Below are 72089 nucleotides of genomic sequence, written 5' to 3'. Positions count from 1 at the left end.
AACACCAAAATAACATTGTTATTAAATTTATGGGTCTGCTTAATGCAAATTAACACTTTGGCTTTAAATTAACACAGAAAAAAAAGTTCCGTTGCTAAACGAAGCGCAAATCCCAGCGCAATGACGACAGACTACGATAAATGGATAATTAGCATTGCCAGGGAAATGACGACCACTGATCAATCGAGATATGACGATTGGTCGATTATCATGCATAAATTATTATTTAACTTTGTAAATTGTTTAATGAAATCATAAAAACAGTGCTATAAACATATTTTCCCAATCAATTCACATAATGAACGGCAGCTTGCAGGTGAAGAAAAAACTCAACTTAAAACAAACAGAAACGTTGGAAATGTTCCACCTACATACGTCAAAATAAGTCGACAATGAGGTTTTACAGTGGTTTTAAATTATTTATATTTAAGAAATATTATGATACTTTATAACTTCTACCATGAATTGCATATATCAAAAGGGGCAAACCAGTCAAATCGGATGATCAGTGCTGGCAAACTATCGATAACCTCAACATTCGATAGTTTTAATAATAACTATCGATACTATGGTTAATTTCCCATCACCTATAATTCAAACGAAATTGAGAAATACAAATCGGGAGATCGATTTATATAGGAGCAATATCAATGCACAGACCAAATAAACCCAAGGTCAATTAGAAGTCATGAGAGAAATCATTGCACACAATTTTAGCCTAATCGAATGAAAATTGCGCCCTCTATAGATACAATGTATCTTAAAGGATACATTCTGTGTCGGATTGCTTTTTATACCATCCACCATAGGATGGGGATATACTAATTTCGTCATTCTGTTTGTAACACCTCGAAATATGCGTCTGAGACCCCATAAAGTATATATATTCTTGATCTTCATGTAATTTTAAGTCGATCTAGCCATGTCCGTCCGTCTGTCTGTCGAAAGCACGCTAACTTTCGAAGGAGCTAAGCTAGCCGCGGGAAATTTTGCATAAATACTTTTTAATTAGTGCAGGTCGGTTAGGATTGTAAATGGGCCAAATCGGTCCATGTTTTGATATAGCTGCCATATAAACCGATCTTGGGTATTGACTTCTTGAGCCTCTAAAGAGCGCAATTCTTGTCCCATTTCACTGAAATTTTGCATGAGATGTTTTGTTATAGTTTCTAACAACTGTGTCAATTATGGTTTAAATCGGTCCATAACTTGACATAGCTGTTATATAAACCTATCTGGGGTCTTGACTTCTTGAACCTCTAGTTGGCGCAATTCCTATCCGATGGCTGAAATTTTGCATGCGGTGTTTCGTTATGACGTCCAACAACTGTGTCAAGTACGGTGTAAATCGGTTCATAACCTGATATAGCTGCCATATAATCCGATCTTGGATCTTGACTTCCAACAACTGTGCCAAATATGGTTTAAATCGGTCCATAACCTGATATAGCTGCCATATAAACCGATCTGGGATCTTGTCTTCTTGAGCCTTAAGAGGGCGTAATTATTATCCGATTTGGCCGAAATTTTGGACAACGGCTTCTGCCATGACTTTCAATATCCGTGTCAAATATGGTCTGAATCGGTCTTCAGTCTGATACAGCTCCCCTATAAACCGATCTCCCTATTTTACTTTTTGAGCCCCTAAAAGACCAAATTCTTATTCGATTTCGTTGAAATTTTACACACTTCTGACTTCTACTATGGTCTCCAATACTCAATTCAATTAGCATAGCAATTATTTTCTTTTTTCCTTAGTTTGCCTAAAAAGAGATACCGCGCAAAGAACTCGTCTAATGCGATCATGGTGGAGGGTATGTAAGATTCGGCCCGGCCGAACGCTCTTACTTGTTTTTGTTTAGTTTTCCAACAAATTTAATTTTTGCGAAAGTATCCATCGGAAAAATATCAATCGATATTCTGTCACAAAATTAAATATCGATAGTGCCATCGTTATTTTTCCAGCTCTATGGCAGCTATATCAGGTTATCGAATATTTTATGTTCTCAACATGAGCACATTGTGGCCGACCTTTTAGATAAATCAGATAGGAATTCAAATCGTAGAATCAGTACGACAAATTTTCGAAGAATTAAGGCTAACCTCTTGAGAATTTGCACAAATATTTGTAATGGGTGTTGGTTGGATGGGATCTGTAAGTATCTGAATTATCTGGACAATGATCAAGGGTACAATATTTAATAATAATAGAGGACCACTGTGCCTTATTGTTTGTCGATCACAAACCTAAACAAGGTGTTAACTGTGTTGTGCTAAATTTTTATGCGATGTGGTGAGCGTCGTCTGCGGTCGAGTGTATAATGACGTTAATATCACTCTTATACTGATTGACCATATAAATGTTTTTTGTTTTTCGGCAATGACTTCGAAGAAATGTTATGGACCTTTTATCATACCGGTGTTAACATGCACTAACCAGGCTTTAAACACTATAAAATAAGAGTGACGAAATATTTTTGAGTAAGAATTCAAAGAAATACTAAAAAAAACTCCATTAAAGAAAAGTATATACCTCATTTCCTGTGGATAATTACGTTGAATAAAGGTGATTCAATTGAATTTAATAGGAATAAAAGGAGGAAATTGTCAATTTGGGAATTGTTATTAAAAAAAAAAATTGGTGTATGAATGGATGTACCCAACGAAATAATAAGTCGGGTTTAATTGAATGGGCAAAGATTTTGTCCATGAATAAATAATGGTTTGATTTGTTATACTAATAAAGAACTCATTATTAATAAAGAATTTAGCTCAAAGATACAAAGCCTCCTTTTTATTGTCGAGCCCAAGTGGCTTGTTGTCACTCGATTTGTTCGCCAAGTCATTGAAAACATCTGAAGGGAAAATAGCTGTTTTCAATAACTTGGCGAACGACTCGAGTGACAACAAGTAAAAGCGTGAAAAGTTCGGCCAGGCCGAATCTTACATACCCTCCATACCATGGATCTCATTTGTAATTTTTTTGCCCGATATCTCTTTATAGACAAACAAAGGATAATGGATAAAAATTGTAAAGCTATTTCAGGTTATCGACAGATTCGGGCCATGCTTGGTTTGGCTGTTGGAGAACATAGTAGATGTCATTGTACAAAATGTCAGCCAAAATTGGATAAGCATTGAGCCCTATAGTGGCTCAAGAATTGAAATCGGGAGATTGGTTCATATGGGAGCTATATCAGGTTATGGACCCATTCAGACCATGGCGCGTATGTAGAAGGTCATAGGAGTATAAATAAAATGAATAAAATAATGTTTAGCCAAATCGCATAAGAATTGCGCCCTCCAGAGGCTTAAAGTGTCAAATTAGGAGATCGGTTTATATGGGAGCCATATCAAGTTTTAAACCGGTTTGAACCATACTTAGCACAGATGTTGGAAGTCATAACAAAATTTTAAACAAATCGGATAAGACTTGCGGCGTTTAGGTGTTGAAGAGGTCAAGATCCAAAATCGGTTTATATGGCAGCTATATCAAAACATAGACCAATATGACCCATTTAAAATCCCAACTGACCTACACTAATAGGAAGTATTTGTGTAAAATTTCATGCGCCTAGCTTTATCCCTTCGAAAGTTAACGTGCTTTCGACAGATGGCCGGACCGACATGGCTAAATCGACTTACAATGTCGAGACGATCAAAAATATTCATATATACTTTATTGGGTCTCAAATGAATATTCTTCGATGCTTTACAAACGGAATAACGAAATTAGTTTATGATGGAGGGTATAAAAAAGAAAAAAACAAATTTAGTGATCTAGGCCGTAAGTTTTTGTACGGAAGTCTTAAATGGATATGATTACTGTTGCAACTATTATTGAAGGAATATCCAGCGCTCACATTTTTTTCTGATATTTTTGGCATGGGTAAGCCGAAGGTGCTTACCCATGCGCAACGGTGGCACTAGATAGGCGTCGGCCAATCTAACGGGGGACCCCACTCCACAAAACACCCTTAAATCGGGCATATTTACCGACCACGTCAATGTGGGGCTCAAATGAAGGGTATTGGGGAGTAAAGTACGATATTGATACCCACTTTTGGGACCAATTTTCTGCGGTCTACCCCTGCCCTTAAACACCCCATAAACAGCAATTAATTACTGATCATCGCAATATGGGGCTCAAATAAAAGTACTTGGAAGTAGAATACGAATGTGATGTCCAACTTTGGGACTATATTTCTGGGGTCAAGTGTTTGAGGACGCCTCATTCCATAAACTCCCCTAAAACAATTGGTAATATGGGGTTTAAATAAATGGTATTTGAGAAAAGAACACGATGCTGATATTTTTTCGGGGCTTAGTTTCTAGGGGACCAACTCATTGCCGAAAACACCCCTAAATCGGACATCATGACAATATCAGGCTGAAATAATGTATTTTAAGAATGAAGTATATCTAACACCCAAGCGTTAATAACCCTAAACCCCCGAGCGAATATGGGATTCAGATAAATGCATTTATATTGTCAAGCGATATACATTTACTATTTTCGGCATTTCACTAAAAGCTCTTTAATAGTTAAGGAGATACAGCCATTTTAAGTTTTCCAAGTGAAATTTAGATTTTCGATAAGATTCTGAATTTTTGGGTGCGGTCTCGAATTATAGCCCATTTCCCGCTAGGACGCTTAGTTAAGGAGATACTGCCATTTTAAGTTTTTCATGTGAAATTTCGAATTTTGAAGGATTTTCGATAAAATTCTAAATTTTTTGATGGGGTCACGAATTAAAGCCCATTTCCCTTTAGGACGCATAGTTAAGGAGATACTGCCATTTTAAGTTTTCCATGTGAAATTTCGATTTTTAATGGATTTTCGATGAATTTCTGAATTTTTGGATGGAGTCACGAATTATAGCCCATTTTTTCTGATATTTTTTCGGGGCTTAGTTTCTAGGGGACCAACTCACCGTCAAAAACACCCCTAAATTCGGACATCATGGCAATATCAGGCAGAAATAAAGTCTTTTAAGAATGAAGTATATCTAACACCCAAGCGTTAATGACCCTAAACCCCCCGAGCGAATATGGGATTCAGATAAATTCATTTATATTGTCAAGCGATATACATTTACTATTTTCGGTATTTCACTAAAAGCTCTTTAATAGTTAAGGAGATACAGCCATTTTAAGTTTTCCAAGTAAAATTTCGATTTTTAATAGATTTTCGATAAGATTCTGAATTTTTGGGTGCGGTCACGAATTATAGCCCATTTCCCTCTAGGACGCATAGTTAAGGAGATACAGCCATTTTAAGTTTTTCAAGTGAAATTTCGAATTTTGAAGGATTTTCGATAAAATTCTAAATTTTTTGATGGGGTCACGAATTAAAGCCCATTTCTCTCTAGGACGCATAGTTGAGGAGATACTGCCATTTTAAGTTTTCCAAGTGAAATTTCGATTTTTAATGGATTTTCGATGAAATTCTGAATTTTTGGATGGGGTCACGAATTATAGCCCAATTCCCTCTAGGACGCATAGTTAAGGAGATACCCCTCTTAACCTTTTTGTTGAATATCGTAAAGATCGCACGATATTTGGATATAGCTGCCATATAAACCGATCTACTGATATATTGTAATGAGGCCATAAAAGGAGCATTTTTCATCCGATTTCAATAATATTTGGGACAGCGGGTTCTGGTACGCCTCTTAACCTTTTTGTTGAATATCGTCCAGATCGGACCATATTTCGATATATTGGGTTGCCCAAAAAGTAATTGCGGATTTTTCATATAGTCGGCGTTGACAAATTTTTTTACAGCTTGTGACTCTGTAATTGCTTTCTTTCTTCTGTCAGTTATCAGCTGTTACTTTTAGCTTGCTTTAGAAAAAAAGTGTAAAAAAAGTATATTTGATTAAAGTTCATTCTAAGTTTTATTAAAAATGCATTTACTTTCTTTTAGAAAATCCGCAATTACTTTTTGGGCAACTCAATAGTTGCCATATAGACTGATCTCCCTATATGGAATATTGAGCTCATGAAAGTAGTATTTTTCATCCGATTTTGTTGAAATTTTGGGTAAACACCATTAAATTATATTAAAAACGAAATAATGTTAAGCTTACTGTAAATATCTATATAAGATAGAAAGCTTTAATAAATATAAATTTAAAAAAAGCTTCATTCTAAGTAATTTATAATTGTAAACATTTATTCATAATTCCCTTTTGAATATTCCAACACGTACTAAATTACTCCTCTAAGGCATAAGTTGACATAAGGCGATCGCTCGAACATTTAATATGATTAACTTTGTTGTAAATTCACAAATTTTAATAGTAATCCAATAATTATGTTCTGTGATGATATTTTAATTGTATCTATTGTTAATTTATGCAGTTATTTACATCTGCCAAGTATGCGATTATTACAACACTGGCACCACCAGTGTCGGCTAAGATGTTTCTAAAACAATACCCACAAAAATTCCCATAAATCCGTTAAAATTCAATCATTCACTTTATTACGTTTTAAAGCAAAAATGCATTCACCACCTAAGATTTTAAGCCAAAAAACATTTTTTTAATTACACGGTGAGAAACCGGATGGGGATTAATTTGAAGTATGTGTGATTTTAAGCGACAGAAAATTTTAAGGAATTATCTTTCATCTGAGCTAATGTTTCTACTCTACAATTTATTATTGATCATATTTTGTAGAAATTGAAGCAGATGATGTATAGCTAATCTACGATGTTATCGATGTAGCTAAGCTAATCTATGATGTTATCGACGTAGATGTTCTTTTAGAAAATATTCCATTCCATTCAACTGAATGTCTTCCCTTTAATGTTTGTCACTCTTACACCTTACACTGGTTAACACTGTTTCTCATTAAAAAAAAATCTTCATACACCCGATAAAATGAAAACACTGCTAATTGTTAGCATTAGCGTCACTTTTCTAATCATTCGGTTATTTGCTTACCGCTGTATAACAGCTGTAAACAGAATTTAGAGAAACTATAAAATTCATGCTAAACATTAAAAGACAGTTTTAAAATGAAACGTAGTTGAATGTGCGAAATCTGTGTAAAAAAATGTCGAATGAAATTACTTTTACCTTCACAAGTTTGATGAACCTCCTAACACTCGTATGTGCTCACAAATGACGTCTAAAAATATAAAAAAAATCTCATTTTTGTATGCATACACGTATTGGTGTAGAGTCAAAACTGCTCTTAAACGATTTTTTTTAATATTTTGAAGCTGATGCCCGGCAGTTCATGATTTTGAGATCCAAATTACTCATTTTTTGGAATCTTTTTTTTATATATAGATACTCGTAGAAGGATAACTTTCATTCATAGAGAGATTAAATAACATTTATGGCGAGTAAATCACGCATACAATCCAAGAAAAATTCAAGATAGTGTACTCCGCCAGACAAAATTGTACTCAGCTGTTTGCGGTACACTACCTTTAAATGAATTCATCTAGATACAATCTCATTTTCGTTTTGTGCATCTCTTCTTTGGCAAAAAAAGGATAAAAGAAAAGATTTGTTCTGCTTTAGAGCGATATCAAGATATGTTCCGATTCGGACCACAATTAAATTATATGTTGGAGACCTGTGTAAAATGTCAGCCAATTCGAATAAGAATTGCGCCCATTGGGGGCTCAAGAAGTACAATAGACAGATCGATTTATATGGGAGCTGTATGAGGCTATAGACCGATGAGAGGATCCGTTGTACAAAATTTCAGCCAAATCGGATAGGAATTGCGCCCTCTAGAAGCTCAAAAAGTCAAGTCCCCAGATCGGTTTATATGACAGCTATATCAGGTTATGGATCGATTTGAACCATACTTGGCACAGTTGTTGGATATCATAACAAAATACGTCGTGCAAAATTTCATTCCAATCGGATCCTCTAGAGGCTCAAGAAGTCAAGAACCAAGATCGGTTTATTTGGCAGCCATATCAAAACATGAACCGATATGGCCCATTTACAATCCCAACCGACCTACACTAATAAGAAGTAAGTGTGCAGAATTTCAAGTGGCTAGCTTTACTCCTTCGAAAGTTAGCGTGCTTTCGACAGACGGACGGACAGACGGACATGGCTAGATCGCCATAAAATATCACGGCGATCAAGAATATATGTAGGAAACTTCCCAAGAATAGAGCTGTCTTAGAAAACTCTAGCTCGATTTAGGAAAGAGGTATCCTAATGAAATTTGGATTGGCGCAAAGTTCACGAATGAAACTATTTAGTTGAACCAAGGAACAGCGTGCTAAGTTCGGCAGTGCCGAATCTTGGAAATCCACCACCATGGATCGAATTTGTCAAGTTTTTTACCCGGTATCTCTTTTTAGGCAAACAAAGCATAGTGGATAAGAATTGCTATGCTATTGGAGCTATATCAAGTTATGGTCCGAATCGGACAATGTTGAATGCTGAAGACCATAGCAGAAGCCATTGTGTAAAATTTCAGCCAATGCGGACAAGAATTTCTCCCTTTGGGGGCTCAAAAAGTAAAATAGAGAAATCGGTTTATATGGGAGCTGTATCAAGCTACAGACCAATTCAGATCATATTTAACACGTATATTGAAGGTCATGGGAGAAGCCGTTGTACAAAATTTCAGCCAAATCAGAAAAAATTTGCTTAAAAAGTATAATCGGGAGATCGGTTCATATCGGAGTTATACTAGGTTCGGAACCGATTTAGACAAAACAAAGTACTTTATGCAAAATTTCAGCCAAATTGGATAACAGTTGCTCCAGAAGTCAAGATCCAAAATCGGTTTATATGGCAGCTATATCAGGTTATGAACCAATTTGAACCATAGTTAGCATAGTTATTGAAAGTCATAACAAAACACCTCATGCTAAATTTTAGCCAAATCGGATGAAAATTGCGCCCTATAGTGGCTCAAGAAGACAAGATCCAAGATAGGTTTATATGACAGGTATATCATGTTATGGATCTATTCGGTCCTATGATGGAGGGTATACAAATTTGTTTCCGTTATATAAAGTCACGTTTTGGGGGAAAAATTGGCTTGTCGAAAGTCGGCAATTTTTTATATCCAAACAAGTAAAAGCGTGCTAAGTTCGATAAAAATAAGTACCCTTATTAAATGAGTTTGTATTTGAGCTATTTTGGTATCAAGAAGTCATATTGGGATATCGGATACTTAGGGGGCCTATATCACCATATTGACGGATTCGTATAAAACTTGGCACTGATGTTGTACGTCATAAGATAGGGTTTTGGGCCAAATTTCAACCAAATTGGATGAAAATTAAGGCTTCTAAGGGCTCAAGAAATCATATCCTGGGGTCGGTTTATACGGGGTCATATATATGTTTATAGACCGATTCGATTCATACAAATCGGATGAAAATTTATGCTTCTAAGGAGTCAAATCGGGGGATCGGTTTATATGGGGGCTATATCTGTCTATAGACCGATTCGGATCATACTTGGCATGGATGTTGGAAGTCACAACTCGAGACTTTGTCCCAAATTTCCGCCAAATCGGATAAAAATTTAGGCTTCTAAGTCCTCAAGAAGTCAAATCCGGGAATCGGTTTATATGGTGGCTAAATCTGTTTAAAGACCGATTCGAATCATACTTATCGGATGAAAATTGAGGCTTCGAGGGGCTCAAAAAGTTAAATCGGGTGATCAAATTTATGCACTGATAAAAGAAAGTTGTCCCAAAATTTATGATTTTTCCTTATTCGTAGGATTTTGACAATGAAAACCAGCCAAAGGATCAAAACTTGAAAACAAAGATGCTATCTTTAAATTAAATTTTCTATTTACCAAAGAACATGGCCAGGATTCACTGAATAAGGTTAAGCCAAGCGATCATCCGATTTACATTTTTTTTTTAATTTTTGGCAATACATGGCATTGAGGATGTTTACTTGTTCTATTTTTAGATTCATTCTTTGTATGCATTTTCTCCTATATAAAGACATTTTCAATCGGCAGATTTGACATCCTAAATCAAGATATATTCATTTACAGGTAGTGGCAGTTGCCCAACAACAACTGTCAAACTCAGTGATGAGTGCAACTCTGATTTTGTGTATGTTACTAGTTCGCGCAATTTTTCGTTGTTTTCGCCAATGACCTAACCTTCTATTGGTGAATCCTGGAACATGGCGAACAAATCTTGATCGATGATTGATTCTTATAGGTCCAAGTATTATTTTCTGCAAAATTAGTTTTTTAAACTTATTATCTTAATTTAAAAAGGTTATTTTTAAGCCTATTTTGCGTCCTAAATTAACTACGTTTCACTGTAGTGTTGTTTCAAGGCCAATTTCGTAACTTTTAACGATATTTTGTCTTTCATTTTTTTGTGTTTAATAACAAGACGCAAAGTTAAGGTAATCAGTCCTTAACTTTTCAAATGCAAATTTGCCCATGATCATTCCATTAAGACTCAATTTTAAGCTCAATGATAAATGACTTCCTTTTTATAGCCGAGTCCGTGCGGCGTGCCGCAGAGCTTCACCTCTCAAAAGTAAGAAAATCTTTAAATTAAGTTTTCTAACTTTGGCTGGAATTTTAAAAATAAGAACAAAAAATATTTTCAGTGTGGCGGCAGTTGCATGACAAAGTCAGTAACATCCACTTTTCTTCGCAAAATGGCCATAACATATTAAGAAAATTTTTATTTTTTTTTTGTAGAAACTAGTGGCTTGGGAAATAGAAATTTTTTTTTATAGTTTTTTTTTAATCAAAAATTTCAAAAATTTAAAGAAAAAAAAATTAAAAAAAATTACTTCGTCAGAAGGCTCTAAATAATGAATACTCATATATGAAATTTCATCCAAATTGTTAGGCCGTTAGCGAATTGAAGGAACTCATAAGCGACTAGAAGGTCTAAACAGAAAACTATACCCTTTAAGCACACCCTTGGTACATTTGTATAAAATGCTTAGTCCAGCTGTACTAAGGGTGTGGTTAGAGGGTGCATAGAATAGGATGGAGTCTAAGTGTAAACTGGGGGCGCACAGGTAGCCAAGTTGGTAGCGTCCTTGGATTAGCTGTACAGGTGTCCAGGGTTCGATTCCCGCCAGTAGCCTTGGTCTGTCGCTACTGTGGTATCACAATGGACTTAAAATTTTCTAAGTGAGTCTGTAAAGCTCTGCCACTCTTACCTAACCTAACCTAAGTGCAAACTAGGCACAGCGCAATTGGTCCTGAATACAGACTGATATGAATTTAAGCAACAAGACTCCAGAGTCCTTTTCGAAAAATACCATTCTAAACTCAAACAAATGTGTATGAAAAGTACAATGCAGATATACTACCCTTTTAGGGTTTGTGATGCAAAAACTTTGTATAAAAATCCTAACAAACTTCCCACATTTTTTTTCTTTTGGTGTACACGTGCCATCGAACTCGGTAGCACTTGCTTAATGAAGAAAAAAATTTCAAATATTTATCTCACAGTTTCAGAATTGCAATGTAACAATTGCAAACAAAAATTCATTTTCATAATTTATGGATGTTTCAATTTTTTTGCTGTTGTGTTTTTTTTTTTTTGCTTTTTCTTTAGTTAATTGTGTTGTTTTTGACACACGAAAGCAAAACAGCAAAAAACTAAAATTAACAAACAAAAGTTAAGTTACATGGAACGTGATTCTAAGTAGAAGTGTTTTATGCAACTAACAATTGCTTTGGAGAGATCTGCCAATTAGCAATCGTTTTAGTATTTTTAAATCTCTGTTTCATGAGAAAAATACATTTTTGCCGTTATTCATTAAAAAAAGTTTAACAAAATTCTCTCCAAAATTTAAGGCGCATGCCGTATCAACTCTGTGGCACGGGAAACGGAAACCATTGGGGGAAATTAGATTTCTCTAACAGACGTCACTCTTCCCATTTATTCCCACCACTAATGCTCTCTTAAGAGATTACCGAGTATAGGTCTGTTCGCGTTCTTTTATAGTTACAATTTGCAGGAGAGTTAGAACAGGTTTAAGTCTCATTTGCTATTTACTAAATTAAACTAAACAGTTGGTTTTCATAAAACAGCTGTTCGATGCTACAAATTTCTGCTGGGAAAAAAACTCCAGTTGAAATTTGCAAGCCTTCGATTACCAAACTCTTAAAATTTAGATTTCTCTCATGCACTCTCCCGCCCTTAACTAAAGTACGCGGACGAATTCCAGTAACGATTTATTCACATTTTTGCAAATTTTTGAGTACACGAACACACCTTGTGTGTTTGTTCTGTATGAATTTTACGAGTTGCGATTTAATGAATTTAAAATTTCTCAAAATTATAATTCCAAATCGCCAACGGACAATTGTGGCTATGTGAAGTCACAAAACAATTGTTTATTTGATTACTTCATTACGCTTGATTTCCTATGAATGCGGAAAATTGTTTGTTTTCACAAAAAAAAATTTCACAGAAATGGGGGTCTCTATTCAAAATTCATATTTGCAACATTAGTCATCGGAAAATTAAAGAATGGATGGGTTATTTTCGTACTGCGACTAGAAAAGCGTCGATTGCGTGATAGCTAAACTCATGGGTATTCATTGACTTTAATTCGTTGGGAATAATTTGAATGGAAGAGGAATGTATCTCAAATGATTTATGGGCAACTCGGGGAAATATTCTGGAAGAAATAAAAAATATTTAACTGAAGTAATAACTCAGTACTCCCTAAAAGAAGGTTGCGTTACATGATTGATTAAATAAAATCCCGTTTACATTGCTCGTTAAATCTGGATTTATGACTCTCGTCAACTGATTTTTTAATGGGAAAACAGATGATCGAGCCATTGAATCCGTATTTAAAGAGCAGTGTAAACAGGGTTTATGGTTGATAAAAGCAATTAGCCGACATAACATTTTTTTTTATTTTTGACAGTCATTGAGGATGTTCATTTCCCTTTGTTTACATTTACATTTGGTTTTCATTTCCTCTTTTTGTGTCATTTTCAATCGGTATATTGCAACATGCTGAATGTCGAAGGAGCCTTTCCACTTTTGGTTTTCTTCAAGCGACACAACTTTCTACAATGAATTCTAGTTGCATCGCCATTTGTCAATTGGGGTTGGCACTCTATTCGGCTTTTCACGTGAACAACTGTCCAACTTCATATAAAACAAGTAAGAGCGTGCTAACTTCGGCCGGGCCGAGTCTTATATACCCTCCACCATTGATCGCATTTGTCGAGTTCTATGCGCTGTATCTCTTTTTAGACAAACAAAGAATATTGAATAAGAATTGTTATATTATTGGAGCTATATCAAGTTATAGTCTGATTCGGACCATAAATGAATGCTGAATATTGTAGAAGTCATTGTGTAATATTTCAGTTCATTCGGATAAGAATTACGTCTTGTAGAGGCTCAAGAAGCAAAATCGAGAGATAGGTTTATATGGGAGCTGTATGAAGCTATTGATCGATTCAGACCATATTAGTCACGTATGTTGAAGGTTATAAGAGAAGCCGTTGTATTTTTAAGCCAAATCGGATAAGAATTGCGCTTTTCTAGAGGCTCAAGAAGTCAAGACCCAAGATCGGTTTATATGACAGCTATACCAGATTATGAACCGATTTGAATCATACTTAGCACAGTTGTGGAAAGTGATACCAAAACACTACGTGCAAAATTTCAATAAAATCGGATAAGAATTGCGCCCTCCAGAGGCTCAAGAAGTCAAGACCCAAGATCGGTTTATATGGCAGCTATATCAAAACATGGACCGATTTGACCCATTTATAATAACAACTGACCTACACTAATAAAAAGTATTTGTACAAAATTTCAAGCGGCTATACTTACTCCTTCGAAAGTAAGAGATAAGGTTTTAGACCCCCAAAAGCTAATTTTTTATCCGATTTCTCTTCAATTCAATTTCTTCAATTTGGCCCAGATAGGTCCAGATTTAGAAGTAGGTGCCATATTAACCTATCTCTCGATTTCGTGTCTTGGACCCATAAAAGGCGCATTTATCGTCCGATTTCGCTGAAATTTGAAGCAGTGAGTTATGTTAGGCCCTTCAACATCCTTCTTCAATTTCGTCCAGATCGGTAAAGGTTAAGTTATAGCTGCCATATAGACCAATTTTTTAATTTAAAGTCTTGGACCCATAAAAGGCGCATTTATTTTCAGATTTCTCAGGAACTTGGCATAGCAAGTAGTATTAGGCTCTTCGACATTCATCTTCAATTTCGACCAGATAGGTCCAGATTTGAATATAGCTGTCATATACAACGATTTCTCAATTTAAGGTCTTGGGCCCATAAAAGACGCATTTTTTGTCCGATTTCAATGAAATTTAGGACAGTGAGTTGTGTTAAACTCCTCGGCATCCTTGTTCAATTTGACCTACACCTCTTCCGGTTTAGTTATAGCTGTTATAAAGTCCAATCTCTGATTATAAAGTCTTGGACCCATAAAAGGTGCATTAATGGTCCGATTTCTCAGGAACTTGGTATAGCGAGTTGTGTTAGGCTCCTCTACATTCCTGTTCAATATGGCCCAGATCGGTCCAGATTTGTATGTAGCTGTCATATATACCGATCCCCGATTTAAGGTTTTAGGACCATAAAAGGTGAATTAATTAGCCGACATTCGTACTGATTATGGTTAAGATCGGTCTATATTTCGATATAACTGCCATATAGACCGATCTCTCAATTTAGGGTCTTGGCCCCTTCACAAGCGTTTTAATTGTCCGATTTCCTTGAAATTTCATTTAGCTAGTTGTGTTATGCTCCTCGACATTCCTGTTCAATACGGCCGAGGTCGGTCCAGATTTGAATATAGCTGCCATATATACCGATCTCCCGATTTAAGGTCCTAGGCCCATAAAAGGTGAATTTATCAGCCGATTTCGCTGAAATTTAGCTCAAAGAGTTCTGTTAATTCCTTCGACATTCGTACCGAGAATGGTCAAGATCGGTCGAGATTTGAATATAGCTGCCATATATACCGATCCCCCGATTTAAGGTCTTAGGCCTCTTAAAGGCGAATTTATTAGCCGATTTCGCTGAAATTTAGCTTAAAGCGTTCTGTTAGTTCCTACGACATTCGTACCGAGTTTGGTCAAGATCGGGCTTTATTTGGATGTACTGGGCCTATATAACGATCTCCCAATTTAAGTTCTTGGAACAATAAAAACCGTTTATTACTCCATTTCGCTGATATATGACACGGTAATAAAAAATTGGGTAATAAAAGGCGCATTTATTACCCAATATCGTTGAAATTTGGTACAATATATTCGGGAAGGATTTTCCCGAATATGGTGGGAAGGATTTTCCCGAATATGGTGGAGGTTGGGCCATATTTAGATATAGCTGCCATGTAGGCGTCTTGAACCGTGAATTGTATGAGACCCATCGACGTGCGTGCCGAGTTTGGACCATATTTTCATATTGCTATGGGTTCATAAAGGATATATGACGAAAGTTGGTTAATATATATCTGAGGTGGTGGGTATCCAAAGCTCCACCCGGCCGAACTTAATAAAATTTGAACTTAATACCCACCTTATGGTCAAAATTGGATGATATTTTAAATGACCACCATATAGACCCATGCCCAGAATTATCCTCTGAAGCTCATGAAAGGTCAATTATTATATGATAGATTTCATAGAAATTTGAAAAAAAAACTTTATTTTAGATTGATCAACACCCATTCCAAAAAAGGTCCAAACCGATATCGATGTCTTTAAAAAATAATTAACAATAAATTCGTTCTCGTGTCCTTTTCTATTGTAAGTTATTCCCTTTGTTGTACGAGTAGGTGTTATGCATCACTGAAATGTTTTTTTAATTATTTTCAAAATAAAGAAACATTGCATCAGTTTTAAATTCAAATGTGTGGCGTAACCACAGGCAGTTGGAATTTGTAATTTGGCGCACACAGATTGTCGTTAAATTTACAACAGAGTGTGTTTTAGCTAAACAAAAGTCTGTGTTTTTAGATTTGTTTCTTATTTAGTAGCTACAAGTTAGTTTGTCTGACAATATGGCAGTATTAGAGTAAGCAAAGTGAAAAGATTTTGTTGTACTAACATGTTGTACTATACAATGCCATTATTTGTACCTAAAAAAACATCTACAGTAGTAGCAAATTAATGTACACATGACGTGTTTTATTGTCGTCCTTTCAAGTGCAAGTCAGATATTCTGGATTATATATCAGTGCAACGTTGTTCTGAATACTTATCGATAACAGATAATAATAACATAATAATGGCGATTTGCTCTATATAGTATTAAAATAAAACACAGCAATTATTGCCCGACCAATATATTTTCTTGCTGTATATAATGGAGTTGAAATAAATCTTCAACTTTTGAACGAATATCCATATTAGCCAGCGGAATTCACTCATATTGTAGATGGTAAGGTCACTTGAGCAAACATTAAGTGGGAAGGCCCCATGAACATCATTAACGATGTCAAATCTTACGATTAAAAATGTAATGAAATAGGAGAAAACGTAAACAAAGAATGAATGTAAAAAGATAACAAGTTAACATCCTCCATGCCAAGTACTGTCAAAAAATAAAACAAGTAAATGCATGCTAAGTTCGGCCGGGCCGAATCTTATATACCCTCCACCATGGCTCGCATTTGTCGAGTTCTGTGCGCGGTATCTCTTTTTAGGCAAACAAAGAATATTGAATAAGATCTGTTATGCTATTGGAGCTATATCAAGTTATAGTCCGATTCGGACCATAAATGAATGCTGAACATTGTAGAAGTCATTGTGTAATATTTCAGTTTATTTGGAAAGAATTGCGCCTTGTAGGGGCTCAAGAAGCAAAATCGGGAGATAGGTTTATATGGGAACTATATTAAGCTATTGATCGATGTAGACTATATTAGATACGTATGTTGAAGGTCATGAGAGATGCCGTTGTATAAAATTTCTGCCAAATCGGATGAGAAATGCGCCCTCTAGAGGCTCAAGAAATCAAAATTCAAGATCGGATTATATGGCAGCTATATCAGGTTATGTTCCGATTTGCGCCATACTTAGCATAGTTATTGACAGTCATAACAAAACACCTCCAGCCAAATCGGATGAGAATTTCGCGCTCAATTGGCTCAAGAAGTCAAGTCCCAAGATCGGTTTATCAGATTATGAACCGATTTGAATCATACTTAACACAGTTGTTGGGAGTAATACCAAAATACTACGTGCAAAATTTCAGTTAAATCGGACGAGAATTGCGCCCTCTAGATGCTCAAGAAGCCAAGACCCAAGATTGGATTATATGGCAGCTATTGGGTTGCCCAAAAAGTAATTGCTGATTTTTCATATAGTCGGCGTTGACAAATTTTAAGCAAATTTTAAGCATTAATCGAATTGGCTCGTCATGTAACTGAGCGTGAAATAGGAGAGAAGTTAAATATACGAAAATCAACCGTTCATTATCACATAAAAAGTCTTGGACTGGTGAAAAAGATTGATATTTGGGTACCACATGTATTGAAAGAAATTCATTTAACAAACCGAATCAACGCTTGTGCACCTTATGCACCTATATGCACCTTAAACGCAATGAATTCGATCCGTTTTTAAAACGAATCATAACTGAAGATGAAAAATGGATTGTTTACAATAACGTTAGACGAAAACGATCATGGTCCAAGCATGGTGAACCAGCTCAAACCACTTCAAAGGCTGATATCCACCAAAAGAAGGTTATGCTGTCTGTTTGGTGGGATTGGAAGGGTGTGGTATATTTTGAACTGCTTCCAAGGAACCAAACGATTAATTCGGATATTTACTGTCAACAATTGGACAAATTGAATACAGCCATCAGGGAGAAGCGACCAGAATTGGTCAATCGTAAAGGTGTCATATTCCACCAGGACAACGCTAGACCGCACATATCTTTGGTCACTCGCCAAAAACTGAGTGAGCTTGACTGGGAACTTTTAATGCATCTTCCATATAGCCCTGACCTTGCACCATCAGACGACCATTTGTTTCGATCTTTGCAGAACTCCTTAAATGGTAAAACTTTCGGCAATGATGAGGATATAAAATCGCACTTGGTTCAGTTTTTTGCAGACAAAGGCCAGAAGTTCTATGAGAGTGGAATACTAAATTTGCCAGGAAGATGGCAAAAGGTTATCGAACAAAATGGCAATTATATATTTGATTAAAGTTCATTCTAAGTTTTATTAAAAATGCATTTACTTTCTTTTAAAAAATCCGCAATTACTTTTTAGGCAACCTAATATATCAAAACATGCACCGATTTGAACTATACTTAGTGCAGTTGTTGGAAGTGATACCAAAACACCACGTGCAAAATTTCGATCAAATCGGACGAGAATTGCGCCCTCTAAAGGCTCAAGAAGTCAAGACCCAAGATCTGTTTACATGGCAGCTATATCAAAACATGGACCGATTTGGCCTATTTACAATCCCAACCGACCTACACTTATTAAAAATATTTGTGCAAAATTTCAAGCGGCTAGCTTTACTCCTTCGAATGTTAGCGTGCTTTCGACAGACAGACAGACGGACGGACATGGCTAGATCGACATAAAATGTCGCGACGTTCAAGAATATATATACTTTATGGGGTCTCAGTTGAATATTTCAAGTAGTTACAAACAGAATGACGAAATTAGTATACCCCCATCCTATGGTGGAGGGTATAAAAAGGGCACATCGGATGAAAGATATATATGGGAGCTATATCTAAATCTGGACCGATTTTTTTTCAAAATCAATAGCGTTCGTCCTTGGGCCAAAAATTTCATGACAATCGGACAATAAATGCGACCTGTAACTTGATCACAAGAATACATAGACAGACAGACTGACATAGCTAAATCGAATCAGAAAGTGATTCTCAGTCGATCGGTACACTTATCAATGAGTCTATATTTCTCCTTTTGGGTGTTACAAACAAATTCACTAACTTATAATACCCTGTAGGGTATAAACAGTAAAAAAAATCTTTTATTCGTGGTATTAAGTTCTTCAATGGGTGGAAATTTGCCGTTCATTAATAACGCCTCATTTATATGCTGCTTCGCTTGCTATTTGATAATTTGTCTAGATATTTTTCCCCGAATTCCTGGCAACGGGAATCTAATGTTCGGTGCGGCCGATTCGCTTGCATTTACTTTTCCTGATTCCTGATTGTGCTATATATTTCATAGCTAGTGTAACATTGCATGTTATCGCTTTTGAATGTCATGGTTTCAATTGGAAATTTTTCTGAAGATTGACACCATAATTGAAAAAGGCGTAAACGGAACGCATACAACGCGAAAATAGCACTTGTCACACCGAGTGTGCAATGGGTTGGCTGAGTTCCCCAACAGGCAACAGTAGTTTCCGCTGGCCAGAGAGTGTCCCCAACAGCAAAAACAACAACAACAACTAAAACGTTTGATTAAATACACCAACGACAAAAACCAACAACAACCACAAGAGTAATAACAACAACAAACATCAATTGATTTCAATCGTTTTATAATGAAATGTTGTGCCGCAACGACGCCAAACCGATAGACAAACCGATGACAAATACTTACAAATGCAGCAACATACCTATAGAGGGGAGTTTGTGTGTTTTTTTTTTTTCATCAAGCGCTGAAAATTCGCACTACTCTGATCTTTATCGTTAGCTGAGATTGTTTTCAATTAAAACAGTTTTTTTTTTTAATTTTTGTTTTAGTGTGAACTGCGTTTTTTATTTTTATTTCAAAAGAAGCGATTTGGTTTAACAACTAAAAAAAAAATAAAAGTTGACTATTTTCAATAAAAAAAAACTCGCTTAGAAAGAATGACAACGAAAACGGGAGCGTACAGCGCACAGTAGCATCAACAACAACAACAACAAAACCGGAAGTCAATGATAATGATGATTATTTGGCTACCGCGCGTAAAATTGCTTGTGTCTCAACAGTTCAAATTACGGCTATGAGCCCACAGAATACACATTTGAACATTTTTTTTAAGATCATTCCCTTTTATATTAGCCCATGCATGTACATCTGTCACATGAACTGTGGCACGTCTTTAATGATAAAAACACTGTAATTCAGTTCAACAAGGTGGGAGGTAACCAACCAACTAACCACCATGCTAGGGCTGAAGTCAATTCATACTCGAGAGTTCTTTAATTAAATAGCGGACAGTTGTAAGAGTTTTTGAAATCCATAGATTATTTATTGCTTTTATTCATCAATTTCTTTGTTTGCTTTTGCTCTCTGTTTAATAAATAAATAATAGTTTATATGTATGGTTAATTAATGGGGTATTTATTCTTTACTAATTTTTTTGTGTGTTTTCAACGATTTCACAATCTAAACACAAAAACAAACAAAAATATATTTTCAACACTTATTTTCATATTCAATTTTCAATTTTTCTCATTGTTAATGGAAAACCTCCATTTGAAAGTTTTTGTTATAAAAATTTTTATATACACACAGTTTTTAATTTAATTTAAATATTTTTTCTTTTTCATACAATTTTTCGCGATTACACTTTTTTGTTTTTGGTTCTATTTTTTTTTTGTTTATATTTTGGTACGTCTTTATACGTTTAAACACCGGAACATAATAACTGTAAATTTTGTTGTTGTTAAAATTGTGTTCGTGTTAACGTTTTTCCCCACCTTCGTCAGCTGTTTTTGTTTTTACCAACAAACTGTTGCGTTTATTGTTACATGTTGCCAGCTTTTTACATTAGCCTGTTTCGCTCATATCAAAAATGAAAACAAGAAAACAAGTAAAAGCGCCTTAAGTTTGGCTGGACCGAATTTTGTAAACTCTTCACCATTGCCAAGTTTTTTGAACGATTTCGATTCATAAGCTGAGACTCTGTTCAGAATACTCAGGGGAAATGCTGTCATCTATTATATAAATATGAAATTGTTGCGCTTTGTTTGTCTGTTCCGTATAGACTCACCAACGGTTGAACCGATTTTAATGAAATTTTCACAGATGGTAGAGTTTGGCCCCCGGTGAAAATGGGGTACAACATTTTTTGATATCCACAGGGGGCCCCACCCCCATAGCCCCAATTTTCAAAAACGCCAGATCTCGGATATGCGTACACCGATTTATGTAAAATTTGATGCCACCTTATTGTACCCCAAAAACACGAAATTAGTAAAAAAATTTTGGGGTTATATAACCTGGGGGGACGCCCCATCCCAAAACCCACCCGAGCGGACACATGCACCGATTTTGACAATATGGGTATCAAATGAAAGGTATATAAGAGTAGACTACGAATTTGGTATGCAAATTTCACTCTTAATTTTCGGGGCGGGGGGGAGGGTCCCCCACCCCAAAAAAAGCCCCAAAGAGGACACTTTTATCGCTTTGGGCAATATGGGTATAAAATGAAAGGTATTTAAGAGTAGAATACAAATCTGAAAAAAAAATTGTTGATGTCTGAGAAAGACTCAAATAAATTGTCGTTTGGTTCTTAGCGTCGGTTCTTACCAATAAATGCAACGCCAAACCGTCATGTAGGATGATCGCGAATATATTGTACTCCAATGGAGGGACGTATCAGAGGACCTTCCCCTATCCTCCCCAAAAATAAAAAGGAATAAAAATCGTGCTCTAGCACGATGCTGATATTCCTCCCTTGCCAACTATGGCGATAAATAATAGGTATTTGATAGTAGAAAACGAATTTGATATCCAATTTTGAGGCCAAATGTTTGGTGGTCGCTTCACCCCATAAACTCCCCCTAAACCAATGACAATTGGGGCTCACATTAAAGAAATTTGAGAGTAGAGAAATTTAGTTTATAATAACTTAAATACTGAAGTTTACATCCTCATTTAGAGTGGGATATCTAGGGGGCCGCCCCACCACCAAAGCCACCAGCCAAATGGAATATAAACCAATAATGACAATATGGGACACAAATGAAATTTGTTTAACGCCAGAGCACGAATCTGATATATGGGGATCCGCCTCACCCCCATACCGGACATATTTACCGACCATAGCAATATAAGGCTCCAATGATAGGCATTTGGGTGAAGAGCACCAATATAATATCCACATTGGCGCGAAATATCTGAAAGGACGTACCAGCACACCAAGCAAGACTTATTTCCTGACGTGATCGCATAGGGCTCAGATAAAACAAGAGAGTGAAAGATGGCGCAGCGGAGCGGGCCCTGTCCAGCTAGTCTTATATATAAAATTCAATTTGTGTTTGAACCGATTTCCTTGAAATTTTCGCAGATTGTGTAGGTTGGTCTGGAAGGAAACATAGGCTATATAATTTTTCGATATCGGAAGGGGACGGACCCTCCCCCTTACGCCAAAAACACCACCCAAAATCAAAAGTGGACCAATCAGGACAATATAGGTATCAAATGAAAGGTATTAGAGAGTAGAATACGAATATGGTATTAAAATTTGAGTCTAAGTACCCCTCAGGCCGCCCCAACCCCAAAATTCCCAAACAGACAAAACTCCGCAGAAAGTCATTACAAAATACCTCAGGCAAATTCGTTTGAGAATTGCGGGCCCAGGGATGCTGGAATTTAATTAGTGAGATATTTTCCTATAGGAGCTACATCTTGACACGAACCAAATTGGCATTAAGTTCGGACGGACCGAACTTTGGATACCCACCACCCCGGATCTCATTACGTCAAGTCCAATCTCATTATGTCCAGGAAAAAAGCACCATTTTTGAAACGTTTAGTGTTTTAACACAATTCACTGCTCTATACCATAAAATGGGTGATTAGTCTATATGGTAACTTTATCCAAATGTAGTCCTATCTGCAACATATTCAGGATGTGTAGTGTTCTAATACAACTCATTGTTAGAAAAATTCAGTGAAATCGGGTAATAAAAGTGCCTTTTATGACCCCTTTTTCTTATTTTTATACCCTCCACCATAAGATGGGGGGTATACTAATTTCGTCATTCTGTTTGTAACTACTCGAAATATTCGTCTGAGACCCCATAAAGTAAATACATTCTTGATCGTCGTGACATTTTATGTCAATCTAGCCATGTCCGTCCGTCTGTCCGTCTGTCCGTCCGTCCGTCCGTCCGTCCGTCCGTCCGTCCGTCCGTCTGTCTGTCGAAAGCACGCTAACTTCCGAAGGAGTAAAGCTAGCCGCTTGAAATTTTGCACAAATACTTCTTATTAGTGTAGGTCGGTTGGTATTGTAAATGGGCCATATCGGTCCATGTTTTGATATAGCTGCCATATAAACCGATCTTGGGTCTTGACTTCTTGAGCCTCTAGAGTGCGCAATTCTTATCCGATTGGAATGAAATTTTGCACGACGTGTTTTGTTATTATATCCAACAAGCGTGTCAAGTATGGTTCAAATCGGTCCATAACCTGATATAGCTGCCATATAAACCGATCTTGGGTCTTGACTTCTTGAGCCTCTAGAGTGCGCAATTCTTATCCGATTGGAATGAAATTTTGCACGACGTGTTTTGTTATGATATCCAACAACTGTGCCAAATATGGTTCAAATCGGTTCATAACCTTATATAGCTGTCATATAAACCAATCTTGGGTCTTGACTTCTTGAGCCCCTAGAGGGCGCAATTCTTATCCAATTTGAATGAATTTTGGCACGTAGTATTTTGTTATGATATCCAATAACTGTGCCAAATATGGTTTAAATCGGCCCATAACCTGATATAGCTGTCATATGAACAGATCTGGGGTCTTGACTTCTTGAGCCTCTAGAGTGCGCAATTCTTTTCCGATTGGAATGAAATTTTGCACGACGTGTTTCGTTATTATATCCAAAAACTGTGCCAAGTATGGTTCAAATCGGTTCATAACCTGATATAGCTGCCATATAAACCGATATGGGATCTTGACTTCTTGAGCCTGTAGAGGTCGCAATTATTATCCGATTTGCCTGAAATTTACGACGGATTCTCTCATGACCAACATACGTGTTTATGGTCTGAATCGGTCTATAGCCCGATACAGCTCCCATATAAATCGATCTCTCTATTTTATTTCTTGAGCCCACAAAGAGCGCAATTCTTATTCGAATTGGCTGACATTTTACACAGGTCTCCAACATAAATATAATTTAATTGTGGTCCAAACCGGACCATATCTTAATATCGCTCTAATAGCAGAGCAAATCTTTTATTATATCCTTTTTTTTTTGCCTAAGAAGAGATGCCGGGAAAAGAACTCGACAAATGCGATCCTTGGTGGAGGGTATATAAGATTCGGCCCGGCCGAACTTAGCACGCTTTTACTTGTTTTTTTTTTTTTTTTTTTTTTGGATAGAGGTACCATGAAATAGCATATTCGTTAACGCCAGGGCTCTCTTATAGAAGGTTCGTCACTTGGCGACATCGAAAAGTGGAAAGGCCCCATGAACGATGTCAAAATGTGCCTAATGAAAAGACACAATTAAGAGAAAATCTAAACAAAGAAAGAATGTAATAAAGGAACAATTTGACAACCCCAATGGCAAGAACTGTCAAAATTTCAAAAAATTGTATGACAGTGATCGAAGGATTATCGCAACCATTGAGAGCCAATCATTTAATTAAAATGTTGTAGCTGTGTTCCGTCCGTCCCGAGTTAAAATTTTAAATCCTTTTTTAAGAATTCCCCGTTTTGTAACCGTTTTATAGGTGATTTTAGTTATTTTTTTATTTCAAGAGTTTTTTATATTTAATTCTTAAGCTTTGCCATTCAAAAGTGCAAAATTTATAACTGTACTCAATATCAACTGCATGCTTGTGGGAACTAGCCTATGAATAATTTTTTACATAGTAGCACGCACTCATTGCACATGTCGATCAAAGAGCATAGAAATAACAGAGGAATTTAATTTCTCTCAAAATTTGACAGCAAATGTTAAGCTTATAGGTGTCGTTAATTATTTTATTTTTCTTTAAAGCAAGCAGCTCTGCCAAGAAATTAAAAAAAAACAAATTTATAGCAAAAAGAAAAGAAATAAAAGAAAGGAAGATACACATATTAGAAGCTAACACCCGATCACAAAACTTAAAACAGCTTTATTGTAGGTTTATTTGACATTTCTATAAAGAAAATCTGTCAAATAAGCCTACTTCAACGCTACCTCAAGTTTTATGGATATGGTCATAAGATTACCGGAACCCTATATACGTGCATTAAGCCACAGTTTCCTTCACGGGAAAGAAAATAATGGATAATTAGAAAATGGATTCGACGCAAACAGCCTGACATTGAGAGCAGAATTCTGCTTGCGGCATGTTCTTAGATAACACAAGCGCCACCAACCGCTTGTGTGCAAACAGTCTGTGTGCAAACTTCAAATTCTTAATCTATATATAATTTATCTATGATATCGATACGACATAGTGTTTCCAAAGCAAATGATGATGACATTTTTATTTAACGCTGTCATTCCTCATACATATATGGTGTATTGTATGTCTTTTTTATGCTTGCAAAGCCAAAATCAGAAAGTAAGATAGACCCATTGTTAGGTGACGTGGCATGTCATTTCACCCACAACTCCATCTAAGGTTACTTGTTTATGTATTCAATAGGGCAACTTAACGGTTTTTTAAGATCTATTCATTAATTTATAAGTACGAATAGCTATATTCATGCACACATCACGTATGAGAGATAATTGCCATTCTCATATGGTCTTTCATATAAGAATAGAGCCCAATCAAGGGAACTAGAAGCTCACAAGTATGATTTGTTGTATTTCATGACAGACATGTCATGAAATCGGTCCAAAAGAATGAAGTTTTTATAAATAGCCCATCCCTTACCTCTTAAGGGTTGGCTGGGGGTTCAGTAAAAGCGATAATCGTGTCAAGCTATGTTAAATTTAGCTTTGAAATGTGGCAATTTTCATTCATGATCCTCTTTTGAAATGGAGGGCAACGGTGTTAAGCATTAAAAAAGCTTTATCATCAACGGATTTTTTAATCAACATATGAAAATAAGCTTATTTTTCAAAAGCTTTTTGCAAAGTTTATAAACCAATAGTTACAGCAACAATGTTTATAAACATTATTCAAGTATACTTTGCAACTTGTTGCCATCAGCATTCATTGGTTATAAGTTTAACCAGAACGGGGCAACAGCCCGGCTAGCTCAGTCGGTAGAGCATGAGACTCTTAATCTCAGGGTCGTGGGTTCGAGCCCCACGTTGGGCGCAAACAAGTTTTTGCCAAATATGCAATCTTTGGTAAAAAATATTTGCGTTGCGCCACCACATAGGGAAATGTGTCGTTGTTATTATAAAGGAGTGCTTTTTTTGTCAAAAATTAAACAACGTGAACAATAAAATGAGTTTGCAATAATATATATAAGCAAAGCAATTTTGAGATCTTTGTTGCACTTTATGTAATTTTTATGTTTTTTTTTTACTAAATAACCACAAAAACATATGTTGCGCCCAACGTGGGGCTCGAACCCACGACCCTGAGATTAAGAGTCTCATGCTCTACCGACTGAGCTAGCCGGGCCTGTTAAAGAGACTATTTTTAAATAAAAATTTCTCTTCTATGGATCTTTTCGATATTTTTTTAATCGAGAGACTCACATTTTTATGTAAATATTTTAAAAACAAAAATAATTCAGATTTTATGATGATATGTTATTGCGGTTTTAACAATAGTATGGCCATTCTGCACTTATTTTTTAAATAATTTTCTTTTTTTATCTTTTCAACCATACCTTGGTAAATTTCCAAAACTTTTTCTTTAAAGGTAATAATTTGAGAGTTATATTTAGCCAGTTTTTCTTCTAATTCTATGTCACTCGAACGAGTGACTTCTATTCGCTCGAACATATGCTACTCATTTTAAATCAGCTGGTTTTTACATACAGCGAAAGAAAACCACTTTAGTAACAGAATTAGGCGAACAGCCTTGTGTTTATGTGTTTACGAATGAAGAATACGTATTTGTCATACATAAAAACTTTGATTCGCCCAACGTGGGGCTCGAACCCACGACCCTGAGATTAAGAGTCTCATGCTCTACCGACTGAGCTAGCCGGGCCTGTTAAAGAGACTATTTTTAAATAAAAATGTCTCTTCTATGGATCTTTTCGATAATTATTTAATCGAGGGACTCACATTTTTATCTAAGTTTTTTAAAAATAAAAATAATTCAGATTTTATGATGAGATGTTTTTGCGGTTTTGAACAATAGTGTGACCAGTTGGCACTTATTTTTTTAAATAATTTTCTTTTTTTAATTTTTCATCCAATCCCTTGGCAAATTTCCAAATCTTTTTTTTTAGAGTTAATTTGAAAATTATACTTAGCCAGTTTTTCTTCTAATTCTGTGTCACTCGAACGAGTGGAATCTACTCGCTCAAATACATGTTTTTAAATCAGCTGTTTTTTACATACAGCGTAAGAAAACCACTTCAATAACAGAATTAGGTGAACAGCCGCCTTGTGTTATGTGTTTACGAATGAAGGAAACGTATTTGTCATACATAAAAACTTTGATTCGCCCAACGTGGGGCTCGAACCCACGACCCTGAGATTAAGAGTCTCATGCTCTACCGACTGAGCTAGCCGGGCTGTACATTCGAGGCCGGTCCCAAAAGTAGCCGACCTTACAATGAATTAACAACAAATTGGGGAAGCATTAACATAATCTCCTTTCATCTCCATTCACTTTTTTGCGATTTTCAATAGCTTGAATACACTATCTGTAGTAAGAACCGTCTAGCTCCTCATTATTGGCAAAATCGAGCGATTTCATTAAATGTGGATATCAAAACTAATCCGAGAGGCTGTCAAAAATAATCCGATGAAAAAGGTTAAATCTGAAGCAATCCGCACTTTAATACATGGATCTTTGCCATCCCAATGGTGGATTTTTGAACGACGCTGATTCAGTTATATTGAGAGCAAACACGGCAGCCATCTTGCGCACAGCTTTCTCATCATCAAATGTTGTAAAAATATTACTTGAGGTGCTATTACACGGTATGTATGTGTTATGACATGTCACTTTTTGTATTCACATGTAATTTACAATGTTTGTCAAAATTGTCAATATACGTACGACTCATCATTTTTGCTGTATGTTATTTTCGTATGACATAACCTAAAAATTTGAGCAAAAGCTGATTTTTTATACGTAATAATTGTTAAAGTTGTGAGAAAGCTGGTTAAATCATAAATTTGTGAAAACAATTTAATTTGGGCTTGCTTTCATTCGACTGACAACAAAAACAGCTGATTTATTTATGTTTTTGTCAGAAGTAATAGAGCGCGCTCTATCGAAAAAAAATTACATGTGATATTTTGAAAAGTGATTTTCATATGTTAGTTTCATTTGTATCATACGACATGTACAACTCTATAAGTGCTAAATTTGACATGTAATAAAACATCTACATGCCGTGTAATAGAGCCTTTAGAGTCCCTGCTTTTGGGCTATTTTATAGCATTATGTAACATTTTTATTTCTATAGAAATTTTCTCAAATCTTATTTTTGGAAATTATCAAGGTTTTATTTATATAGAAAATCTTGTCAACATGTTTTTGTTTTTTGTAAGAATGTATCAAAAATTAATTTATCCAAAATTTTGTCATAAATATATTTGGATAGTTTTGTTAAAACTCCATATCTCACATAAAAAAATATAGACTTAAATTATACCGTTTAAATATGGTATTGACTTATAAAAAAACGGGTGCCATTTTTCGTTGTTTGTGTGTATTATGGTTCTTAACTATAATACACACACACAACCAAAACTCGTTGAGAAATAGTGCACTTCGCGAGAAAATATTGTACTCAGCTGTTTACGGTACACTACCTGGTTATTATGTCATGAAAAAAAAAAAAACGTTATAGAAAAATCACTAAACGGTAGCGCCATCATTTCAATAAACCAATATATGTTTATTTACAGGTTGTGGCAGTTGCCCAACAACAAAATATTGAGTGCACTATTTGTCAAAATCAGTGATTAGTGCAATTCTGATTTTGTGCATATTACTATTTCGCGCCATTTTTCGTTGTTTGTGTGTGTTATGGTTCTTAACTATATACACACACACAACCAAAGTTCGTTGACAGATGTTGCACTTCGCAAGAAAAAATTGTGTTCTGCTGTTAACGGTACACTACCTGGTAATTATGTCATGGTTGTACTTACGTGTCAAATTACAGACATCTAGCTCCATCTGTAAACAAAGTACCAAATGGTACCAATTGCGGTACTAAACGCACATTTTCTCCAGTTGCCAGTACTAAATTTCCATTTTTTCTTTTCACCCTCACCATTTTGCACCAAACCGCAATTCTGTAACTTATAACGAACATCGTTTAGTTAAATATGTCGATACAAAAAATTGTTTGCCCTAACGATTATGTTATTCTGTAATTCCTCTTTAACAGAAATCGTTATTTATTTTTTCTCTCTGACAACTCTACCCAAAAAAGCGATAAACACAAAGAGGAACCGACAAAATGAATAAATTATTCTTCTCATGTCCTAAAATTCTTCTTTTATTTTAAATTAATAAAAAAACATCACAAATCTAAATAAAATGTACAGAATTACTTAGGAAAAGTGCTATCAATGCCAATTAATTCACATAAAATTTTTGCGGGCATATTTTTCATAATTTGATTTTTGAGCTTGTTATAATTTAAAATTGTTAACCACGTTTACATAGACATTTTTATGATCTAGATTTGCAACAAATCCTGTCCGTTTATACTGCGTTTTTCGTGATTTAAATGACATACACAAGCTTAAATACGTATACATGAGTATGCATATCCCACACAATCATACACAATTCTTGAAAACATTTCCATATTTAGATATTTCTACCGATTATTCAGACATGAAATCGGGTTTATTTGGGATTTAAAATTAAATCCTGCAAAAATGGTATTCATTTTTGTATGGAAAAACCTGCAAAAAAAGACAGGATTTAGCACTTAAAACTCGACAAGGCCATATATCCCGAATTAGCGTATAATTTTCAGATTTTTTATCGTTGTTCTTAGTGGCCATTTTTCATTGAGAACAATGGGTTATCTAGTACATGGAGAATCTGTGTTTTAAATAAGTATCCGAGTCTTAATTTAAAAACGATTTCCACTTTGCAATATGCATATCGATTTTTTGTTTTGAAAATCGATTGTAGGTTATCGATATCCCCACAAATCGATTAGTCGATAAGCTGAAAGACGATAATAAGATTCCAATTAGATCTATGTTCAGTTAGTTGAAAAGTAAGTTGGAAAAAGCGAAAAGTCGGGTAACGGTAGTCGAAAAAAACAACAACAACACTACACAGCTGCTATATTGTGCGATTTATGAAAAACAACACAAAACATAATAGCATTTAACCTTTGAAAAAAGAAATAAACGAAAGTGTTTTTGTTTTCAATCTGGTTTTGTGGTTGCGCATTAAGTTCATTGATAAACAAAAAAAAAAAAAAAAATCGCAAAAAATCTTCTAAAAATAAAACCAGTGACGCCGCTGAAGACAATACAACAACAAGCACAAGAAAAATAAATAGCTGTTAGAGAGATAATTCAAGAATAAACAAGACAAGATGTGCGGTGGATTTACGTGTTCAAAGAATGCATTAATTGCGTTAAATATTTTATATGTGGTAAGTGATGTGGTGGCCGCCAGTCTGTCATACAGTCACAACAAAGTCAAACGACCCCATCAATCCCTCTGCCGTGGAATTAAGCCAGCGCAACAGCGCAGTGGACAGCAAACATAACCCTCAGGCACTTACTATAAAACTTAGAGAAAACTAAAAAATGCTAAAATGCCGTTGTTGTTATACACAACCAACAACCCACAATGGAAAGGGGTTTTCGTTTTGATGATTTATGTGCAAAGTGTCTTCTCTTCATTACAGCGAAAAATGATTTACATTTTTCTTTTCTTCCTGTCGTGAAACTCATTTGGAAGTGCTAAAGGCAAGAAAGACCATTGAACATTTCCAATTGTGATTTATTGTTATACATACATTCACCATACACGCACAGACATACATAGCTGGCGTCGACTGAGCAAACATTGTCCCAACGTAGGTAGATAGGTGGGTAGTATGCACGTCCCAAATAAGGGACCTCTCAACACATACAACATCTTTGTGGTGTTCCCTTTTTGATGTAGGTGATGAAACAAAGGCTCCATTTTGCTTTGTTCGGGTTGCTTTTTATATGGGTTCCAAAAGCTCTTACCTTTATTATTCTGGAAAATCCTTTAAAATATCGATTTCGTCTTTGTAGTGTATTTGTTCTTCTCTCCCTCTCAATCCCCACACATCCTCACTTTTGCTTGTGCCATTGTAATCGAACTAAACAGAGTCAGTCAGCAACGTGTTGTTGTTGTTTTTGTTGTGGCTGCTTCACTGCTGCTTTCGTTCTTTGTTTCATGGCTGGCTGAGCAATAAGTAAAGAATGCCTGCTGCCATCCTTATGCCTTATTCGGATTGAGGCGGGCATAGTTACTTGACTTGCATTTCATTCTTCCTGATACGAGGGTTGTACACTAAAGTTCCTACAAAAGCAATGAGAGACATGATATTAGAGTTACTCATTTCAAATACCCAGCGTAAGCACGCCACTACGTCATTTTCATTTACCACTTAGTCATCTATTTTGTTATCACACCGCAAAGTAACACAAAAAGATTTTCATATTCTCAAAGCTTGGTGGGCTTAAGACTAGACAATATAGACATTGGACTCTTAAACAGACATTAGAGCGAACGATGATTGAATTTTAAGTTAAAATAATTATCGGTAAGCTTTATCAGTAACCTTTTCAATGTGAAGCAACTTAAAGTTGATTTTATTTTATTCAGTTATAAATAGAACCATAAAGTTTGACAAATAGCAACTGAACGAGATTACTGGTTGTTCAGCAAAACAAATCTGTTGACATAATTGTATGAACTTTATTGCTTTATATAGGGGTAATATATGTTACCTTATTCAAATAGTTACTGCTATTGACATAGAAGAGATAATGGTTGTCGATGTTTTGTAGAACACAATCTCTCTGGTATGCCTAGGGCCAAATTACCGCATACGTTAACGAAGAAAATCGTTCGAAATCTTTCTATTGTGGATAATCTATTTCTTTTTTTGAAACAGAGGTTTTGAAATTTAGAAACGTAAATTTGTAAAAATTTGCGTCATAATTTGCAAAAATTTTACATCTAAAAGTGGTATAATATCCATAAAATACATGGGATAGCAGTGAGCACCACACAGGCTGTAACATTGAGATACTATCTGTGGGTGCCTAATTGCTGCTTCGAGCATCTTAGCTGCGAGCTACCGAGCGCGTCCACAGTTTGCAGATAGGGGACAATCAGCGATATCGAGTGGAGAGTCCCATTGAGAGGCTGACGACATCGGTACTTGCTAAAATACTTATTGCCTATGGTACTCGATTTGACAAGGCGCGTTATTCGCGCATTTAAAAAACCAATGGCCATCATCTTCCCGCGGCAATCGGTCCGAAACTTGTCGCCGATTGCTAGCTCCACATGTAAGTATGTGGCTACAACAACAACGACAAAGAGGGTGGGTTTTGTCAAACCTCGGTCACTTAGGAATGTCATTAGATGTATGGCGAGAAGACAAAGAATGTGATGAGATTTTCCCTTAAGTTAAAATTAAAGTTTCTCCAAGCACAAAATTTAAAAAAAAACTTCCCGAAAAAAAAGTTGATGATTTTTCTTCTAAAGAAAATAAAAGTTAAAATTTCAATCTAATTTCGTATAAGCTCTTTAAAGACAACATATTAACCGATAATCCGGTTTGATTTGTAGTTGTTGTTGTTTTAGCCACATTTTTGTATGGAGAGGTTGTTGTTGTTGATATTGTAGCAGTGTGTTATACAATGAGGCGGCAGGCCTTGCCGATGAAGAAATCCATCGGGTCAATCCGGTACATACAACGGGTTGCCATAGAATTATTATTATTGCTATTTAAAGGCACCACTATATCGCCTTGTTAAATAGAGCATTGTAGGCAGTCAGTATTTAAGCAAGAGCTGGTACCGCCCAGCCTCCCACTGAGACTCTCCCCCAAAGTTGCCGTAATGATCCTAAAGGGTAATTTGTACCTTTTTTTTTGAAGCCTTGATCATTTTTGTGACCCTTTTTAACACTAGAAAGACCAGATATTTTTTTATACATTTTTTGCCTTATTCGCTAAAATGACTGATTGTTGGAAATTTTTGTTTTAAAACCTACAATATCCACAACAAAAATAATTTACATTATTTAAAAAAATTTAGAACATTTTAAATTCAAAATAGCTTACACCGGTCACTTTGGCCGCTTTGGTTTTTCTAGTTGTAATCCTACATCCTAATTTGACCCTTTTTAATTTTTGCTTTGGGGTGGGTATTAAGTTCCTATTTCACTGTGAAATACCCATGTTTTTTGCGATTACTTTTTCGAAAAACTACAAAAATCTCATTGATAACATAATATTTTTATTAAAATTTTATTTTTTTTTTATTGTATAAATAATACGGGAATGCTCTAATGAGTGTAATCAGAAAATTTTTATGATTCAGAATCTATTATCTACAATAAGTAATCGTGATATTATTAATATTAATTTTCGTTGTGAAACACGAATATTCACCTGTAGTTCTTCCTGTTTACACTTCTTGCTCCTTGTAACGACATAGTGGGGTCTAAAAAATTTCAATCCTATGGCAGCCGGCTGCCATAGGATTTCTGCTGCCGCAGAAAAAAAAATAAAAATCGGTTTCAATCACAAAATTAATTGATTCAATTAATTTTTTAATTGAAACGGCTGGTGATTGAAAAAAATTTCAATTAAGAAAATTAAATTAAGGAAATGATTGAACATTTTTGAAGTTTTCAATTAATTTTTTAATTGATAAAATTTTCGATTAATTTTTTCATTGATCCAACAAAAAAAATTATTGAAATTTCCGAAATATTCGATTAATGTCTTAATTGGATCAATTAAAAATTTAATTGAAAATATGCAAATGTTATATTAACAGTTTTGCGAAAAGCGCGCTGTATAGGATGCACCCTCATCTTTGATCTAACATGGTTCACATATATTGGGTTGCCAAAAAAGTAATTGCGGATTTTTCATATAGACGGCGTTGACAAATTTTTTCACAGCTTGTGACTCTGTAATTGCATTCTTTCTTCCGTCAGTTATCAGCTGTTACTTTTTAAAAAATTTTAAAAAATGTATATTTGATTAAAGTTCATTCTAAGTTTTATTAAAAATGCATTTACTTTCTTTTAAAAAATCCGCAATAACTTTTTGGGCAACCCAATATAAATCTCCTGGAACACAAATTTGAGGTTTATGTTTGATTCATGATCATTCCTTAAAATGCAACAAAAAAATATTTTCCCGAATTAGAAAAGAAAGAGTAGCTTGGCGGGCTTATATCTAGTTACCGACATAGACTAACAGTAATTAAAGTATATTTATTACAGTAACTAAACCCAACAGAAACACATTTATATAGAGTATGTTATAATGAGATCGATGCGAAAAAAAGCCGTTATGCCAGTAATACGAGGATTGCCTTTTATATTTCGGGATTGGAAAACTGACAGCTCTATCGTAAAGCTTGACATTTTTGAGGTTATTCGTACTCAGAATGTTTTGACATACGATTTGTATAGTTTACAGTAACTTAAAAGATTCATCTCGCCCAAAAAAATGGAAATAAATCGTGAAAATTTTCGTGCGATTTTCTTTTACATCTTTCGACGTGGATTAACTCAAAAACAGTGCATCGAACTTAATTCAATTTTTGGCTATGGAGCTCCATCAAGGACCAGTGTTTATCAATGGTATGGTGAATTCAACCGAAGTCGTAGTTCACTCCAAGACGAATTTCGTGAAGGTCGTCCAAAATCAGTTGTTGTTCCAAAAACCATTAAAACCATGCGACCTATCGTGAGATGTAGTCTACCTTAGGCATTAGTGGGACCAGCATACATTCAATATTGCATGAATATTTGATCGTTAAAAAAATTGGTTCGCGTTGGATCTTAAATAATTTGTCAGTCGCTCAGGTGATGAATTGTGGATTTACGCGTAAGAGTCCGAAAGCAAACAGCAGTCGACTGTATGGGTGTTTCAAGATTAGCGAAATCCAACAAAAGTTGCTCTCGCACCATGCACTTCCAAGTAAATGATCGTCAGTTTTTTTCGGAAAAACCGGACATGTCGCAATCGTACCTCTAGAACAACGCAGAACAGTCAATTCTGAGTGGTACACAACCATTTGTTTGCCAGTTGTCTTCCAAGAAATCAAGAAACCCACCGCCAAAGACGGATCACTCTTCATCACGACAATGCGAGCTCTCACACATCGGCTCAAACAACTGCATTTTTGAGTACTCAAAACATCGATTTAATTAATCATCCGCCGTATAGTCCTGACTTGGCACCGAAATGAATTTTTTTATTTGCGTATAATAAAAAATAAAATGAGAGGTCAACGTTTTTCGATACCTGAAGAAGCGGTTGATGCGTTCAGAATGCATGTTTTTGAGATATCTCAATCAGAGTGGCAAAAGTGCTTCAACAATTGGTTTAAACGAACGCAAAAGTGTATAGTTTTTGTTCTCTAATTCCGAAAGATTGAAATTAAACTTGAATCGGACTGCACTCTTGATATGTGAGAAGTTTTCCCCTGTTCCTTAGTGGAATGTTCATTTGCAAAATTAGCAATTTAAAAAAGTAGTCGACAGTCTATCTTCAATATGTGGAAAGTATCAAAATTTCGAGCGGGTAGACATTTTCAAAAACGGATATTCAATAATAAGGCTGTTGAGTCTAACAAACTTTTGAATTCACTAGACCACAAATTTTTTTTTCTGTCATGCGATTCGTTCGACAATTAAATGAAAAAAAGCTATTTTCCCTTATTACGTACCGGATTGACTCGATGGATTCCTTCATCGGCAAGGGTTGCCGCCTCAGTGTACAACACACTGCTACAACAACAACAATCGTTAAATATGCTAACATAGTCGTATTCGATTCGCTCACCATTTTATCGATAACAGCTGATTTTATAGAGGAAAACCACAGTTTAACGATTGGAAACAAGTAAGATCGTGCTAAGTTCCGCCGGGCTGAATCTTATATACCCTCCACCATGGATAACATTTGTCGAGTTCTTTGCGCGGTTTCTCTTTTAAGGCAAACAAAGAATAATGAATAAGAACTTTTGTGCAATTGGAGCTATATCAAGTTATAGTCCGATTCGGAACATAAATGAATTGAATGCTGAACAATGTAGTAGTCATTGTGTTATATTTCACTTCATTCGGATAAGAATTGCGCCTTGTGAGAGTCAAGAAGCAAAAGCGGGAGATCGGTTTATATGGGAGCTAAATCAAGCTATAGATCGATTCAAACCATATTGTACACGTATGTTGAATGTCGTGGGAAAAGTCGTTGTACAAAATTTCTTCCAAATCGGATGAGAATTGCGCCCTCTAGTGGTTCAAGAAGTCAAGATCCCAGATCGGTTTATATGGCAGCTTTATCAGTTTATATACTGATTTGCGCCATACTAAGCACAGTTGTTGGAAGTCATAACAAAACATCTCATGCAAAATTTCAGCCAACTAGAATGAGAATTGCGCCCTATAGCGGCTCAAGAAGTCAAGATCCAAGATCGGTTTATGTGGCAGCTATAACAAGTTATAAAGCGATTTGAACCATACTTATCACATTTGTTGGTTTGGATACCAAAACACCACGAGCAAAATTACAGCCAAATTGGATAAGAATTGTGCCCTCTAAAAGTTTATGTAGTTAAGACCCAAGATGGGTTTTATATGACAGCTATATCAGCTGTCATATACCAAAACACCACGAGCAAATTTACAGCCAAATCGGATAAGAATTGTAATTGTAATGAACCGATTTGAACCATACTTAGCATAGTTGTTGGAAGTGACACTATCTGCAACCTGTGGACGCGCCCGGTAGCTCGCAGCTAAGCTTATCGTGACAGCAATGAACACCGTCCAGCCCGTGTGGCGCTCACAGCTTTCCCGTGCCGGGCTGATAAAGCTGTGAAAGTGTTCAAGGTGAATTACTGAACTGGCCGGGACGAATCTCTGTCAACTTGGTTAGCATTTGGATTATTTTGCAGAAACAAATTGTATCATGAACTATACGATTCAAGAATTTAAAATTTATAAATGATTGAAAATGGGGGAAATGGCAATATTGCATTGAATTATCATCATCAAGTATCTTAATGGATCAAAAAATCGTAAAAAAATGCTACTTAACATCGAATAGCCCAATTTGATGTTGCTCATCAATAACTCTCAAACATGTGAATTATGTCCATCATTCAAGTCTTGCAGATACTTATTAAAAATGCGGCATGTGACTAGGGATTTAGGGGCCAAGGAATGATTTATTAGTCAAACACACACAATCTTCAATGTTAACTCGAATACTTGCCTGTGTGGTGCGTGTGAAAGACCATTTTCCTGATGGACACATGCAATGCAAGTATATACGAAATTTATAATCTCCTGGAAAGATAAACAACAGCAAGCACACAACACAACACTTGTTGTTGTATTTGTATTGCTTTTCACTTAGGCAGGCGAAAGATATGTATGTATACATATAGTGGTTATTTTTTGCTTCCGAAGATGTTTGTTTTTCATGCAATCAACACACGGGAAATCTAATGAGAGAAAGATACATTCATCCAACCTACCAACCTTCCACTAAACCATACAGTAAACAAGTCATCCAAGCACCATCCTTACATGCAACTATACTTGATTGAATTGCCGCTGCCACTGCTGCTGCTGTTGCTGTTGCCTTACACCTTCTGTTTTCCCACATAAGTTTGGGTAGTTTTTTTTTTGTTTTCTTGGTTTTTAACCTCATCATACCATGTATTGATTATCTTGAATAATATTTTCTTTCTTTTGTCTTTTTTTGTTCTCTTTTCCTTCCAGATGGTGGGCTTCCTCTTGATTGGCGTTGGTGTCTATGCTCGTGCTGCTTCAATTGTTACAAATCTTCCCATTGTTGGTGGCATATTGGCTTGCGGCATAATCTTAATACTCATATCGATATTAGGATTAGCCGGTGCTGTTAAACATCATCAAGTTATGCTGTTCTTCGTATCCTTTTTTAAAAACAAAAACAAACTGCTGTAATCATAACTCAATGATAATGTCACGTATCTTGCTATCGCATCGTACCGAGAGAAAGAAAAAACCAATTCACTTGTGCTGAATAGACAATATTGCAAAGTAATTGATTTTGGCCCACACTTTCTCGACAGCAGCAGATGGTGGTGTGGCCTTCAGAGAATTGAAAAGAGATGTTCATTCACATTGATGGAAGAAAACAAAGGTTTTTAAAATTTTGATACGTTTTAAGGCAAGCAATATAGGAATATGCCATTTTTAAATTGACTATATGGTTCAAGGATGATCGCAATCAACTTGGAATCATTAGGGAAATGCGTTTCTCAAGGACATTTTATGCAAAGAGATTGTAAGTTAGGGTTTTACATGTGCTTGCACAACGAACAAATTGGTCTTGGTTAACATGAAGAGATGGGAAAATGTTGCCACGCTCATAGCAAAAAGTTTTAACCATTTGAACCCAGTTCTTTAGTACACATATATCATCAAAGACAAGCGGTTTTGGATTAAAAACAAATTCAAAGGAGCTTTGTCTAACTTTAGGATGTTTAAAATGGCCTTAACCACATTATACTAAAGTGTCCCCCCAAGAAACATTACCTAGCTATTGAAAGTAAAATACAAAGACGGCAAAATCGGTGGAAAAGAATTCCGACCTTATAAGGCCAAAAGATTACTTTGAGCTTTTTGGGCCTGCAAAGATTGTCCATTTAAAGATCAAGTATTTTGCTTATGTCATCCACTCTATCCACTATGTAGTGAAGAATGTGGCCAACGTTTTGATGACTTATATTTCTCGTTCTCACTGGAATTGGATTTATGCACCAGAACGATCTATCTCACCTAAGAGCCGCCAAGGACCCCTACCGCCATATGTAAACATGTGGCTACAATAACAACAACAGATACACGTTCAACCTATCTCCATATGTCATCATATCTCCATATGTCAGCCATGAGCGTGCAATCGCTCACACTTGATTTGGTCATGGAGCCATCAGGAGGGGGTGAAATGAGTATAAGTTTAGGTTAACCAGTGCCGAGCAGTTTAAAAGTGTAATCTTGGAGAACTTTTTTTTTCACTCTATGGAGCTTGAAAATTTGCCCATGAACATTCCATTAAGGTACAGGGTATAACTTCTTATATATGCATGCTGTCAGATTTAAGTTTTAGCTCAATGACAATATAGCCGAGTTTGAATGGCGTGCAGCAGTGCGACACCTCTTTGGCGTGAAGTTTTTACACAGCATAGTACTTCACAAATGTCGTCAACATTAGGAGGGGATAACCAACACACAAAATTTTATTTTCTGATGTTATCGCCAGGATTCGAACACAGGCGTTCAGCGTCATAGGGGCACATGTTAACCTTTATGCTATGGTGACCTCCACTTTACGGAGCTTGGACTTTGTTTTATCCCAAAGATTCTAAGTTATGTAGTGGATCTCATCAAGCTCGTCTCGGTCCATAGGACCGATCACCGGGTTCGTTATAGTCATTGACTATTTAAAGCCGCCAATAACTCGGCAGGCACAGGCACTCAGTATATAAACAAGAGCCGGTTTCGTCCGGTATCTTATCGTGAACCTCAAATTCTCTAACTCCTTTTTCTTCAGACTTTGTCAGCGGTCATCTGTCAATTTTACTCACATTGGGAATAGTGAGATTGGCCAGACAGTTTGGGAACCTTGGTCTGATACTCGACTAGTGTTCCAATCTAACCTTTCAACATCAGTGAACAATTACTTGGGTAAATTGTTATGTTTGCTTGTGTTCCGACAAATTGCACCTTTAAGCGCCCTATCAATCTCGGCATGCTCCATAATCTCGGCATACTCCATAATCTCGGCATGCTCCATAATCCCGGCATGCTCCATAATCTCGGCATGCTCCATAATCAGATCAGACTTGACTTGACAGTCGATCACAACTAACCAACCAATATTATATATAGCACCCTGCGACTTGGTTGATTCCCTTGCAACAGCCATTTTAAAACAATTCTTGGAGTGCAGAGAGAGCCCCAAATTTACAGGTATAACAGGTTTTCTTAAAGAACATTTTGTCTTTAAGAAGACTGTATGATTTTTTCCATAGAACTCTATAAAAATCCCTGCTCCAGTGTGTTCGCCCAAGATAGGGAGGACCCTTGCGTATTGACGAAGTGGAGAGCAAAGGTCGTGGTACTACAAAAATTTTACATTTTGTTGTTGTTGTTGTAGGCACATGTTTATATGTAAAGGCAACGATCATCGGCTAGCTCCTATAGGTAAGCAAGCTTGTTCTGGTCCATAGGACAGATCGCCGTGTAAACCGGATGGCCATTGGTTATTTAAAGGCACCAATAACTCGCCTTGTCATCGTAGGCACTCAGCATTTAAGCAGGATCCGGTGCCATCGGCATCTCATTGAGACTCTCCACTCGAAACCGCTTATTGTTCGCGAAAACAGTTGCAACTACACCCTAGGGAGCATTTCTCTATACGAAACCAGTGGACGCGCCTGGTAGATCCCAGCAAAGCTAACGATGAACGCCACAAATATCAGAGCTCAAAGTTCCAGCACGTGCGGTGCTTATGGTTATCTCGTGCCGTGTGGTTTAGGTATTTCCAAAAAGAAAGGATGGATGGTCCACGTACGCGGATGACGTTGTCATTTTGGTGGGTTGCCAAGCCGTCTCTACTATTACGGCAATGTGATACGCAGTGGAATAATATTCAAATCTGCAAGAACGCCGCTCTTCGAACTGCGACAGTCTGTCTCCTTAGTTCTCACATGGACCACCTCCTTAAGAAGACAAAGATCCTACCCGTGCGAAGTCATAACTACATATTATTTAAGCAATACCTTCTGGGCTGCTATCGTAGGGACCATCCAAATCATCATCTTGTGGATAGGTATCCACCGCCTAGAATTCTAGAGGTTGATCTACACAATAGCGGTTCAGCACGCTAGACCAAGCGGCATATCTAGAGAACATTTATGCAGACACGGCAGCAATTGCGGTGAATAGCTACCGGTTGAATGTGGTCCTTGGAAAACGACCACCTCCCATTGCACATGCAGTCGCTTCAACTCCTACAGAGCAAGGATTGATGCCAATGTGTAGTATTGTGACCTGGGACCACACGACACACGTCACCTGTGTAACTGCCCAATCAGACCCAGATCCCTGTGGACGCACACCACCTTAGTCGCAGATTTCCTGGATCTCTATACTCAACAGAATCAAGCAGACGAAATATAGAACAAAACACACTGCTACAACAACAACAACTAATACGGACCTCGTTCATGAATCTTGAGACTATATATGTTGTAGTTGTTGTTGTAGCAGTGCGTTTTACATTAAAGTGGCAGCCCTTGCCGATGAATGATTCCATCGGGTCATTCCGGTACGTACAACTCCTCTTCTCCTATTGCAACTCGATAGGAAGTAATTGGGGTCTTAGGCCAGGGACGGTGCACTGAATTTTTTCCGCGGTGGTTTGACTGATTTTCAACGTTAAATGTTTCAAAAGTAAATGTTGGAAAACTCTGGACAATTGTGCCCAACGCAGGATGATCAATAAGGTGCAGAGTAGTTGTTGTTGTTGTAGCATTGTGTTGTACACTGAGGCGGCAGCACACGCCGATGAAGGACTTCATCGGGTAAATCCGGTACCTACAACCGGTTGCCATGTGATTGCAGGGATACCTCGGAATAACCCGAAATCGTACCGGATTGACCCGGTACGTACAACCGATCTGTATGACTCCCCCGTATTATGGTACTTTCCAGGCTTCAGTAGCGCGATCACTGCCCATCTTCCAGATATCGGGAAGTATAAGAGTGTTAAAAGAAAGGTTGAGGACAGATGTAGGATACTCGACTCCAGGCAGATCCAGATCGTTCAGCATCAGTACACGACAGCAGTAGCAGCTACTCCATAAACCTATGAAGCATCTACCATCTGCAACCTGTGGATGCGGTCGGTGGAGGTTCTAATTTCGAACTGCGGCTCTCGTTTCAAACTAACCTAAAAGGCAGTTTGGTTCCGTATTTTAACTCAATTTAAAATCAAATTTTCTGCAATGTTTTCAATGGGAAATTAAAATTTTTTAAAATACGAAATTTATATTCTTTGTCCCCCATATATTTTCCTCCATAATAAGATTATCGGCACGCATTTCTTGCCTCCTCACCACTTGTTGTTGTTGTTGCTGTTCTTCATTTGTCGCAAAATGGAAATTTATATGCATACGTTCTTTGAGCTGCTGATAGAGTCATTGTCGTAGTTGTTTTCCATTGTAGGAACTGTTTGCATTTTAATTTTTTGTGATTATGCTGCCACCTCATACTCCTCCATGCCCCCAACGATTGCTCTCTTTCAACGCTCTCTTCCTGGCAATCTGAGCATTTTGTTATTTGCACATCTACTTGTTTGCTTTTATAGTCCAATTTTTATGAGGTCGTCTTCCATCTCTTTGTGTGTAGTGTCATCGGCTGTGGGTACTATCACTGCTGTTGGTACTGCTAATGTTGTTGTCGTTTCATTATGTTTCATCTACAGCACTTGTAGTGGAAGCAGCCAACGTAGCAGGCAAAAAGCTACAAAGACGTCACAGAGGGGTTCATAGTGCTGGTGATAACCTTTTCTGCCTTCAGTAGATTACATCCTAGTGCCGCCACTTGCCCCGCTTTCGTTTTTGTTTTGCAATGAATGGTACAGACGCACGCCTGCACGCACTCACATTTGAATTTCTAGTTAATTTTTCTTGGAGCGAAACAACAATGACTGCTGGAGTAGAAGCATATCCAATAATCATGCAGCATCACAACGCTATGGTGGCGCTCTGGCACCCAATATGTTGCCCCATTGTCGTTTACAATAATTGAGTTGACATTATAATTATGGTCACCACCCCACCTCACACACAGAACGCATCAGACTCTACCATAACAAATGGTGGCGGCTATGACGACTACGACGACGACGCCATAGCATACGAACTCATAATTAAAAACAATACTTTTTCCAACGTACATATTTGGAAAAAATATGATTTGCATTTTTATAGAAATAGAATGGCGAACATCATGTCAATAACAAAAAAAAAGTTAACATATGGTGGGAATTTGAGTAAAATGGAAAACTTTTAAAATTCTGGTATGGGGGTGAATTTTCAAAAATACCACATTTCGTAGATGCTTGCACCAATCTAAGCCAATTTTGGTCAATACCTTTATGGTCAACCAAAACCACGAAGCTGGTAAGCTCGTTTGAAGTTATGTAACCAGGGGAGAGGAACGCCCTACCTCAAGACCTCCTCGAGTGCAAAGACTAGGCACTTTTTTAGTAGGTAAAATATTTTCCAATTTTTATTGGAGCTGAATCTGTTCCTACAGGTTGTTGTTGTTGTTTTTTATACCCACCACCGTAGTATAGGGGGTATACTCATTTAGTCATTCCGTTTGCAAAACATCGAAATATAATTTTTCGACCCTAAAAAGTATATATATTTCGGATCGTCGTAAAATTCTAAGACGATTTAACGATGTTCGTGTGTCTGTCCGTCTATCCGTCTGTTGTAATCACTCTACAGGATTCAAAAATTGAGATACTGAGCTGAAATTTGGCACAGATACGTATTTTTGATGCACGATAGTTAAGTTCTTGAACGGGCCAAATCGGACCATATTTGAATATAGCTGCCATATAGACCGATCTCCCGATAAAGGGTCTGAAGCCCATAAAAGCATTATTTTTTATCCAATTTCACTGAAATTTAAAACAGAGAGTGGTTTTAGGCCTGCCGACATCAGACCCAAATATGGTTCAGATCGGACTATATTTAGATATAGCTGCCATATAGATCGATCTGTCGATAAATGGTCTGAAGCTAATAAAAGCTTTATTTTTTAACCGATTTCGCTGAAATGTGAAACTGAGTAGTATTAGGCCTCCTAACATAGGACCCAGATATGGTTCAGATCGGACTATATTTGAATATAGCTGCCATATAGACCCATGTCCCGATAAAAGGTCTGAAGCCCATAAAAGCTTAATTTTTAACCGATTTTGCTGAAATTTGAAACAGTGAGTAGTTTTAGGCCTCCTAACATAGGACCCAAATATGGTTCAGATCGGACTATATTTAGATATAGCTGCCATATAGACCGATCTCCCGATAAAGGGTCTGAAGCCCATAAAAGCCCTATTTATTACCCGATTTCACTGAAATTTGAAACAGTGAGTAGTTTTAGGTATCCCGACATCCGCCCCAAATATGGTTTGGATCGGACTATATTTAAATATAGCTGCCATATAGACCGATCTCCCGATAAAGGGTCTGAAGCCCATAAAAGCATTATTTTTTATCCAATTTCACTGAAATTTGAAGAAGTGAGTAGTTTTAGGCCAACCCAATCCAATCCGACCCAAATATGGTAAAAATAGGATTGTATTTAGATATAGCTGTCATATAGACCGATATGCCGGTTAAGGGTCTGAAGCTCATAAAAGCTTTATTTATTCCACGATTTTGTTGAAATTTGAAATACAAAGTTCAACAGTGACTTATATTTATAAGACCACTCAATGTCCGTGCCGAATTTGGGTGCATAAGTTATCCAATTTTCATCGGAGTGTGACGAAAGGGGGTTTACATATATATCCGAAGTGGTGGATATCCAAAGTTCGGCCCGACCTAACTTAATGCATTTTTACTTGTTTTTTATTGTAGCAGTGTGTTGTACACTGAGGCGGCAGCTCTTGCCGATGAAAGACTCTATCGGTCCAATCCGGTGCGTATAACCGGCTGCCATGGGATTGGTTCCTACTGGTATTTTCCCCTCCTTAAATACATTTACCAGATTTAATTTTCCTAGATATGTTAATGTCCCTCTTTTCCGATTATCCACTCTCATGATGTACATGTTCCTCTTCGGTCAATTGAAAAAAATACTATTTTTAATACAAAATTGTTAAAAAAAATGTTTTTGTTATGACCTTAAATGTCGTCTTGGTGCTGTCGTTGTTATCTGCGACAAACGTTGATGCAAGGACAGACAATCCAGTCAAGACTTTGGTTGTAGACATTCAAATGAAGTGAGCGGCGACCATGAAATCTAAACACAGCAAAATTTGCTATGCAAAAACTGAAATAGAATTATAACACTTTAAAGGAAATGATGTTGAAAATTTTATGTAAATTTGTTTTTCCTTAATTCATTCATTTTGTGTGACATCTTTCTCCTCCTACACCCATTTTGCGCTGCAGTACATGATCATTCTGTTCTTGCTCTTCCTCATTCAATTTTCCATTGCCAGCTCTTGTTTGGCCGTGAACTCGGAGCAGCAACAAGAATTTGCCGAAGAAGGATGGAACACAGTGCCCGCCTCCATGCACAAACAGGTGCAAGACACATTCCTGTGTTGTGGCTTCAACTCAACCAATACCACTGGCACCTCAGCGGAAGCCTCATGCGATTTGGTCAACAAACAGTGCTGTGCGGGCTCATTCGACTCAAATTGCCAGTGTCCACCATGTTTGCCCAAGTTGGAGGATAAAATCAACTATGCCTTTAAGTTGTGTGGTGGTTTGGGTATTTTCTTCAGTTTTACAGAGGTAAGTTGGAAAATGGAAATATTTTTGGTGGGGTATTCATGGTGGGTTAAATGGAATTATGGGTATGATTTCAATTGGTTTTGACTGTTTTACTAGAAACTAATTTGAAAAATATATTTAAAATTTAAAATTTTTAGTTAAAAATATCGAGTTACTTTTTTAATTTTAAGTTGTTGCTTTTTAAGTTGTTGTCTTAATTTTTGATTTTAGTAAGGCCGTAACGGTTTGCAGTGGGTGTATTTTTAAACTGGTTTTGCAAATTTGCTCACGAACTTTCTGTTAAGAAACAGGTGGAAAAATTCCCACATGTCAATGAGTGCTGTCCGATTCAAGTTTATACATAGATTCTATGCATGGCATAGTAACTCACAAAGCCAGCATTAGGAGCGGATAACCATCGTTGAAAATGTTTGCCTATGTTCTCGTCAGCAGGCCACCATAATGTAGAGGTAAGCATGTCCGTCTATGACGCTGAACGCTTGGATTCGAATGCTGGCGAGAACATCAGAAAAAAATGTTCAGCGGTGGTTATCTCCTCCTAACGTTTGCGACATTTTTAAGGTACTATGCCATGTAAAAACATTTCCCCAAAGAGGTGTCCCACAGCGGCACGCCGTTCAGACTCGACTATAAAAAGTTTGCCCCATTAGGAGGCCACCGTAGCGCAGAGGTTAGCATGTCCGCATATGACGCTGAAAGCCTGGGTTCGAATCCTGGGGAGACCATTCGAAAAAATTTTTAACTGTGGTTTTTCCCTCCTTATGCTGGCAACATTTGTGAGGTACTATGCCATTTAAAACTTCTCTCCAAAGAGGTGTCGCACTGCGGCATGCCATTTTGACTCGGCTATAAAAAGAGGCCCTTTATCATTGAGCTTAAAACTTGACTCAGAATCCACTCATTGATATGTGAGAAGCCTGACCCTGTTCCTTAGTGGAATGTTCATGGGCAAAATTTGCATTTGCATTAGGGAGGCTTAATGGAATGTTCTCGTCAAGATTCGGACATGCTAATTTTGCGCCACGATGGCCTCGACTGGGAATATTGTCATACTGACAGGGGAGGATTGCAAACGTAGCCCTCGTCGTCGAATAATATGACTCCTCTGTGTAGTGTATACCTAACACTTTTGCTGTTGAAGAAAGTAACCCTTACTTGGAATATATAGCGTAGCAGTGAAATCTGGAACACCCAAGATATGGCTAAGTAACCAATTTACACACTTTGCAGCTGTCGACAGTACTCTGCCAATAATCGCTGTGTTTTGGAGAACTTAAATGATGACTACGAGATACGGGTTTCCCTCCTGGGTAATGACTAGAATAGAGCTGGCAAAATATCGATGGCACTATCGATACTATCGATATTCTCCATGTCTATATGGATACTATAAGCAATCCGACACTAAATGTATCCTTTAAGATAAATTGCGCCAATAGAGGGCGAAATTTTCATCCTATTAGACTAACATTTTATACAATGATTTCACTCATGACTTCCAACTGATTTTATTAAACTTGGTTTGATTTTGCTTCTCTTTGATATTGCTTCTATATAAATCGATCTCCTGATTTTTACTTCTCATTTTCGTTTGAAATATAGATGATGGGAAATTAACGATAGTGGCGATATTTATTATTAAAACTATCGAAATTATCGAACATTGCGATAATCGATAGTGTGCCACCTCTAGACTAGAAGCGCATTGCTTTAGCAAAGCAGCAGGACACGACAATGACTGTATGTTAAGTGCGGTGTCCCCATTGCGGCTATAGTTTTACTGTCGGTGAAGATGTTCGCACTCGACGTCCTCGCGTTAACACCACACCACTTTACGCATTCCGTGATCGCCCGGATCTCCGCCTGCAGGACCGTATTATGGTCAGGCAGTCTAAAACAGATCTCAGTCCCTGGCTTCTCAATGTAGACCCCCAGGCCCACTCTATCCTCCAGCTTTGATCCATCCGTGTAACATAAACTTCCAGATGGCAATACTAGGGTTCCGTCAATTCAAGACTGCGCCGATGGAAGCAGTGCCTCGCACTCGATTTCAAGGTTCATCTCAGGTATACGATAGAAAACCTCTTCCCTTCATTCCAGGTTTCCTATCGTCGCCTCGATTATACCGCCATGGTATGAGATGCTCCCATCCTCAATCCACAGTGGGTGGCTCACACTTTATCTGTGTCAATGGGTCGGATATCTAGAATAGTCACCAGTGCCCTAGTGGGCGTGGTCCTCATTGCTCCGCCTATGGCAAAACAACGTGTTCTCTGAGAATGCAGTATGCTCCTTATGTTGCACTTTTTCTCCATAGCAGTCCACCAAGCTACTGAGGCGTAAATAAGTACTGTTTAGACCGCTCCAGTAGAGCCAGTAGACTATCCTCGGATTCAGGCCCCATTTTGAGCCTACGGCCCGTCTACATAGTGCCCAACGTCTGTGAGCCTTCTCAGTACGCCCCTGAATGTGAAACTTCCAATTAAGTTTCCTTTTCAAGATCACACCTAAGTATTTGACCTTGTCGGATATCGAAATCGTTTTATTGAGGGAACGTGGTGCGTTAAATTGGCCCACCTTCGTCTTCTCGTGAACAGAAATATTTCAGTCTTCTCTGGGTTAACATTGAGACCTCTGCCCAGTCACATGCAAGACCTTTTCGGTCCTTCTGCATAGCTCGTTCGGATCCTTACCCCTTAGAAGTATTATAACATCGTTTGCGTAGCAGACGGGTTCAAATCCCTCCTACGTCAGCATCCGTAATAGGTTATTTATGGTGGTCACCCATAAGAGTGGCGATAAAACGCCCCCCTGTGGCGTGCCTTGTGCCACTATCTCCCTTATATTTATGCCACACAATCTCTAAGGACCGGGTCCACCCGGTCCTGGTCTAAGTATTGGATCAGTGTGTCGGTCCTCACATTTTATTATATTAGTTTTTATTTTTATACCCACCACCTAAGGATGGGGGTATATTCCGTAAGAAGCTAAGACGATCTAGACATGTCCGTCCGTCTGTCTGTTGAAATCACGCTACAGTTTTTAAAAATAGAGATATTTAGCTGAAACTTTGCACAGATTCTTTTTTTGTCCATAAGCAGGCTAAGTTCGAAGATGAGCTATATCGAACTATATCTTGATATAGCCCTTATATAGACCGATCGGCTGTTTTAATGTCTTAGGCCCATGAAAGCCACATTTATTATCCGATTTTGCTGAAATTTGGGATAGTGAGTTGTATTAGGCCCTTTGACATCCTTCGTCATATTAGCCCAGATCGGCCCAGATTTGGATATAGCTGCCATATAGACTGATCCTCCGATTTAGGAGCCACATTTATTATCCGATTTTGCTGAAATTTGGGACAGTGAGTTGTTTTAGGCCCATCGACATCCTTCGTTAATTTGGCCTAGATCGCTCCAGATTTGGATATAGCTGCCAAATAGACCGATCCTCCGATTTAGGGTCTTAGGTCCATAAAAGCCATATTTATTATCCAATTTTGCTGAAATTTGGGACAGGGAGTTGTCTTAGGCCCTTCCACATCTTTCTTCAATTTGGCCCTGATCGGTTCAGATTTGGATATAGCTGCCATAGAGACCGATCTCTTGATTTAAGGTTTTGGGCGCATGAAAGGCGCATTTAATGTCCGATGTCGCCGAAATTTGGGACAGTGGGTTTAGTTAAGCCCCTTCTGCAATATGGCACAGTTCGGTAAAGATTTGGATATAGCTGCCATATAGACCGATTTCTCGGTTTTACATTTTGGGGCTATAAAAGGCGCATTTACTGTCCGATGTCGCTGAAACTTGGGACAGTGAGTTGTGTTGGGCTCTTCGACATTTTTCTGCATCTTGGCAGAATTCGGTCCAGATTTGGATATAGCTGCCATGTAGCCCATTATCCCGATTTAAAGTCTTGGCCCTATAAAAGGCGCATTTATAATCCGATTTCACTGTAATTTGACACAATGGCTTATGTTAGGCTTTTCGACATCCGTGTCGTATATGGTTCAGATAGGTTTATTTTTCGATATAGCTACTAAAAAGACCAGATTTTGTTATTCACAATTTGGTCCAAATCGGAACAAATTTCGATAAAACTGCTATGGGACATAAGCAATTTTCACCGGATTTTGATGGAAGGTGGTTTACATATATGCCCTAGGTGGTGGGTATCCAAAGTTCGACCCGGCCGAACTTAACGCCTTTTTAATTGTTTTTTTTTTAATATTTTATTATTATTTTTTTTATTTATTTTTTTTTTAATATTTTATAATTATTTTTTTTATTTTTTTATTTTATTTTTATTATTATTTCTTTTTATTTCGTGCTAAATTTAATCTGTTGATTGTTTTATTCCATTCTGTGTTTTTGCTTTCTCTAAATATTGGGTTGCCCAAAAAGTAATTGCGGATTTTTCATATAGTCGGCGTTGACAAATTTTTTCACAGCTTGTGACTCTGTAATTGCATTCTTTCTTCTGTCAGTTATCAGCTGTTACTTTTAGTTTGCTTTAGAAAAAAAGTGTAAAAAATGTATATTTGATTAAAGTTTATTCTAAGTTTTATTAAAAATGTATTTACTTTCTTTTAAAAAATCCGCAATTACTTTTTGGGCAACCCAATATATCAAATACTGCCAAAACAAATGTTTACATAACGCAATCTAAAACATACTCAAATACTAATGTAATAACAACTTTCTTCTTTATCTTTTTAATACATTATTGCCAACCCCGATACTAACCGTAACTCATACTTTCATCGCCTAAACGAAACACGTAACAGTTCATTGGAGTTTGGTTAACTGTGCGCTATCGCAATCAAAAAGATCCTCGTGGATTACCCAGTGCTTTTCTCTAAATACACAAAACGAAATTCAATGAAATTGAATATTTATACGAAAATCAATAATTTATACAATTAACAATTATTTGATAATTTTTTCTAATTTCCCACAAAATTTGCAAAAGAAGGGAATAACACACCCACACACACACATATTCAAACTAATTTCTAGTCATGTCTTAAGAAGTCGTCTCTTTCGGACTTTCTGATAGTATTCACAATGAATCTCTTCTACAGAGAATTTGTAGAAAAACAACAACAACATTCACTATTTTAGATCTTTTACAAGAGAAAAAAGAACACACACACACAGCAACAATACAAAAAAAGAATGACAGATAATAATAAACGAAATGTAATGTTTATGAATAAACACTCAAACACACATACATACATACATACATACATACATACATAGTTATACCATAATTAAAATACAATTACCAAAAACACCACTCTTACTCATAATGAAAGAAAGAAAAAAAGAAAAAATCAATACTACTTATTAACTAATTAACCATCGTCATCATTATATAGGCATTGAAAGAAGTATTTGATTTAATTTTGCATTTAGGATATTTATTTAACCATAACACATTAGTCATTAGCCTACCATACAATACTTACATAGGCTTAACGTCATTATACACATACCACATGTTTCTATACATACATACATATATACATACATATAATATATACTATATATACAACATAAGAGAATATATTATGTACTTATATCTAAGTCTATACATACTTAAATATTTAGAAAGACATTAGCATATAAAAAAGTCCGTTTGTCCAGGCCATTCGGAATGTAATCAAACTATCTATCTATCAATCTATCCAATCATTGTCATCACACTTCTTTCGAGTACAGCCTTCGTTTTGTCATGCTCCAACTCCTTTTCCCTCCATTCCCTACTGACTTATTATTCAGAATGTTTTTAGTTTCTTGTTCACATATCCAAAAGGGTTTCATAGCCAATTAAAGTTGACAACATTGTATTGAATATCCTTCTTATCCTATCTAAAAACAATGATATATTCCCTCTGGAAACATCGTCATAGCGACATAAATTCCTATTTTAGCACGCATATAACAATCTGGAGAGTCAAAAAATATTGGGTGAGATATATTTGCGGATTTGATTTTCACTTTATTTTTTTTTTAATATCTTTGTTGGCATTTCTTTTCTTTATTTTGTTAGACTGATGTGATATTTGTGTAAAATTTATTTTAAGTTTTTTTTTTGGCTTATATAAAATTATGCAAATTTTGCCCATGAAAATTCCACTAAGGATCGGGGGCAAACTTCTCACATAACAATGAGTGCAGTCCCATTCAAGTTTTAAGCTCAATGATAAGGGGCCTCCTTTTTATAGCCGAGTCCGAAAGGCGTGCCGCAGAGCGCCACCTCTTTGGAGAGAAGTTTCACATAGCATACTACCTCACAAATGTTGCCAGCATTAGGAGGGGAAAACCACTATTTTTTTCTGATGGTCTCGCCAGGATTCGAACGCAGGCGTTCCGCGTCATGGGCGAACATGCTAACCTCTGCGCTAACCCGTGTGGCCTCCATTTAAAATTTAAAATACAAATTTTATACTCGTCTATTTTTTTTTGCCTTCCTGAAACAGTAGCATATATGTAATTGTGGGCTGAACTACATTTCCGATGACGCTATCCACTAGTCCTAGGCTATTTCGGGTCCAACGTTGAGTTGGGGAATTTCGTTCTTTATAATGAGCACCTAATAAGCTAACTCGGTCAGTTAGGTGTATGTGCCACTATGGGCATACACCTAAGCCAGTAATCGGCTTGTTGTGCGCTCCAAAAACTATAAAGTAACGTGCTACTTACAAAATCCTTAATTGTTTTCAATACCATTCCCCTAAGGTGGTTCATGTCTGGTATTGTGTCTCCATCTAAGTGCCGGTATCTGTTAGACGCGAAAGCCGGGCAATAACAAAGGAAATTCTCCAACGTCTCATCATCTTCCCCGCATGCCTTAAACATGCTATCACGTACCAACGATTTTACATAAGTGAGCTCGTAGTCCTATATGTCCGTTATGATACCAATAGCTATACTGACCTCCTTTTTGCTTCCTTTCAGTAATAGCCTCGTCTTTTCACGATCTGGATCCCCATAGGATTTTCGCCATTCTACCGACCGTTTCGCTGTTCCACAATGTTGTATGCGCATTTGTCGCCCATTCCCTTAACTCGGACTGCGTCTACCCGAAAGGCTTTGGGTTAACCAAGTTTATTGACGGCAGTCCTCTAGCCTTCACCGCCAAATCGTCTATCCTTTCATTTCCCCTTACTCCGTTATGGCCCGGCACCCAAACCATGTGGATTTTGCCATCCTCAGAGAAGGCGTTAATCTCCTTCTTACACTGCAAGACTGTTCGTGACCTTACCGTCCTGGTTGTTATTGCCCTTATGGTAATTTTACTGTTGGTAAAGATGTTCATACTCGACGTGCTCGCGTTAGCACTACACTACTTCACGCATTCCGTGATCGCCCGTACCTTCCACTGCAGGACCGTATTATGGTCAGGCAGTCTAAAACAGATCTCAGTGTCTGGGTTCTCAATGTAAACCCCCAGGCCCACTCTGTCCTCTAGCTTTGATCCATCCGTGTAACATAATCTTCCAGATGGCAATACTAGGGATCCTTCAATCCAAGACTGTGCCGATGGCAGCAGTTCCTCGTACCGGACTTCAAGGTTCATCTCAGGTACCCGATCAGAAACCTCTCCCCTTCCTTCCAGCAGGTTTCCTATCGTCGCCTCGATTATACCGCGATGGTATGAGCTGCTCCCATCCTCAATCCATTCTCCCATCGCCGTAAGTTTCATATCCGCAGTGGCTGCCTCAGGCAGGCCCTTACAAACGCTTTTTAGCCAACCAAGTTTGAAAGCATTTCCAAGGTCGTCGGTCTTATACGCTTCTCCACCTACGACCTAGAAAATAGCAGAAGTCAACATGCAAAATTTCATTCATATCGAATAAGAAATTTATCTAGTCTCCCAAAAGTGTATTTATCTAGTCACCCATCGGCTGCTGCTGTTTAGTTGTACAGCCAGTTAACTGCTACATTCAGCACATCACCGTTGCCAGAATTCCTACTTTGCTTCTACAACTGAATGTGTATGCGTTGAATCTAACTCTCAAGACTGCACCAAAGCCATCGGCCAGATGTTTCAATCATTATTCTGCCGCAGAATATATTGATTTGCTTATACTCACGTGGTTCACTTTCTCATTGGGATTTTGGTACCCAAGTAAAATTCTTTGGACTTTTCCATAGAGTCGGCAATGATTTGCCATTTTTTCTGGCCGTAAATCAGTTAGTCTGTTCATCATTGTCTTCTGCCAGGGCATACACACATTCATATATGTAAGACTGATGTACATGGTACATGGCTTTTATTAGAATTTTCTCAAAGTGCTTTAGTCTCCCACTTAACACAGGCTGTTTCTCAGCTATGTATCTTTGCCTGATATAAGGCTATGGTCAGCCCTCCATAGCATGATCGAGAAGGTCTCAAGTACCTCGGTGTTATAAGGAGCGATCCAAAGGAGGCACTGAACACAATTCTAGGTCCCTACCACACAAGCTGGAATATTGAGGTCCGATCTGTGGCGTGTTCATTACTGTCACGAGAAGCTTAGTTGCGAGCTACACAGGTTGCGGATAGTGGATTGTCCATCCGCAGAAGCTGTAACTGCAGTCGCGGACAATCAGCGGTATCGAGCGGAGAGTCTCAGTGAGAGGTCGGGTGGCACCGGCTCTTGCACAAATACTGAGTGCCTACGATGCTCGATATGACAAGGTGGATTATTGGCGCGTTAAAATAACTAATGGCCGCCCTGTTCCCGCGGCGATCGGTCCTTTGGACCGGAACGAGCTTGTTCACCTACTGGAACTTGACGAGGATCGCCACCTCCACATGAAAATTTAATTACAACAACAATTCTATGTCTTTCTTAACCCACAATCTGGGGTTACTCTTTAGATACTCTTTCATTACACTAGGGGCCAGTGATGCGGCTTGACGGTGTTGCGGCAGAGTATATGCGTTACGACGGGCACTTACCTGAGGTTCCTTCCTTATAGACGGTTTGAACGTCGTTTTTCCGGAAAAGGGAACTCTAGGGTATGCCTTCATTTCCTGGACTTTCGGCTTACACGAATGGGTTTGGAATAACTATTTATATTGGGACAGGGGTTTACAATGAGTTTCCAGGAATTAGCCGTATACGTTTCTGAGTGGGTGCAACGACTTCCAGGTCTTTTTCCATGTTTGGACTCCCTTCTAGCACACAGCTCTCTTGTCTGGACTAATGTAGATATCTGAAGAAAATTTTTAACGAAGAGAACTTCTCTGGGCTTGTATGTCGTCTGTCGACATACAATATACGTCTAACGTATAAAATGTTAATCGGTTGTTTTTGTTGTAGCAGTATGTTGTGTCCCATTCATTCGTCTGCTGGGTTCAGTAAGTATGCAGAATGGAGGTGTGCCTTTAGTTGTGGTGTCACGTGATTCGTAAGTGAGATCCAAATTCAATCACGTGATCTTGCTTGACCGTGCGTGAGAGTGAGTGATTAAAATCATGCTAACGACACTATTCACGAGTCACTCACGACTAACTAAAACAAAATTTTGTCATGATTTCCTTGTTAGTCATGCGTCAGTAACTTTTTTTTGTCTCGTTAGCGTGAGCCGACAACAAAAGTCATGCGTGATCGTACGTGAATCATTTGTTCCCTTAAGCGTTCGTGACCGTGAGTAAAAAATCACTCACACCCCCATCTCTGATCCAGACCTAGTAACTCTGCAACTTAGTTGGGATCTGGGGCTCAATTCTCTTTCCATGAAAACACAAAATGAAAAGTTTTTTTTTTGCGTTTTCATAGCTTTTCTGATTCTTGTATTGGGTAAACTCAAAAAACTAAAAATACATTTTTCCATCATGTTTTCGAATGAAAACAAAAATATTTTTTTTCCATTTCGTGTTTTCATAGAAACAGAATTGAGCCCCTGGTCCTAAATCGAGTAGCATTGGCTGATCAGTTAAACGGGTTGTATGTGTGTGTGTTTTGAGGCACCCGGTTACAATCGGAACACACATCCAACACGCTGCAATCTGTAGGATTCTGTTGTAACGCAATTGAGCCAGAACTACACTGGTTTGCTAGGGAAGTCAACTTTTTCAACTGCAGCGTCATAGCTTATGACGCTGCAGAAAATATTTTCAGCGGTGGTTTCCCTCCTAATGATTGCGAGATTTGTGAGGTACTAGAGGCAATGTAAAAACTTCACCCAAAAGATGTGTCGCCTTTAGGCAAGCGGTTCGGACCTGAGGTCCTTGTTTTTACTTCATACCTCACAAATTGCAGTTTCATGTACGATCTCTAAAGGCTGTCAAATGTGAGACTCATTCGTCGCAGATAATCTAATCGTTATAATTTAGGTTGGTCAAAGTTTCAAATGTCTTCTTCGCCATATCGTGCTAAAAAAGTTGGATGTAGCGGAAGTCCAGTACGTGACTAAGGTCCTCAACTTGTCTCTTGTTCACAATGATTGGAAAACGGGCAGAGTTTAGTAGAATCTCATGGCAACCGGTTAAATGGTTCGGAGAGATTCTTTCCTATTCTTACTGAGGAACGCGTATCAGCAAGTGTCATCCTGCAGAGTCTTATTAATTTTGCAGGAATACCAAACTCTGACATGGCTTGAAATACCTTTGAACGTAAAGGAGTATCGAAGGCGGCTTTGTAGTCAACAAAGAAATGGTAGGTTTTAATTTGTCCTTCTCGGGTCTTTTCCAGGATTTGGCGCAGTGTGATGAATATCTGGACTAGGGTGGATTTACCTGGTCTAAAGCCGCATTGATAGGGCCCAATAATCTCATTGACTTTAGGTTTTAATCTTTCATACAGTACGCTCGAGAGTATCTTGTATGCAATGGGGAGGAGACTTATTCCTCTGTAGTTGGCACATTCCGCCTTGTCACCTTTGCTGAGGTTCCAATCATCGGGTATGCGTTCTTCTAGCCAGATTGCGCAGATAAGCTTATGCATACGCCTTATCAGCGTGTCGCCTCCGGTCTTAAATAGTTCAGCGGGTAATCCGTCGGCTCCTGCTGCCTTGTTCTTTAGTCGGGTCACCCATTCTGACTAGGAGGTAAACATTCTATACCATCATCAGGGATTAGTTCTGCGATATCCTTTTCGCCGCCAACATCGGACACTAGCAGTTGGGTAAAATGTTCTTTCCATATCCTCAGCATGTTGTCTGTGTCAGTTACCAGATTTCCTTCTTTGTCTCTGCAGGAGGATGTGCCTGCACCAAAGCCATCGGTTTGGTTTTCAATTCGCTCGCACTCACGTCTTTCCATTTCCTTTTTCTTTCTGCGGAATAAACGTTTCTCCTGATTGCAGGGTTGCTCTATATGCCGCATTCTTGGCTTCAGTAGCATCTCGACACTCTTGCTCGTACCATGGGTTTTTTTGGAGGAGGCTTCCGGTACCAAAGTACGGATTTCGCGGCATTTTCCATGGAGTGGCCAACTGTTTGGCACTGCGCCATTATATCATCGGAACAAGGTGTGCTTTCATCAAGCAGTTGGGTCAGTCGAGTGGAGTATGCCGCTGCTATTTGTTGTGTTTGCAGCTTTTCAATGTCCAGCTTCCGTGCAGTGTTAGATCGTACTTTCCTCGCCATGTTCAAACGGGAGCGAATCTTTACTGCAACAAGGTAAATGATCCGAATCTATATTCGCTCCACGGATCGATCGTACATCTAACACGCTGGATGAATGCCTTCCATCTATCACAACGTGATCAATTTGGTTTCTCGTGTTTTGATCGGGTGACAGCCATGTGGCTTTGTGAATATTTTTATGTCGAAATCTGGTGCTATTAACTACCATGTTTTTCGCCACGGCGAAATCTATCAGCCTCAACCCATTACTGGACGTTATCTCGTGGAGGCTAAACTTTCCGACTGTTGGACCAAAAATGTCCTCCTTTCTCTCCGTTTTTACTATTCCTTTGTTTTTCATAGTAGTTCTATGTTTTCCGGGGCGGGTTACTGGCCCAGCGCCCCAACTGCATGGGTTTGGTGGGATTGCTGGTTCCCTCGTTGTGGCGAGCCGCTTGCCCCAAGATCCGACGCTCGCCGCCAGCCGCCCCTAACCTGGGAACAGACGCTGATGTTGGCTATTGGTTATTTGAAGGCGCCAATAACTCGCCTTATCATCTCGAGTATCATTGGCACTCAGTATTTAATAAAAAACCAGTGCCAACTGACTCCTCACTGAGACTCTCCTCTCGAAAATCGTCGACTGCCCGCGGCCGCATTTGTAGCTACTCCGCATAAAAACGGAGCTTTCCACCATCCGCAACCTGTGGACGCGCCCGGTAGCTTTCAGCTAAGCTTCCCGTGATAACGATGGGCACTACACAAGTCGGAACTCAATGTTCCAGCCTGTGTGGTGCTCATAGTCATCCCGTCCTTACCTAACCTAACCTAAAAGAGTCCCTAGAATGATTAGCCTAAAACGATCAACTGAAAATTTTAAGAGTTAAGTATGGGAAAGGTTCCACGAACACTCCTTCAGTTACCATATTTTTTCCTAAAGTTAATTTTTCATTTTCTTTCATTTATTGGTTTAATAAAATTGTGCTTTTTTTTCTTTATATATTTATTTATTTTTAATTTATGTTTTTATTTATTAATTTAAAACTATTAATAATTTAGAAAGCACTAATAATGAACTTGCCTAACTTTTTCAGGTACTTGCTGTATTCTTAGCCCGTCGCTATCGCAATCAAAATGATCCCGATTATTTGCCAGCCCGTGCCGTTTTTCCCCGCAATTATATTTACTAACGCAGGGGAAATATGGTTTTCAAGGACCCCCACCCCCAAACCGTGCTTAGCAGAAAAAATAAAAGATAAAATAAAAACTATCGATCAAACAAAAAACATAAATGGAGGAAATAAAATTTCCTCTTTTGCTCATGCCCCACCATAAAGAAAACGAAACCAAATCAAGCAAACATTCATTCAGGCAACTAATTATTGTTTTCTATATGTTTTGTAGAGTTTACAAGAGAGAGAAAGAGAGTTTACTTATAATAGGAAGATTTATTTTAAAATTATTTTTTTTTTGTTTTATTGAAAATAAGTGTTGTAATTATTGTGTTTGTAAACATATATACATGCATATAGTGAAGTAGAACGATGTATTCTCATGTAGTCAAAATGGGACGAAGGCTGATTCTTTATTTTTTTTATTATTATTATCAAAAACCTTTAAGCATAATCAATAGGAAATTTTTTTATGTTAATTTTATGTTTTAATAATTTGTATATTCATTCTTGGGAATATCCAACAAAAATTTCTATGAAAAATTCCAATTAGGTAATTAATTTAATTAAATTTTTTTATAATTTTTAGTTTTTTAAGCCAATGTTCCTTTGTTTCGTTTGTTGTTTATGTTGCATAAGCGCCTTGAACCAAAAACCTACACGAATTTGTGTTGAGATTATTTTTTTTTATGTATTTTAAGTTTACGAAGCAAAACTGTTAAATTTTTTTTTAATAATTTTTCTGTCTGCTGAACTTTAACCATATTGCACACCACTGTCTTTCAACAACTGTCAATAGTCATTTAATTATTTGCTAATTATTTGTATTTGTTTTAGTTTATATGTATCATTGTTTATTGTAAAAGAAAGGATAATAATATAGTTGTAGGGCTGTGTGAAAATCATTTTAATAAAGTAAACACTGATTTAATATGAATTTTTTAATTTATATTTAAAAAAAAATATTTTTATGAAAAAGGAATATTCAGTTACTAAACTCAAAATTTATTTACAAAAAGCTTTGATGTTAATGTTAAAAAACGTGTTTTTATGTTTAAAATGTGGTTTTGTAGCCGTTTGAGTATTTTCCCATGAACATTCCATTAAGAAACATGGAATACTTTAATTGGGATTAAATGAAATACTTATCTCAAACCTGTGCAGGGGTCTTAGTCTCACATCCTTTATCGAGCTAGTTTTTATTCGAAGATTAATTCCGTTACGTAAGTACTAATTGGATCAGGGCTAACGATTGTAATTTGTCAAAAAGTTATCGATTTAGGGGAAGAAAACATCGATCTGTCGAGCGTAGTCGAGTCCGTCCATCCGTCTGTCTGTCGAAAGCCCGTTAACATCCGAAGGAGTAAAGCTAGCCGCTTGAAATTTTGCAAAAATACTTTTTATTAGTGTAGGTCGGTTGGTATTGTAAATGGGCCAAATCGGTCTATGTTTTGATGTAGCTGCCATATAAAGCGGTCTTGGGTCTTGACTTCTTGAGCCTCTAGAGGGCGCAATTCTCGTCCGATTTTATTGAAATTTTGCACGTAGTGTTTTGGTAAGTGCTACCAACAACCACACCAAGTATGGTTTAAATCGGTCCATATTTTAATATAACTGCCGTATAAACCAATCTTGGGTCTTGAATTCTTGAGCCTCTAGAGGGCGCAATTCTCGTCTGATTTTATTGAAATTTTGCACGTAGTGTTTTGGTAGCACTTCCAACAACTACACGAAGTATGGTTTAAATCGGTACATAATCTGGTATAGCTGTCATATAAACCGATCTTGGATCTTGATTTCTTGAGCCAATAGAGCGCGCAATTCTCGTCCGATTTAACTGAACTTTTGCACGTAGTGTTTTGATATCACTTTCAACAACTGTGCTAAGTATGATTCAAATCGGTACATAATCTGGTATAGCTGTCATATAAACCGATCTTGGATCTTGATTTCTTGAACCTTTAGAGGGCGCAATTCTCATCCTATTTGGCTGACATTTTGTACAACGGCTTCTCTTATGACCTTCAACATACGTGTCCAATATAGTCTGAATCGATCAATAGCTTGATACAGCTCCCATATAAACTTATCTCCCGATTTTGCTTCTTGAGCCCCTACAAGGCGCAATTCTTATCCGAATGAACTGAAATATTACACAATGACTTCTACAATGTTCAGCATTCATTTATGGTCCGAATCGGACTATAACTTGATATAGATCCAATAGCATAACAGTTTTTATTCAATATTCTATCTCTGTCTAAAAAGAGATACCGCGCATAGAACTCGTCAAATGCTATCAATGGTGGAGGGTATATAAGATTCGGCCCGGCCGAACTTAGCACGCTCTTACTTGTTTCTTCATATTCCTAACATTCCTAAAAACAAAATTCTAAGTTTGGTTAAGCACTTTCACTCTAGAGCGATTTAAATATGATAACAATTAAATATATGCGCCACAAAGTCTGCGTTCAGTAATTAAAAATAAACAAAAGAGTTATTTAAAGACAAAATAAAAACATATTAACACATTCCTAATATTTGGTAGGTTAGCCACGTTGTTTTAAGACTACACTTAATCTATTTGGCATGGAGTTTACCAACTTCTCTGTTTCCCCAGATTTTATTTTCGCCTATTCGGCCTGCATGACACTTCGTAACATCTCCTTGCTGGTTGTAATGTGCTGACGAATTTTTTTCTCCAATATAACCCAAAGATGCTCAATGGGGTTGAGATCTGGTGATTGGGGTGTTTTAAGCTGCTTTGGAGTGTCAGTTTAGTTTTTTCAAAATATTGAGATAACCCCATTTATCCACTTTGGACTCAATAAATTCTAATTGACCCACTCCACTAGCAGCCATACACCCACACACCATAACTCCAACACCACCGTGCTTCACCGTTCCAACTAAATGTTGTTTTTCCAGCTCAGTCCCGGACTTGCGCCACACTATTTGCCGACCTTTAATGCCAAAAATACAGAATTTGCTCTCGTCGGAGAAAATAATTTGTTTCCAGAATTCAGTAGGCTTATTGATGAAAGATTAGCGAATGCAATCCGCTTTTGTCTGTTTATGACTGAAATATACGGCTTTCTTCGAGCAACTCTTCCATGAAATCCAGCTCTATGTAGAAATTAAGGGAGTTTATTCCCAGGGAGTTTTCAGAATTGGGCTGTTTGTGTTCTTTAACCAATCATAAAAGTTTGTCAGGTGAACGCAGACTTTATGGGCTATGTGTATGTAGTGTAACCAGTGTCATGCTCATAGTTATTCTGTGCCTAACATTCTCATATTAGTTGACCACACTTGAGCAAGCTCATTCGCCATGAAACGAACTATTAGGTCTGTTCGCGTACTTTTCCAGTAAAAATTTGCAGGAGAGTAAGAGGCAGTCAACTCTCTTTAAAAAATTTGCAAGCAAAAGTACGTAAAAAAAATTTGCAGAAAAGCAGCTGATTTTTGTTTTGGTTGGCTTGTTATTTGCTTGCTAAGGAAAACAACTTGTGAGGAATTTTTCTTAGATAAACGAGAGTGACAAGGCTAAAAGGGAAGCCATTCGGCGTATCCGTGATCTCCGTGCCGATGGACAGCCATCGCAATTTACCGTGCACGTAGCTACGAATGTCATCTGTGGCACCAAGTCGCGCAAAGCGCTGGTCCCAGAATGAATCTCTACACTGATGCGTAGAAATCTGGATCTGCTTGGATTCGAGTATCTTACAACTGTTCTTAACCTGTCTGAAAACTATTATAGTACTCAATGTTTGGAGGTAGGGCAGTGTGATCCCGCTACTGATACCTGGAAAGGACACGAGCAAGGTTAAGTCGTACAGACCCATCTCCCTTCTCTAATCAGTTGGCAAGACGCATGAGGGACAACTCCTCCCGATCCTCCCGTTGGACAATTTCCATTCGCCGGGCATCAGCATGCAATTCGAAGACTGAATAGGACTACAACTGTTTTATATGCTAGACGTTTTCGTCCATTGTGATACCAGAGGAACAGGAGAAGAAAGATGCCTTCTTATTCCTACCGTTGAACCAACCAGGTCACTTCAAAAAGTCCAACAAGATACAAGTTCTCGAAAAAATGAAAACCTAAAGTGAAATTCCTTCTGACTGCTAGTGCGGAACACACACAACAGATGTTTCATAGTTTCTTCTTCCTCTATTTCACAGCATCTGTAGAAATCGTTACTTGCAACCTCCGTCAGCATGTTTTTCTTCAGACAGCTACCTGCCACGACGGACACAATGACCGCGACGTCTGTCAGCATGTTTTCCTTCAGACAGTAACCTGTCACAATGGCTGCGACGTCTGTTCTAGACAGCGATAGCAAATCGGTAGACCTCCACATATCTAGTAGAGGCCAAATAATTTTGGAGTGTTGCTGCATTCAGCCAGTACGAAGTCATTCCTACAACAGCCGGAAGCAATTGCTACAGCAGTCCGAAGTTTACTTCGTGAAAAAACAGCATCAACCCACACATTATTTGCGCGGTCATCGAAGTAAGCGTCTATCATACCAAGAAGCTCCCACAGGGCATGGTTTACTCTCTTCAGCTATATAGATGATGGCTCGGGCCTCAGCGTAGCCTTTTCCATAGTCGAAGATGCTCTTTAAATTTTCTAACCAAACTCGACTTCACATGGCTTATCAACAGAGCCTTTAACACCGCCAATTGGGTAACTGCTGTTGCATTGAAATTGTCAATAGGGCCTTCAGGACCTCGAAGGCGTTCGCCTAAAAGAGGCTTCGCCTTTCCAAAAGCCTCTTATTCCTAGCATGTTGGCATCAATCCGACCCCGTAGGAATTGGGGCGGCCGAATGTGCCGGTAAGAAGTTGAGTCAGAACTACTCTGGTTTGAAGGGTGAGGTTAACTTTTTCAGGTGATATCCGGTCCCCAGTGGAGGGGGATTGGCTGGACCCGCCTGAAACTCTGCCAGATCTACAGGTTTTCTTTTGTAGCCCTGAACCTCTCGCTCTTGATCGGTTGATACCCATCCACAAGAAGGTGATTGTGGTGCGATATCAGTCCAGTAAATACAGCATATAGTTGTGCCTTCGCACGGGTAGGATCTTTGTCTCCTGATGGAGACAACAATACGTAAGGCAGCATTCTGACAAGGCCGATTGTTATCAGTTCTGTGTCGCTCAGCTGACAAGTCCACACAGATACTGTATAGCCAATTGCTTCGTCTGTAGTCAACCAGGTTTTACTTGTCAGCACCCCTAAGGGTCTTGTTTCTATTTTTGACCTGGTACAAAGTGCAGTGACATGTGCGGAAGATCTGTAAAGGCTGTCAAATGTGACACCAAGTATTTTAAGATAGATTTTGGTCGGAGTTGTAAAGCCCACGAATGTCACATTCAACTACTCATGCATCTCTGTTTACCATGGTGTGCACAGTGCGGTTGGCTGAAGGCTTACAATCGCCCGCATATGATGCGATTTCGATGCAGTCTATAAAGGAAGAGAGGTAGAGGTTAAACTGTCCCGAAGACATTACCACGCCTTGGGAACTACGGGACTTTGACGTCTTTCATTTTTCTAAATTTCACAAACGACTGGCGACCACACAGATAAATTGGTAAATAAACGTTTTAGACCCGACAGGAGGAAAATATGAACGATGTCCTCAAAAAGTGTGGTATGACTGACCTATCGAAATCTTTCCAAAAGTCCAGAGCACGAGGACCTTGCATGGCCGTACCTGATTAAGACCACGGTCTATATGTATAGTAATGGTGTGCAAAGCATTTGTCGTGCTATGCAATCTATGGAATCCTTCTTTATGCTCAGCAAATGGAAATTCTCCAACTAGGCTCGGAAGGAGAAGTCCTTTAAGCGTCTTGGCTACCGACGAACGAAGGGTGATTGTTCTGTAAGACTCTGCTGCACTGGGGTTCTTTCAAGGCTTCAGTGGCGGGATCGTTCTGCCCATTTAGCAGACATCGGCAATTATGAGAGTGCTCAGAGACAGGTTGAGGATTTGTGCCATTAACTCTACTCACAGTAAATTTATGTTCATCAGCATCAGTGTGGAGATTCCGTCTGGGCCCATCGCCATGGACGACTTCACTCTGAGAGTGACTAGTAAGTGACTTTAGGTCTTTGTTTCAACTTCTAGACTGTTTTCTCAAATGACCGATATTCCAGGCCATAGAACTGGTAACGGTAGTGTCGTCTTAATCAAAAGGTTTCGATTCAAATGTGTTTCTGGCTTTCAATCCCTCTCACATGACCTAACCATAGCGTACATTACTAAGGCCATATAGCTGACCAGCTGCGCTGGTTGTTGTTGTTATAGCAGTGAGTTGTAAACCGAGACGGCAGCCCTTGCCGATGAAACATTCCATCGGATCAATCCGGTACGTATAACCGGCTTGAGCTGCGCTGGTGACATGAGCTTGTTGGTATAAGATTAAAAAATTCCGTGGCTCCCCTAATCTGTATTAACACCAGTTGGATCTCAATTAGAATAAGATAAGTTGCTCCCAGACACATTCAAGAACTCTATTTCAACTTACTAATTTAAAATATGTTTGCGCCTAAAAGTATGCACCTTTATTTTATCTACAGTTTAGTTGTCTTTTTTATAAAATACCACTCATTCAAAGTAAGCACTATTTTCAACACACAGCTCTATAATTAATAAACCAAAAACAAAATTATTAAGTTATTAAATCAATATTCTTAAAAAAATAATAATAACAAATTTATTGTCGCCTGGTATACCACAAACCGTGAAACAATCATCCGATCCCACTTTTCAATGCTAAACATATATAACTTAAAAAAAAAAACAATAAAAAACATTAAAAAGCTAAAAATAAAATTTCCATTTTATTTGCATGCAAAAAACAGAAACGGAAGTACAGAAAACCGGAAATAGTAGAAAAACAAATTAAAACCCAAAAATACACAAGTACGAGTACAATGAATGTCTACAAAATAAAGCGAAAACAAAAATATCTGAACTATTTAAACAAAAGGAAAAATAAAACTATCTATCTATGAATCTACTAGCTTAGATAAAACCGAAATAAGAAAATAGACAAACAAACATACAAACAAATATTTCAAAGCAAACCAATTAAATGTCTTGTTGTACTACTAGAAAAATCTAAATTCAAACAAACAAAATTTTTGAAAAAGAAACACACAAAAGTTGAAATTAATTAACAGCCGAAAACTAATGAAATGAAGAAGAAGAAGAAACACAAATATTTTGTATTCCAAAAAGTCAAAATGTAGCTTGTTAGAATATTTTACTTAGAAATGTATTGGGAAACACCATGTATGACTACTCTCTTAGCTTCCTTCCTCATATTTTCTTCTCCCATCTCTATGACTGTGAACTTTCTATCGATCCATCCATACATCCACCCATCCATCCGTTTAACCACCCACAATGTTTCCTTTCATTGCAACCTGCTTATGAGCTTTTTGGCCTTTGTTAAGAAGGTTTTAATGAAATGGGAACTTGCAATTTAATCTAATTTTGGTTTCAAATTCATTCATAGATTTTCTCCTTATTTTTGTTTCATTGAAAAAATCTCTGTATATTCTGTGCTGTGATTGAAATAAAAATAAACATCTATGAAAAACAAGGCGATTTGTTTCTATTTTTTGTGATTATAAAATGGTAAGTAGGAAAGTAAGTCGTTTGCAAATTGGACTTAAATTGAGGACCCTATGTGCTCAAAAAGCCAAATTATATGAACGATAGTGATGATTTTATGAACCTGAAGTTAATACCCACCTTAATGTGTGAGTATTTTTGCCCATCACTGGTCTATACCAGGGATGGAAAATAAAAAATTTTAAGTAGTACTAAAAGGGTACTTTTTTGACCCAAAGAGTACTTTTTTGTTTTGCATACAGAAATCAAAATTTTCTGAAAAATGCTGCCTTACCGATTACTGACTACACCGCCCTATATATACAGTTGCACTGAAAAGTCTACATACTCCACTCAAAAAATGGGTTTTATAAAATGAAATTTTTATACAAAAAGTTTTTCTGCCAAATATCGATTGCTGCTAAAACTGTTCTGTATGTTCACCACTTTTATAATCAGATAAAATATATTGGATTATGTCATATCCTCATAACATGACTGTTACGAAGCTGACATCTACAAAAAGTATGTAGACTTATCTGTGCCACTGTATACAACCTTAACCGAAGACGAAAGGTCTCTATCCTTTGCGAGGGATATATTAGCTATGGGTGAACCGATTTCTTCGAATTTTTTTACATTGATATTAACCCAAAAACCGAAATCAGATATTCACACTTTGAGTCAAGTGCCTAGAGGGAACACCCCAGTCCAAAACACAACAAATCAACATATAGACTAATAGGTACAATAAGGTACCAAAATGAGAGGTATTTAGGAGTAGAACACCATTCGCATATAGAAATTGGGTGCTAAGTGTCAAGGGCCCTCCCCTTTCACATAGCCTTCTAGAGGCTCAATATGTTATATAAGACGACTCGTGTATAAGGATTCTTTATCTAAAATTGAACCCAGTAAAATCGCAAACGACCTGCATACGGCAAATTCAACAGTCGGGCGAACATAATTCGAGGGACTAGCAAGTGAATATCCATATTAGGAACTACTTGTTTGTTAACAGGAATCTGTCCCTCTGTCTGTCGCTAACTTTCGAAGGAGTAAAGCTAGTCGTTTGAAATTTTGTACAAATACTTCTTAATATTGTGGTCATTTGGGATTGTAAATGGGCCAAATCGGTCAAAACCCAACTATTGCGCTAAATATGATTCAAATCATAAGTTGATATAGTTGTTATATAAACCGATCTTCCGGTTAGAGTTCTTAAGCTTCTAGAGAGTGCAACTCTTATCCATCTTGGCATAAGCGAAGCGGTGAGAACCCACGCCCATTAGGACACTGGAGACTATTCTAGATATCCCATCCATAGACATACAGATTAAGTGCGAAGCAGACACTTCGGCTATGAGACTTAAGGCGATGGGAGAATGGATTGAGGATGTATTGAAGAGCAGCTCATACCATCGCGGTATTATCGAGGCGACGATAGGAAACCTGGAAGGAATGGAAGAGGTCGAATGCGAGGCACTGCTGCCATCGGCACAGTCTTGGATTGACGGAACCCTAGTATTGCCATCAGGAAGATCATGTTACACGGATGGATCAAAGCTACATCTAGAATCCATTGAGAATCCAGGGACTGACACCTGTTTTAGACTGCCTGAGCAGAATTTGGTCCTGCAGGCGGAGATCCGGGCGATCAAGGAATGCATGAGGTGGTGTGGTGTTAACGGGAGGACGTCAAGTGTGAACATCTTTAGGGACAGTAAATAGACCATAAGAGCAATAACAACCAGGACGACAAGATCACGAACAGTCTTGGAATGTAAGAAGGAGATTAACGCCTTCTCAGAGGATGGCACGATCCGCATCGTTTGGTTGCCGGGCCTAGTGGAGTAACGGGGAATGAGAAAGCAGACGATTTGGCAGTGAAGGCCAGAGAACTGCCGTCAAACAACTTGGTTAACATGAAGCATTTTGGGTCGACGCAGTCCGGGTTAAAGGCGTGGGCGAGTAATTCGCATGTTACAGCGAAACGGTCAGTACGAGGAGATCCAAATCGTGAGAAGACAAGGCTATTACTGAAAATAAGTAAGAAGGAGTAAGAAGTCAATAAAGCTTTCGGTATCACAACGGAATACATAGGACTACATGATAGCATGTGTAGGGCATGCGGGGAAGATGATGAGACGTTGGAGCATTTCCTATGAAAATACCCGGCTTTCGCGTCTAACAGGTATCGGCACTTAGGTGGGGACACAATACCAGGACATGAACCAACTTAGTGGCGTGGCATGGAAAAAAATAAAGGATTTTGTAAATAGCACGAAATTCCTAACATAGATTTGCTTTTTCGAGGTTACTTCTTTAGTATTCAGAGCGCACAACAAGCTGAATACTGGCTTAGGTGTATTTCCATAGTGGCATGGGGCGGATAAATATCTGCACTCTCTTTTCAACCTAATCTATCCGATTTGGCTGAAATTTTGCACATATACTTTTGGTATGTCTTCCAACAACTGTTACAAGTATGGTCTTAAACTGTCCATAACCTGATATAGACGCCATATAAACCGATCTCCCGATTAGACTTCTTGAGGTTCTAGAGGATGTAATTCTTAGCCGATTTGGCTGAAAGTTTGCACATATCGTTTTGGTATGACTTCCAACAACTGTTTCATGTATGGTCTTAATTTGACTTTCTGGAGAGTATATAAGATTCGGCCCGGACAAACTTGCCCACTGTTACTTGTTACTTGTAATATATCAGTTTAACAGCAAAGGGTGATTTTTTATGCGCATTTTTTTTAATCTAATAAAAAACTTCAATTTGCATCTTATATGGTGAATTTTTATTGAAATCGATTAATTAGTCTTTGCCATTTACTTTAAAAATAACTTCTGTTGAAATGGTCAGTTCGTTAGGAGCCATTTTGCACCACTGTGTTTGACGCTAACGTTTCTCCCAAAGTCGCTTTTATAGAACAATGGATGATGTCGCCGTTGCGCACGGGTTAGCATATCCGCGTATGACGCTGAACGCATGGGTCCGAATACTGGCGAGAACATCTGACTCGGCTATAAAAGCTCATTTAGCTTAAACTTGAATCGCACAATAATCATTGACATGTGAGAAGTTTGTCCCTGTGCCTTAATGGGGTGTTCATGGGCAAATTTGCAATTTGAATGATGCCAGTGGGCCATACATTACTCCTAACTGTCGTTTTGTTATGGATGAATCGGTAGAACATCACCCCAGACGCGGCAGGGTTTGGACAACCAGTGTTGCACGCCGTCATAAAAAATCAACCTTTTATTAAAAAGGCAGTTACATTAGAAGTTTAGCGAGGCAAATAAAGGGTGATTTTTTTGAGGTTAGGATTTTCATGCATTAGTATTTGACAGATCACATGGGATTTCAGACATGGTGTCAAAGAGAAAGATGCTCAGTATGCTTTGACATTTCATCATGAATAGACTTACTAACGAGCAACGCTTGCAAATCATTGAATTTTATTACCAAAATCAGTGTTCGGTTCGAAATGTGTTCAAATTTTGACAAATTTTGTTCAGCGATGAGGCTCATTTCTGGTTGAATGGCTACGTAAATAAGCAAAATTGCCGCATTTGGAGTGAAGAGCAACCAGAAGCCGTTCAAGAACTGCCCATGCATCCCGAAAAATGCACTGTTTGGTGTGGTTTGTACGCTGGTGGAATCATTGGACCGTATTTTTTCAAAGATGCTGTTGGACGCAACGTTACGGTGAATGAACACATTTCGAACCGAACACTGATTTTGGTAATAAAATTCAATGATTTGCAAGCGTTGCTCGTTAGTAAGTCTATTCATGATGAAATGTCAAAGCATACTGAGCATCTTTCTCTTTGACACCATGTCTGAAATCCCACGTGATCTGTCAAATACTAATGCATGAAAATCCTAACCTCAAAAAAATCACCCTTTACATTGTAAATCTTGACACCCTGTATCCCATCTTGTAAAGGGGCCAAGATTGATTGGCCAACAGTAATGTATTGCTGAAGTTTTATCCTTATTTCTAAGATAAATGCCACCAACAAATTTATGTTCCTGAACCTTTTTTGCGGCTTTAAGGGTTACCATCCCTTCGTCGACCAAAGGCACGGTAAAGGAGTTACAAGCATTTTAAGTTTGATAAACATCTTTTAGAAAAGGAGTTACAAGTACTTAAGTTTCATTCAAACTATTTTTCACGGACCGTTCAGCCAGGATTGGAAACCATGCTCTTAGCGTCGTAGGCAAACAAGCTCAACTATGTTTCACGAAGGCCTTTTCCATTCTTGATTTGACGCGTGTTGAAGAAGTTTAAAAAAGGTTTTCAATAAAATGCAATGAACTGCACAACAATCATAGAGTTGGGTAACAATCGCAAGAGTCAGAAATTGGAAATTTTAATAACTTTCCCGCTATCGATGCTAGTGATTAGCAAAGACACCTAAGTTGGTATTGCATTTTACTAACTCATCCTTGTACCAAGTGTGGGACATAGTTCTCCTATTACCTTATTGCGGATGAACATTTTGTTTCCTAGATCATTTGAGCCATGTACCACCATCTCTCAAGGTTCCATAAAGCATAACTTTTTACATTTCCTAAAAATTAAAATTTTAAAATCTATCCACAGCAGATATCATCCATCCAAATTTCCTTCATTGGCACAACGATGACAAATAAAACACAAAGTAAGCTTTGAAACTAATAACCAAGAACCATAAACGACAATAGGCGCCAAACCACTTTTGCCACTGCAAATCTCTCCTCTAAGCCAATACCACGTGCCAATAATGAGAATGACCATTGAGTCGGTAACAAAGCCAAATTCCCTTGGGGTCATCAAAAATACCAAAGTGTACATAAATCTCACAGAGAGCAAACATAAATTTATGTTATGAACAAAGGATAGGGTCTACGACAATACAGCTGGAAAGGACGCAAACACGCAACGCTTCATCGCATCAGGCATTCATCCGTTGTTGAATGAAGGACGATAAAGAACTTTGATCTGGTCAATAAATAAAAGTAAAACGATAAACAATAGCATAAATAAGATGTAACAACAAAGATATTTACCAAATATTGCTAAACCGTTTCTGAGGACTGTTTTGGGGGATTTGTAAGAAGTAAACGGGTGGTGACACTAAACGAAATAGTAGTGCAGGTAGGCCGTCAACACAAGCAAGACTATCATAATTTATAGCCAATTTGGACTTTGGGCTTTGACTTTTTTTGAATTCATTGGAAGATACAAGCATTTTAAGTTATTTGAATATAAAAGAAAGCAAAAAAGGGGTGCATGATGACATCGAGAAATAGAAAATCAAGATCTGAACTAGGATCTAGGATAGCTGCCATTTAGACTGATCTCCCGTTATAGGGTCTTGGTCCCATAAAATGAGCATTTATTACCCGATTCGTTAAAATTTTTCACAATAGGTTGTGTTAGACCCTTCAACAACCGTGTTCAATATGGCCCTCATCGGCCTTTATTTGGACATAGCTGGTTTATATTTTGATATAACTGCCATATTGACCAATATTCTGTTTTAACAACTTGAATATTGAATTTTATTTATTAAACTTCTCAACGTCCGTTCCGAGTTTAGTACAGATCGGACCATATTTGAATGGGCAAATAAATGGATTATAATGAAAGGTGGTTAACATATATACCCGAGGTGGTGGCCCGGCCGAATTTAATGCCTTTTTTACTTGTTTTATTATACCCTCCACTATAGGATGGGGGAATACTAATTTCGTCATTCTGTTTGTAACTCCTCGAAATATTCGACTAAGACCCCAAAAAGTATATATATTCTTGATCGTCATGACATTTAAGTCGATCTAGCCATGTCCGTCCGTCTGTCTGTCGAAAGGACGCTAACTTCTGAAGGAGTAAAGCTAGCCGCTTGAAATTTTGCA

The 72089-nt window shown here is 37.7% G+C and overlaps 1 protein-coding gene and 4 non-coding genes across 6 annotated transcripts; 2 read left to right on the top strand and 3 right to left on the bottom strand.

Moving 5' to 3' along the window:
• Nucleotides 1-26086: 26086 nt before the first annotated feature.
• On the top strand, nt 26087-26159 carry Trnak-cuu (transfer RNA lysine (anticodon CUU)). Its single transcript has one exon. It is a non-coding gene; the product is annotated as a tRNA-Lys (tRNA).
• A 239-nt stretch (nt 26160-26398) lies between these two features.
• Trnak-cuu (transfer RNA lysine (anticodon CUU)) lies at nt 26399-26471 on the bottom strand. The gene has a single exon. It is a non-coding gene; the product is annotated as a tRNA-Lys (tRNA).
• Nucleotides 26472-26935: 464 nt separating this feature from the next.
• On the bottom strand, nt 26936-27008 carry Trnak-cuu (transfer RNA lysine (anticodon CUU)). Its single transcript has one exon. It is a non-coding gene; the product is annotated as a tRNA-Lys (tRNA).
• Nucleotides 27009-27468: 460 nt separating this feature from the next.
• Nucleotides 27469-27541, bottom strand: Trnak-cuu (transfer RNA lysine (anticodon CUU)). Its single transcript has one exon. It is a non-coding gene; the product is annotated as a tRNA-Lys (tRNA).
• A 2675-nt stretch (nt 27542-30216) lies between these two features.
• Nucleotides 30217-59478, top strand: LOC106081855 (tetraspanin-13). 2 transcript variants are annotated; one of them, XR_009396988.1, is made up of 5 exons: nt 30217-30612; nt 37989-38156; nt 45452-45799; nt 50589-51777; nt 58464-58551. XR_009396988.1 is itself a non-coding variant. In XM_013244083.2 (4 exons), exons 1-4 carry the CDS (start codon nt 30553-30555, stop codon nt 58557-58559), a joined length of 672 nt encoding a protein of 223 aa, XP_013099537.1. In that variant the 5' UTR covers nt 30217-30552; the 3' UTR covers nt 58560-59478. The 2 variants fall into 2 exon arrangements, 1 of the variants encoding a protein (XP_013099537.1); XM_013244083.2 differs by lacking the exon at nt 50589-51777 and having other exon boundaries at nt 58464-59478.
• Nucleotides 59479-72089: the final 12611 nt, after the last annotated feature.

Source organism: Stomoxys calcitrans, chromosome 2 (assembly GCF_963082655.1).
Source record: "Stomoxys calcitrans chromosome 2, idStoCalc2.1, whole genome shotgun sequence".
NCBI classification, from domain to species: Eukaryota; Metazoa; Arthropoda; class Insecta; order Diptera; family Muscidae; genus Stomoxys; species Stomoxys calcitrans.
This window is presented reverse-complemented; position numbering and strand designations above follow the sequence as displayed.

What these genes read in the sequence shown, in the direction of transcription:
- LOC106081855 (XM_013244083.2), top strand. Translation starts at nt 30,553, where the DNA reads ATGTGCGGTGGATTTACGTGTTCAAAGAATGCATTAATTGCGTTAAAT. An exon ending in ATCAAGTTATGCTGTTCTTC is followed by an intron (nt 38,157 to 45,451) that starts GTATCCTTTTTT and finishes TTTGCGCTGCAG; the next exon opens with TACATGATCATTCTGTTCTT. An exon ending in TTTTCTTCAGTTTTACAGAG is followed by an intron (nt 45,800 to 58,463) that starts GTAAGTTGGAAA and finishes TAACTTTTTCAG; the next exon opens with GTACTTGCTGTATTCTTAGC.